General features: G+C 47.9%; 1 protein-coding gene across 1 annotated transcript; it reads left to right on the forward strand.

The window, feature by feature from the left end:
• Positions 1-25,859: 25,859 nt before the first annotated feature.
• Positions 25,860-60,041, forward strand: LAPTM5 (lysosomal protein transmembrane 5). The gene is made up of 8 exons (XM_005286208.4): positions 25,860-26,061; positions 37,726-37,819; positions 41,807-41,883; positions 42,695-42,823; positions 44,676-44,801; positions 47,487-47,582; positions 57,068-57,160; positions 59,346-60,041. Exons 1-8 carry the CDS (start codon positions 25,984-25,986, stop codon positions 59,418-59,420), a joined length of 768 nt encoding a protein of 255 aa, XP_005286265.1. The 5' UTR covers positions 25,860-25,983; the 3' UTR covers positions 59,421-60,041.
• Positions 60,042-71,308: the final 11,267 nt, after the last annotated feature.

A 71,308-nucleotide genomic window follows, 5' to 3' on the forward strand; every position in this document is an offset into this window, starting at 1 on the left:
GTTAGCTACATAAACAATCAGGATTTGGCCCAATATGAAAAACCATTGTCTATTTCAGCACAAAAGCTGTTGTGCCCTTCATGCCAGGGTCAGAACCATAATCTGCCTTCATCTCTGCTCGTGCTCCCATACCCTAAGCCTCTGCTGGCATCTTTGCAGAAGAGAAATACAGTCATTCCTGTTGTAGGCAGGGGAAAAAAAAAAAGAATGAATGAAAAGCCTTGAAAGCCACTACACAAACACGTCTCATAAGGGTGTCTTTATCTGAAAAGGGACTGGGGAAAGGAATAGTATTTTGAGGAGGAGGAACTCACAAGGGAGTCTGCAGTGAATTCTCAGAACACCATATATTAGAACACCAGGGTCTATGTTACTGGGCCCAGGGGAACTTCTGTGAGACATGTCTGAAGAAAATCATTATGTTTTAAAGAAAGCATGCATTCTCGATTTATGGCATTCCGTATATGTGTGCCTTAGCATTCATCCTGCGATGAAGTAGGTCTTGTTTTTAATAGGGTTGCAGTTTAATTGGAAGACTGCAGACAGAGGAGAGAGATACTAAGTTCCGTAAGAGTGTTTTAAGATTCTTAGATTTCCAGAACAAAATTATAATCAAAGGGGCCAATTAAACACTGAAAACTAGTTAATCAGTGCTCAGAAAGAGTCTCTACTTTAGCCCATCAGCTGGTGGGTCAGATGCTGACTCAAAATACACCATATTAAATCAGCTATGCCAAGATACCCCCATATTTAGCAGGATGACATGATATTGGAAACAACAGGAATCATTCAATTGAAGTAGCCTAGGGCAGAAAGATGAAAGCATTCTAAATGTAGCAAGATGGAGGATGCCAAGTAAAGTTCAAGAAATGTTAACTTTTGCATCACCTTGGCGGCTGGTTGGGACTGGTCAAAAATGTTCTTTCAAAACTGTTTGTGGGTGGGAAATTGGGTTTTTGCTTAAATGACAATATTCACAAAAAGTGTTTGCTGTCCTTGGATAAGGTGCATCAGCCAGGGAACCTAGGTATTTGACTTCAGGTTGAAAAATTTTCGGTGGAAGGCAATGTCTCTCTTCTCCCAGAAGGGAGACTGTGATGCATTATGGGAGGTAGAATTTGATTAGGGACACTGTGATGAAGTGGGAATGTTCTTGATGTGTTATTTGAATGCTGAGTGGGGAGTATTAACCTGGGAAGGTTGCAGGGGAGTTTTGCTGAGGCTGTCTGCACTGGGGAAGGGAGCATACCTGAGATGTAACCTGAGAACCCAGGAGGGGGGTTGGAGGCCAGGTGACACCTCTGCCCGGGGAAACTGGACAAAGGACACAAAGGCTGGGGGAGGAGCCGGGAAAAGGCCAGAAAGGAGGGGGCTGAAGGGAGTGTTCAGGTTTGGAGCTAGCTGGAAGATGGAGAGTGGTGACCCAATGGGGCTTGGGCTTCCCGAAGGGGCTGTGGCCTCCCTGGGGCCCCCAGATGGACCTAACTAAAGGTGGAGGGGGCTGTTGTTGGTTCCGGCAAGACCTGTTTTGGACTGTGTTCCTGTCATTGAATAAACCTTCTGTTCAACTGGCTGGCTGAGAGTCATGGTGAATCACAGGAAACCGGGGGTGCAGGGCCTGGTCTCCCCCACACTCCGTGACAGACCTCTCACCCCATGGAGAAGAGTGAGAGCATAAAACATCCAAACTACAACTCCCATGAGACACTGTGGCAGCATTTCTAAATCAAAATATTTCGGTTTTCTGCTAAAATATTTTGATATTTGAATTTTCATCAAATAATCAACATTTTCTGTGGATTTTTTTTCACTGAATTTTTCCACAGGTGTGTGTGTGGAGGGGGGTGGGGGGGTGGGTGTCGGAGGGAATCATTTTCTGACCAGGTTTGCTTCTGGTGACTTTAAGGGGCAGATTTTCAGGTGCTCTACGCTAGAGGCTAATTGAAAGTTCCTAAAAAAATATTTTGGGGGTGCTAAAACAGGAACATTTAACAAATACAGCAGAACCTCAGAGGTACAAACACCTCAGGAATGGAGGTTGTCTGTAACTCTGAAATGTTCGTAACTGCACAAAATGTTCTTTTTGTTCTTTCAGAAGTTTACAACTGAACATTGACTTAATACAGTTTTGAAACTTTACTATGCAAAAGAAAAATGCTGCTTTTAACTATCTTAAATAAAACGAAACAACCACAGAAACAGTTTCCTTAGCTTATCAAACTGTTTTTTTAATTCCCCTTTATTTTTATAGCCGCTGACATTTAACACAGTACTGTACTGTACGGTATTTGGTTTTTTTGGTCTCTACTGCCTGATTGAGTACTTCCGGTTCCAAATGAGGTGCGTGGTTGACTTGTCAATTTGTAACTCTGGTGTCTGTAACTCCTGAGGTTCTACCGTAGCCTCCATTTTTGTGGAAAATTTTCCATTTTTCATTGTTTTATGAAACCCTGAGAAATTTGCACACAAATGAAAAATGTTCAGTTTTGTCTCAATTTTTCCTTGGAGGCAAAATTATTTTCTGGGAAGCTATGCTTGGCACCTACAGTTGGGGCAAGATTTTCCAAAGAGCACTGCAAAAGTTGGCAAGAGGGGTCCTGGTGGGTGCTGAACATTTTTGAAAATCTGGCCTCAGTAGTGGGTGCAGAGCAATTGAAGACCTGGCCCTGTATATGCAGAACTGTTTTCACATGACTTTTTTTTTCATGTGATGCTGTAGGTTTTTAAATGGCTAAAAAAATTCTTAAATCAGCAAAAGTAGTGCCAGAGTTTTTCACATGTAGAGTACGTTCTCACTGCAGAGTTAACTCGGGTGACCAGTACCCCGTTGTCAACACCTGGATGTGAGCAGCCACATTACAAAACCATGCCTGAGTTGCTGGGTCCCCACTGGTGCTGCATCCCTCCCGCCCCCCCGTGTGCGTTGCTAGGGGTTGTGGGGGCATGTCCCATGGTTCTTTGCGCTGCTGTAAACTGAGCCACCCTATTATTCAATCCCAGTGAATTGTGGGAGAACTTGTCTGGTCTTTTGGACACACAGGGGGAATTGTGGGAAGGCATTGGAGGATTATCAGCACTCCCAGGGTTTAGCCTGTGTTCTCACTGCAAAATGGGCAGGTTACCAGCTCAAGTGAAAGCAGCATTGTGTCTCTCATAACCCCCAGCTGGGCTGGGGTGAAGTGAGAGGGTTTTGTTTGTGGATGGGAGGGGCATTAGGGGCAACACACAGATAAGAGCCTGGGTTTGCTCTGTAGTGAAGACAACCCCTTTATGTCCCAGGTTGTTAAAGACAAGTAGAAAGAAGCAGCCAGTTTTCAATCCTGTGAGGTGCTGAGTGCCCTCAACTCCCAGGCCCTGCTGTGAGACACACTTAAAGTAGGGTTGCCAACTTTCCGATTGCAGAAAACCGAGCCCCTCCTCCCCCGTCTCGCCCCTTCCTGAGGCCCTGCCCTCGCTCACTCCATCCCCCTCCCTCTGTTGCTCGCTCTTCCCCACCCTCACTCATTATCACCCAGCTGGGCAGGAGGTTGGGATGCGGGAGGGGGTCAGGGCTCCAGGGTGTAGAAGGGGGGTACGGGCTCTGGGCTGGGGGTGCAGGCTCTGGGTGGGGCCAGAATGAGGGTTTCAGGGTGTGTGGGGGGCTCCGGGCTGGGGTAGGGGGTTGGGGTGCGGTGGTGTGTGAGGGTTCCAGCTGGGGGCACGGTCTCTGGTGTGGGGCTGAAGCTGAGGGGTTCTGAATGCGGGAGGGAGTGTGGGCTCTGGGAGAGAGTTTTGGTGTGGGAGGGGGCTCAGGGCTGCGGCAGGGGGTTGGGGTTTGGGAACATAAGAACGGCCATACTGGGTCAGACCAAAGGTCCATCCAGCCCACTATCCTGTCTGCCGACAATGGCCAATGCCAGGTGCCCCAGAGGGAGTGAACCTAACAGGTAATGATCAAGTGGGAGAGGGTTCGGGGTGCAGGCTCCAGGTAGCGCTTACTTCAGGTTGCTCCCAGAAGCGGATGACATTTCCCTCCGGCTCCTAGGCAGAGGCGCAGCCAAGGAACTCTGTGCATTGCCCCTGTCCACAGGCGCCATCCCCACAGCTCTCATTGGCCGTGGTTCACAGCCAATGAGAGATGCGGAGCCGGTGCTTGGGGCTAGGGTAGCGCGTGGAGCCCCAATGGCCGCGCCTCCGCCTAGGAGGGAAATGCCGGCCACTTCCGGGAGCCGCGCAGAGCCAGGGCAGGCAGGGAGCCTGCCTTAGCCCTGCTGTGCCGCCAACCAGACTTTTAACGGGCGTTCTGGTCGAAAACCGGATGCCTGGCAACCCTAATTTAAAGTAGACAGCCCTTTACACTGCTGGTGTGGTGTAAAGTGCCGTTAGTGTAAATGGTCCCCAGTGAAGTCAATGGGCCTGATTCCCATTATACAATAAAACCCTTTTACACAAGTCTTGCAATGTGAAGTGCCAATGCAATGAGGCCTTAATGTAAAAATGAAAATCAGGCCTTATGGGAGCTAAGGGTTCTCGGCACCTCCCAGCTGATGCTCAGCATCTTGCAGAATCAGGCCTTTTACTAAGACAGACGTATAGACTTTAGCGCCAGGAGGAACCATTATGATTACCCAGCCTGGCCTCCTACATAACAGAGACCAGAGAATCTCACCCAGGGATTCCTGCAGCCAGCCCATAATTTCCGGCTGAGCTAGAGCCGAGCTTTTAGCAAGAGACCTGCAGTCTTGATTTAAAGATGCCAAGCGAGAGACAGCAGTATAAACAAACAATTAATTGCATTGTTTATTTCCAGCGAATAATTTGACCAGCTGTCGTCGGTAAAGTCTTAGATAACGCTTACTGTTTAGGGGGCATTAATTAACGTTTGCTAGAAGTTGTGACGCTAACAGTGTTAACTAATTTCACTTAGGGCTTCAATTGGCTGCAATTAGCTCAGAAACGTTTATGAAACTGAACCCTTCGAATGGTGTGGTATCTGCCTGAAAGGCAACGTTCTAACATGACACAAAAGCCAACCTGGAGAGAGGTGACACCAGGGCTTTCTTACCCAATGTATCACCCTTGAAACCACACAGAAATGTTACAAATTTACAAGAATGCTAATGACTGGCCACTAAGTAAAACCTCATTGGACGCCTGTGTATTTTCCGTTCTGTTAGATGGCGCAGAATGTTATTTCACCTGTCCATTTTAAAGGAATTGTTTATTTTGGCCACCGCTCTCAGGTTCAGCATGTTCTGCATGTCAGGTTATGAATGGTGCCATGTCCCAATCATCTACACTTCCAAGTTCTGAGTTCAGAATTGGCACCGTGAGGCTGCATACAGAGACGACAGAGATTCCTACTGTTTGCATGTTGGAAACTCTAAGAGGAGGATGTGATGGGGTGTTCACCCCACACTCGCCCTGAAGGGGTTAATGGAGGCCAGGTGGGTCAATTAACCTATTAGGCTACAAGCTAGAGGAATTAAGGCTGAGAGGAAAGCCCTAATTAGGGGAACAGGTGGGGCTTCTATAAAGCCAGGGAGCTGATAGCAGAAAGGGGCTGCAGGGAAGGGGTCTTCAGTCACTCCCTGGGAGAAAGGAGACATATTTAGGACGACAGAGGCAGGTAGCCTATGGTTGCTCCCCGGAAGGAGGGAGTGGTGAAGCTGGCAAACCCAGAGAGGGAGGGAGAGTCAGAAGATAAGGAAAGGTTGCAAGGTTCAGGAGGGTGCAGACCTTGGCTGCTGCATAGAGGGTCCCTGAACTGGAATCCGGAGTAGAGAGCACGCTCGGGTTCCCCACCAACCACTAAAGAATTGGCACCATAAGGGCAGTGAAGGGGAAGACTGCCAGAGACAGCTAGTAAGGAAAGACGTTGATACCTGGAAGGGTGAAACACACAGAGTGGCCTGGCCTGAGGGCAAGTCACGAGGAAGGAGCACCCGGAGTCCCAGAGACTGAGATTGAGAGCAGCAGTAGGTTGTGCCACGAGCAGCAGGAGGAGGCCGTGGACTGGAAAGAGCTGATTTCCCAGCGTGGCCAGGAGGAGGCGCCCACCTGCGGTGAGAGGGCCCCATGACAGAGTAAAACAGCATGAGAGATAAAGACAGATTGACAGACTAGAGGAAGCCGAGAAAGACAGAATGCTCAGTCAAGGCCCACGGCTTGCATTGCTAGCTGGCTTTGATAATTTCATAACTAGACGTGCTTTTGAACCAAACCCCTGGATCTATATTCTGTATCCAGTGCTGGATAGTGTGGGTCAGACTCTGCTCTCACTGATGTAAATCTGTAACAATTCCACTGACCTAAGAGGGAGGCCTCTGTGACACTGTACCCCATATTCCTCATCGCGCTATTATGATGTGATTATAGCATAATTATGATGTATTTTATGCAAGATGGGTTGTGTCAGAGCGCTGGGTGGGGAAGGGCCTATTCAGGGCAATGAGTCATTAGGGAGAACAATAGGCCTTAGGAGAAGCTTATCTCCCACTGGGTGATGAGCCTTCCTGAAAACGCTCCAGACAGCCTGTAAGCAATGGCTGCTATGACTCTACAAGGACATGTGACCAGACCACATGATGCTGGACTCCATCTTGGGATGTCAGTGTTTTTCCACAAACCGGTCTGGGAACCAATTTTTGAAACAATGGGTGTGAGAGGGAGGCCAGGCTGGTGGGTCAGAGGTACCCCAGTTCCAGGTGGCAGCCCGGGGGGAACTCCTCACAGCCGCCACATTTTCAGTAGTGGCAGTGAGAGCTGACTCTATCCCCTTCTCTCGAAAGGGAGAAGAACCAAAACTTAGTCCCAAATGCTTCCCAGCTTAGGCGTTTGAAGTCTGGGTCCAATTTTTTCTCAAACTTCACAGTGCTCAGATGCAGCCATTTACAAGGGCACCATATGCTTGAGCTGTGTAGCTGGATCTATGGGGCTGGATCATCAGCCGGTGTACATCAGCGAAGACTGAGGATCCGGACCAGAGTGTCATAGAATCATAGGGTTAGAAGGAGCCACAAGGGTCATCTAGTCTAACCCCGTGCTAAGATGCAGAGTTTGTTGTAACTAAACCATCCAAGACAGATGGCTCCAGCTTCCTTTAGAAAACTTCCAGTAAAGGAGATTCAACAACCTCCCGAGGCGTCTGTTCCATCGTCCTACTGTTCTTACAGGTCGGAAGTTTTTCCTGAATTTTAATCTAAATCTGCTGTGCTGTAGTTTGGACCTATTGCTTCTTGCCCTGCCCTCTGTGGCAGCCTTTCAAGTATTTGAAGATTGCTATTGTGTCCCCCCTTAATCTCCTCTTTTCCAAACTAAACATACCCAGTTCCGTCAGCCTTTGCTCATCGGGTGTGCATTTCAAGATCACCTTTGTCGCTCGTCTCTGGATCCTTTCCAGTTTCTCTACATCCTTTCTATATATTAGTGACCAAAACTGAACTCCAGCTGAGGCCTAACCAGCGCCAAGTAGAGCAGTACTATCACCTCCCGTGACTTGCATGCTATGCCTCTGATAATGCAACCAAAAATTGCATTTTTTTTTACAACAGCATCGCATTGCTGACTTATGTTGAGTATGTGATCCACCACAACTTTCAGATCCTTCTCAACAGTGCTGCTACAAAGGTAATTTTTCTCTTCCCTAAAGTGCAGCACCTTACATATGTCTTTGTTGAAGTTTGTTGTCTATAGCCCAATTCTCCAATCCCTCTGAATTTTAGCTCTATCCTCCAAAGTGTTTGCAACCCCCTCCCAGCTTTGTGTCATCTGCAAACTTGATCAGTGTGCTCTCCAGGTAATTAATAAAGATGTTAAACGGTGGATCCGGAACCGATCCCTGTGAAACCCCACTCGAGAACTCCCTCCAATACGACATCATTCCATTAAGGGTTACTCTTTTTTGTGTGGTTGTTTAACCAATTATGTATCCACTTAATGGTAGTTCTGCTGAGCCCACATTTCTCCGGTTTACTTAACAGAATGTCACGTGGGACTGTGTCAAAAGCCTTGCTGAAGTCCAGGTATAGTATGTCTACTGCATCCCCCCTATCCACCGAATCAGTTACCCTGTCAAAAAAGGAACTCAAGATGGTTTGGCATGATTTGTTCTTGGTAAATCCATGCTGGCGGTTCGTGATCACCCCTTCATCCTCCAGGTATTCGCAAATTGAATGTTTTATACATTGATCTAGTAGCTTCCCAGGTATCGAAGTCAGACTGACTGTCCCTTGGGAGGAGACAGATCTCAGCTTCATTGAAGTTGTAGGAAACAGAAAAGAACCTCTTGTTCTTCTGGCACAGAAAGATTAACTCAGCTCGCACTGCCTCCTGGCAACACACAGGATTTCTGAAGCTCTGGCCTGGATTATGCCAGTCTGGCAAGGGCTGTTGAATACTCTACAGTATCCAACCACAGAGCTGGACTGATGGATTTTGATTTAGGTGCATATCTGCAGTCCAAATGGGTCAGTTAAAATAAGAAGCAACATGATTCCCAAGTTAAGGATCAACCCAGTTGGCTGATGGGTTTTGTTATTGTTTCATTTTGCAGCGTGACTATTCAGTGCATGGTTCCAGTTGGGAATGGAAATGGAAGTGGGAAAATAGTACATGAAAGGCTGTTCTCATAAGAGTTCCCACTCCATTTTGCACACTCAAAAGGTCCAAACAGTTTGGATCAACATCAGAACTGCTGGGGGTTCAGTTCAGTTGCTGGATCTTTTCAGGGTCACATATCACTAATAACAGGTAGAGATGGGCAAACCACAAAGTGTTTAGATACAACATCAAAACGTTTGGCTGTTTACTGCAGCTGCATCTGAACCAAGACTCATGGAGTTGCAAATCTGCATTGGAAATCTCAGAAGAGCATCTCGTCTCGGTATTTCATCACTTCTGCTTCTGGTCACAGTTGGAAGCAAATGTTACAGAAGCAGCGTAAAAATGAAAACAAACTATAAAGAAGTTAGGCAAACTTTTACAAGTGCTAAATATGTGTGATTTTTGTCTGTCTCTAGTGGCTGGCCTAGTAGAGAATAAGGATTTGGGTAAACATAACTGTTCTACTATTTTAACTCTACAGGAATAGTTAAAGCAGTACAACCACTTCCTAAATCTGGATTCAGTTATACCAGCATAAAAGTGCTTATACCAGAATAGATTATTTCTGTAGAAGAAGCGAATCAGCTCTACTGGTGTAAGGTATCTTTCCACTGGTATAACTGCATCTACATTAGGGGGTATACTGGTATAACTATGTTGGTAAACATCATATCCCTAACCAGCATAGCTGTAATGGTATACATTTTCTAGGGTACACCAGGCCTAAATGTGTGTGATCATATCCCTTTCTAGGTGCTGGTCAGCTAGAGAATAACAGCCTACTGTTGCTGCCAGCTAACAGAGTTATTCCTCTGACTCAAGGAGCAAAAGTCTTTTGCTTTGGTGATGAAGGTCCCAGGTTCAAGCTCTTCTGAAAACCCATCCAGGGGGTTATTAGACAGGGACCGCAAGATCTGGCATGACAAGTTGGTTCTTTCTTGTGGCTTTTTCTGTCTTCTCATAGGGTCCCATCTGAAAACAGAGGGAGTGGATCTGAATAAAGTCATTTCTTCTTTTTTCATTCTGATGTGAGTTGACCAAACTTTTTTTTCAACTTTTAAAAAAGGTTAATTCAAGTTCTTGGAGAAGGGTCAGATTGTTTCTTTACATTATTCTAAATGGTTTGCCAGTCCCTAATTTCTTCCATTTAAAATATAAGCAATTCCCAGCCAAGTTACATTGTTAGCTTTGAGTGAGATTTGCTGCTATTCCTCGAAGCTCTAAAACAACATTATAGTTATAACATTGAAAGAGAAGTTTGCACTGTTAAGTTGCTTAGGAATAGAAATGAGCACTCGTTTGATCATAGCCAGCACTTGTTTATACTGGTGTAAATCTAGAGCCGCTCCATCAACTTTAGAGGAGTGGCTCTAGATTTTCACCATTGAATTCAGTGGGATTGTTCCAGATTGACACCACTCATTTCAGTGGAATTACCCTGCACTTACCAGGGTGTAAAGAAGCCGAGTTGGGCCATTAAGAAGAGATCCACAGCTGATGTAAATTGATGCGACTCTGTTGGCTCTGAAGGCGCTATGCTGATTTCCACCAGCTAAAGATCTGGCCCTTAATTTGGAACTATCACCTTAGATACTCCGGCCTGAGGGTAAGGGCCTGGTTCAGGCCTCAGGGAGGGAGAGTTCCTGGAATGCTCCAGCTAGAAAGCAGAGCGAGTCTTATGATCCCTGAACGCCCTGAGCATTGGGTGTGGGCAGCGAGTTCCTCTATAAAAGATGAAGCCAGTTGTGCATAGCACACCCCTGTGGGCATAGTCCAAGACAGGCACTAGGTGGGAATTTTATTTCACTCAGGGCCGCTCTTACCTGCTTTTTAGGGCAGAAAACATTTTTGGCACAGTATCGTCCAAAGGTCAAAAGAGCCACCCGCCGTGGTGTGCCCCTCACCCCCGAAGTTAGTACCCCTGGTCACCGCCCTGCTTGTCCACCCCTGAAACTGGCCCTTGGGAGAGTGAGCTGTGGACAGCAGCTTGGATTGGTTGTTCTGCCTCAGGAGACGTGCAAGTGAGGCAGGCAGCCAATCAGAGGGCTCACATTCGCTAGCGAGCTGGAGTTTCTAGCCTCACCGTGACACTGGATCCAGCCTTCGCTGAAATCCTATCCCTTGTGAAACAAATGATGAGAGCTGGTACTGGTTCAAATCCTGGTCAGCAGCCGCCGTTCTCGTGAGCCCCCTACAATAGTCTTGTGACTCCTCCCCCAGTTTGATAAACACTGCTGTAGAAGATCCTGGAGGTTCGTGAATGGGTGAGGTATGTCCCATCAGAGGACGGGCGACTGCACTGTCTGTCTCCTCGTGAAGGATGGGACCAGCCGTCTCCCAACTCATGCCATCCCCTCCGCCTCCCGTTCAGCTGGAGGGAAATGTGAGGCCAGCAGAGCAGGTTTCTTGCAATGCTGCCAGGTAGTGCCTACAGGCCAAGTAAGATTGGGGCACCATTTGTGCTAGGCAGGGCTGGATGGCAAATGGTTTTCCTGTCCCATGAGAATGTTTGAGAATTTGACATTTTTTTCCCTTCCAAAAATCTTGAAAATTATCACAAACACAAACGCTGGAAAGAATTCCGGTTTGGGTTCATCAAAATATTTCATTTTGATATTTTTTTGAATGTTTTATTTTGATCTTGACCTTTTCCAAAACCTTTTTTTTTCATATTCACTAGGATGAATAATTGTACAAGGCACTGCACAAGCAAATAACACACAGACGGCCCCTGCCACAGCTAGCTAAGCTCATCCTTCCTCTCCTAATAACGACATTTATCATAATAATCCCCTGTCCTTGCTGCTTGCTGTAACTTTCCCCTATAGCCGTCTCATTACTACCACTTAGGCACCTTCTGGCTACATCCAAACGTCACTTAAACCATGGAATCATTGGCAGGTAAACTCAACTGAGATGCTTCTGTTTAGCACAGCAAATGTTACTTTCCACCCATGCCAATGGGAGCCTTATGGGCCATACTTTTCCTCCCCCTTCACAAGGCCCTTGTCAGTGTGGCTAGCACCTAAAAGCTCTCTATGTTCCTAAGTTAGCAAGGACTAAGGCTGACATTCATCGTGCGAAACGGGCTCCGTGGCACTGAGCAAATGTGCCGTGTGTTCTGCCATTTCTCGCCTATTGTTCTTGGCGGTGTCTGGCTAATAAAAAAACAAGCTGTCTGGTGGCTGTAAATTCATTTATCATTTCTGGTTAGGAAGTTGTCAGACAAATGAAGGCACAAGAGGCAGCCTCCAAACAGGACTTTGCATATGTGTAAATATTTGAAAGGTCATTCAGTTATTCATACGGTATGTTCTGCCAAGTGCTGGTCAGGAAGCACTCACCTTTTCAGTGTCTCCTAATAAATCTTTTTTTGGGGGGGTTGCAAATGTAACTGCTGATTTCGTCCTTTTGCAGCTAAATACGCCATCGTGGGTCGATTCCTTTCTTAAGCAAAGTGTTTTCTTGTGGGTAAGCAGCTTGGGATGGGACAATGTAGAATGTGATCTGCACAGAAAAATTAGTTAACCACCTAAAGGAAAGGTGATGGCAGATACTTGCGGTGAGCAACAAGACCAGGCCCTGAACAAACATGGGGGTGAGAGATCTGGAGAAGGCAAGACTTTAATGTGACACAGTTCCGCAAATTCGTTATTTTCCCCTTTGCTGCAAGCAGAAATGCAGCAGGACTGTTTTTTTTGCTCTGTATTGCACAGCTAAGGGCCAGCACTGGGCCACTTTCTAAAGGTTTGGAATGAGTTGGGCCTAAAACCACCATCCTGGCTAGAGAAACCCCCCAAAATAAAGGGTACTTTGGTTTTAAACTTGTACTTCCCAGCTGGACCTTGCCTTTATAATGGGCTGAACCCACCCAGTATGCTGGGAAAATGCAAATCCAGCGGTTGATCAGAATAGACCTGGGGGAACATTTTCAAAAGCGCCTATGTGATTTCGAAGCTACAGGGTGCTGCAGCTGTGCCAGTCTAGCGCCATAGTATAGATACTTAGATTATAGATTATAGATTATAGGACTGGAAGGGACCTCGAGAGGTCATCGAGTCCAGTCCCCTGCCCGCATGGCAGGACCAAATACTGTCTAGACCATCCCTGATAGACATTTATCTAACCTACTCTTAAATATCTCCAGAGACGGAGATATTTATTTACTCCAGATACTTGCTACAGTGATGGAAGGGGATTTTCCACTGCTGTAGTTAATCCACCTGGTGATGGGGTGTTGACCCCACACCAGTCCTTTACGGCTGGCTAGATCAGTAATGCTTAATGAGGGATGACACTCACCTGGGCAGGAACAGGTGGGGCTGCTATAAAGCTAAGAGGCTGAGAACAGCAGGGGGATTCAGGGGAAGTAGTCTCCAGTCACTCCCAGACAGCAGGAAGGTGTCTTGGAGATTATGGGCTCTGGCAAGAAGCCAGAGGGGAAGTAGCTGGAGGGAGTGGAGGCAGCTCGGTTGGGTGGCAAACCCAGAGGCTAGAAGTAGGGCCAGAGCCTGGGGAAGTAGCAAACAGGTCTGGAAGTAGGTAGACCATAGCTGTGGAGCTTAACATCCCTGGGCTAGAACGTGGAGTAGTGGGGAGGCCTGAGTTCCCCGACCAGCTACTGGGGAAATGGCACCGGCTGAGCACTGAATGGAAAGATTGCCCGAAACAGTCTGTATAGAGAGACTTTGATACCCCAGAAGGGGAAAATGCACGGTGCCCTGGTCGCAGGGCCAAGCAATGAAGAGAGAACCCCCTGAGTCACAGAGAGAGAGAGAGGGCAGGATGTGCGAACGAGCAGCAGAAGGGGATGTCTGACCTGGCAAGAGCTAATCCCCAGAGTGGCCAGGAGGAGGTGGCCTAGCAGGGAGTGGACCCCGGGACACATCCCCTTCAGTGGTGGGAGCTAGGTTGACGGAAGAAGTCTTCCGTTGACCTGGGGTGTCTACAGTGGGGCTTAGATCGCCTTAACTATGTCTCTGACAGGTGTAAATTGCTCATAGTCCTGAGGCATCTTGACCTAAGTTTTATCTGTAGACCAGGCCTCAGTCTCATTGACTTTCAGTGAAACTTCAGCTCCTCAGACTGAGCTCCTCACAGGGACTTAGGCAGCCAACTCCCATTGAAATCAATGGAGATAGGCCCACACCCTCAAAGGTATTTAAGCGCCAAAGTCAGGTCTGAAACTGGGACGTGGGGTCCGTAGTCGTTTAGGTGCTTTTGAAAGTTTAACCCATGGTCAAAAAGGGCACTTATTTTTTTGTGAGAAATTTTTTTGAAAAATGATCTTTTTGTTTTTACGTTTTCCATGAAACGTTTTCAATTTTCAGACAAAAAAACCCTAAAAACCAGATCCTTAATGTTGCCTCTTTCTGGCCCTCTGCACCAGGGTGAGGGTCACCCAGGGTGATTTGCTCAAAGCCACAGACGCTTTCCTAGCCAGAGATCCCAGATACTTTTCCTGTGTTCTAATGCTTCGACCGTCTGGAAAATGGGCTTATAATAATAATTCTGAGGGCTGGGCGGGAGAGCGCTGGTGTGGGAATCAGGATGCCTGGGTTGTATTCTGAGCTCTACCACTGGCACTCTTCTGTTCTTTGCTTCTGTTTCTTCTCCTACCATGAGTTTATTTCGTTTGTCAATTCTTCCTGGAAAAGTACTTCATGTTCCTGTGTGTGTGTATACAGCGCCCAGCACGGTGGGGCCCTGATCTTGGATGGGGCCACCCTGGGTACTGTAATATAAAAACATCACTTATTTACCTCACTGAGGGAGCGGCTGGGGATGACTGCCCTCCCTTTGTCTTTCCATTTCGCTAATCCCCTCTTAACTAACCCCCACGCTAAGAATTAAAAAACCAAAGTCATGGAATCAACATGACATTTGCAAACCATCCCTCTGTCCCTCTGTTTGTGTGTTCTCGCCCTTTTCCCCAACATGTGCCTGCCTCGTGTAGTTAGACGGTAAGCGCTTTGGAGTCGGGACTATGCACTATTTTGTTTGTGCAATGCCTTGCACAAGGGGGCCGGCCTCATTTTCAGGGGTCCACCCAGCGCTACAGAACGAATTTATTATTCTAATAAATAAATAGGAATCATGATTCATTCATTCCTCCTTCTAAAGCACTTGCAAGATGAAAACGCTGCCTTCTCTAAAGGCGAAGTATGGGATGGTTCTGGGATTGCTTTAGAAGCATAAGTTTACACAGCACCTTCTTGCACTCTGGCTGGCTTAAAACAATAGAGTCACTTTTGTGAGCACTTAAATACATGCAGGGAACTTTTCTGCAGCTAGTTAAAGCATAAAGCATGTAAAACAAGGTATAAAATATAGTGAGGCACATAGAAAGCGCAGTAATGTGGACGTGAAGCATAGCCAAACTGATATAAAATATAATGAAAAGAATGAAGCAGGTAAGAGGATGAACATAAATCCTGGTGAGATGAATAAAGCATGTCACATAATGGAGATAAAAAAGGAGCAAATGGCAAAACACACATCAGCATAGACATAAAGCATAATGAACTGATGGATGAAAGTCGCATTAATAGATAGATCATTCTTGTCACATACAGTAACTGAGGCAATCATCTTTGTCTTCTGTGCCGTCCGTGGGTTCATTGGCATGCAAAGCTGAGGCGAGGGGTTTCCGGTTTCGTTGCACTGAAACTATTAGTCTGACACTTTCAAATACCTTTCACTAAAAGTTATTGTTGGGTTTAAAACCATTGTTGGCGAGCTCAGCTAGCATTTTAGCAAGACAGGAAGAGATGGGGAATGTAAGGCTTGGTCTACATTATGAACTATACCAACCTAACCCTGGTGTAGACAGCGCTACGTTGAAGGGAGGGCTTCCCCCATCGACATCGTTACCACCTCTCAGGGAGGTGGAGTACCCACACCAAGGGGAGAACTACCTCCATTAGCATAAGTAGCATCTTCACTAAGCACTACAGTGGCACAGGTGCAGCGCCGCAAGTGTAGACAAGCTGTAAGATTAATGGGGAAGCTTGGACCTAGTGACCTTAGCTGCTTGAACTCCAGAGAGGAAAGAATGGGTTCAGAGAACGCAGCGGGATGAGGGGATTTGGTTTCAGGAGAAGAAATCTGGGGGAATGAATAATGCTAGTTATTATTATTGAAGTACCACTGAGAAGCCTCAGTTTTGAGCCAGGATCCCGGTGTGTTAGGCGCTGTACGAACACCAAAAAAAGAGATGGTCCATGCCTCAGAGTTTACAGTCTAGTGGGGAACGTGCAGCAAGAGGAGATATTCAAAAGTGCCAGTGTGGAGGTGGGTAGGAAAGCACTGAAGACAGGATGTGAGGGATGGTACGAGGGCATGTGGGGTTAGTAACGGCAGCGCAGGCAGGCAGGGACACCTGGCCGAGTGGGGGAATGGGGTGGGGGAGGGTAAAGGAAATTAAAGGTAACTAACAAATGAGCTACCTCGTCCATTTTGCTTATGTGCTATTTGGCTGCACTGGACGCTCGTTGGTTTCCGCCTGGAGTTTAAGGTGTTAGGCACATCCCAGGCCACTTAGGCTATGTGGAACATGACCCCTGTACCTATGGGATGCCCTGATAGCTGAGATCAGCAGAGGGTTCTCTATATGGAGTTCTGTCGGTATCCGAGTGAGGGAGCTGCTGGCAGCATGACTGGGGCCTTTCAAAAATTTCCCTGGTCATCATTAAAGCTCCATTTTCCTACCTTAACTCCATCTGAATGTCACCTTGGTCTGGGAATATGACAAAAAGTGTGGGGCTCCCCCGTATACATATTCCTGCAAATTTCCTATAGTAATGATTGTTACAGGCTGGGATACGTACCCCCCACCCCAGATGGTTATTAGTGTGGCCAGGTGAATGGGGCCCTGGGCTTGCGCTCATGTAACCTGGGTTCTTGTGGTGGCTCTGCCACTGACTTGCTGTGTGACATTGGTCATGTCACTTTGCCTCTGTTTTCTCTCCCACCCTTTGTCTGTTTCAATTGTTAGCTCTTTGGGGCAGGGAGGGTCTCGCATGACGGGTTTGTGCAGTGCTCATGACCTGGGTTGGGGCATCTAGCCCTCAGACGTCAGTCAGATTCAACTCAGCCCTGCATTATGTTGGTTTCCTATGTTTTTGTTCTATGTTTGTACCACCCCTAGCACAATGATCATGACTAGGTTCCTAGGCACTATGATATAAATAATAAATAATAATAATAACCTCAGCTATAAGTGAAAAATTGCCCTTCTTTGCCAGGGAAGAGTCTGAATGTTAAAAAGGCTTCCACTGCTATAGAACGGGGCCAGTGTGAACTGTGATCTGGTCCAGCAAGGATGAAGAAAGCTCTTCATAGCTGCAGGCATCTCTCATTTCTGCTGAATCCTTGGACCGTTGCATCTTCCCGAGCTGCCCTTGCTCACTGCATGTGAATGGAAAACGCATTTATTTTTCTAATTAAAAGAATGTATCGGCCGGAGTCATTTGCCGGTTTTTGGTTAACCAAACCCTCATCAATTCCCAGCAATAGACGAGGCTTGAGCCTGACTCACGTCAAATGGAATTTAGAACGGCAGAGCTGAGTGCCAGCATCTGACTGAGATTTATTGCTCTCCTGGCGTGGCGTGGAGCTTCTTTGGCTCCTGCTGTCACATTGTTATTTGGTTGCCTTGAAATGCAACTACCTCAGTCAATGCTGTGGAACAAGCCAGTCAGGAACTATGGGAGACACTTTTCTGATTGGCTGGGATCACGCGCTGGAACTGAACATGATCAGGGTCAAGTGGAAATTAAGAGACCCTTAAAAGAAGAGTGTCTAGAGGCCGCATAATTAAGTCACTGCACTAAGACTCAAGAGGCTTGGGTTCAAGTGATCTTGGGCATGTGGTTTAATTCCTCTGTACTTTATTTCCTCCTCTGAAAAGTCAGGATATTAAGCCTTGCTTTTGTCTCGCGACACTTTAAACGCTTGCCAGAAGATCTCCTGCATTCTTCAGTGATTTACCTCAGAGAGTGGTGCAGCCGTGTGACTACTTGTGAAAGACGTGTATAAACGTAAGCAGGGAAAAAATAAGCTCAAGGCAACGTGGCAGTTCTGGCCTCCTCACAGGATTTGACCCCGGTTCCACTCTCAGCTACGCTGGTGTGAATCCAGAGGCGCTCCGCTGAACTCAGTGATGTTGGTCTAGGAGAGCCGCATGTGGCTCATTGGGTTTAATCTTCCCTTTTGCCACGGCTCTCACCTAAGAATTCTGCCATTGAGTTCTCACCAAGGGCCTGATGTAGGGTGACCAGATGTCCCGATTTTAGAGGGACAGTCCCGATTTTGGGGGCTTTTTCTTATATAGGCACCCATTACCCCCCACCTTGTGTCCTGATTTTTCACACTTGCTGACTGGTCATCCTAGCCTGATGGGAAAGACACCCATTGACTTCAAGGGCGGGTTGGATCTGTTTAGAATTTGGAGAGGGGCTGTCTCAGGGCTGATTCAAACTCTGTCCAACAGCATCCTTTGCTCGAGAGAGCCCATCTTGAGTTGAATTCCTTCCAGGGAGAAGTCGGTAACAGGGCCCCCAAAGAGAGTACAAAATGTATATCCTTAGTGCTACAAAAACAGTGCTGTGTTTCCTCTGTGCACGCCGACTTCCTACCGCACTGATCTCCCAGCAAAATGTCCCTATTTGTCCCTCCAGATGTCTGAAGGCCTCGGAATGCAGACCGCTGAAAGGGGCCCCTCAGGATAATACTATTCCCGGGATCCATAGTCCAAATACTCAGTGGCTTTCAGTCAGCGCTGGACTATTTGAAGCCAATGGCTCAGCCTGGGCCACACTTTCTATTTGTTTTTACACGTTGTGAACTAAGTTTGGTTACAGTATGTCCGAGCGTAGAGCAGCACACAAGCAGGCCTCTGTCTGCCTCTAAAAGGACAAGGGGGTTTCGAAAGGAAAACATACTTTCCCAGGGACGCCAGGTTCACATAATGAATAAGCTTTTTATTTGATCAGCAACTACTTGATCTTCTTGAACCTTCATTCATATGGGCCCAGAAACTGGTCTGTAGGAAGGCATGGGGAAGGAATCTTGACAGAAAATAGAAGGCCTCGAATGGGGGAAGAAACATAAAGTCTCCATTTGCAACTAATTTTTAAATGGAAGAAGTTTAATAAGATCAACACTTTTAAAAAAAAAAAACTCAAGCACAGAATATATCCACAGAATCACTTCAGCCATTACTGTGGCTTGGCTGAAATCTACCAGGCCTTGTGGTTTGTTATCTTAAAAGTTAGTAGAGTTGGGCCCTACCCTCAAAGTTAGGATTTGGATCAGAACTTTCCTGCAGTCTGAAGGAGTTTGGATCCTGTTTCTAGTATGGATCTATCGCTAGGTCTTTTTCCCCATAGTACATTGAGCCTCAGATGATCAAGGCTCTATTTCTTACTTGGCTCCTGGCTTGATGGGTGACCTTGAACAAGTCATTTCATCGTTTTGTGCCTCAGTTTCCCTGTCTTTAAAATGGGAATGATGGTGCCAACCCACCTAAAGTCAATGGATGAAAAGTGTTTTCTATGAATGTTCCAAAGTAACTAGCAACAGAGGGTCTTGTGGCACCTTTGAGACTAACAGAAGTATTGGGAGCATAAGCTTTCGTGGGTAAGAACCTCACTTGCATCTGAAGAAGTGAGGTTCTTACCCACGAAAGCTTATGCTCCCAATACTTCTGTTAGTCTCAAAGGTGCCACAAGACCCTCTGTTGCTTTTTACAGATTCAGACTAACACGGCTACCCCTCTGATACTTGACACCAAAGTAACTAGTGGTTTTAGGGACCTCAATTTCTAGGGGTCCAACTTGAAACATATTAAGGGGGCTTGATTCTCAGACAGCACAGAACATACACCCACAAATTGAGGCATCCAAAATCACTAGTTACTGTGGAATATTAGTCACTTGGGAATTGGTTCCTACCAAATAAGAATGGATCGAAGCTTCCAGTGGAACTTAGACAAAACCTAGTTGATTTCAGTGGAGCCAGGATTTCACCTCTGTTTTTTAATGAGTGAAGAAATGCTTAATATGCATTGGCTTTGATAGAAACAAGCAGCATTAGGTTCCAATGAACACAATACGAAAAAACCATTGAATGTAGAATTTACCTACCCTCCCAGAGAGGAGGCAAACTAGGTAGGATCCTTAAAGATTTGCAATAAGGGAGAGATCAAAAGGCATCTTTAATCTTGTGGTATGCAACAGCTGCCTCTTGAAACCAGAAGCTATTCAAACCTCAGGCAGTTTTGTATTTGAATCTAGGAACATAAAGGCACCAAAACTGTAACTGCAGGGTCCATATACTTCGTGTTGAGCCTTGAAATGAGTGTGGGATGATGGGCGGAGCACTGGACTTGGAGCCAGCATTAGAACTGGGTGTGCTGTATTTATTTTTGGTGAATCGACATTTCACCAACAAATTCAGTTTTACGGGCTTCGAAACTATTCTCAAATTTGGATGGAATTTGTTGAATAGTTGCAGCCAAAAAACACCCCCAAAACATTGAAAAATCAAAATGTTGGATTTTATCCATTTTGAAACATGTCATTTTGACTTTTTCGTTTCAAAACAGCATTTTGTTTTCAAATATGGCCAAGCTTTTTTAAAACTCATGTCTCTTTCCCCACTCGAAGAAGGGGGTTAAAACACCTGAAAATAGTTGAATCAAAATGAAAAACTAGAAAAAAAAATTATTTAGAGGCGAACTTGCTTTGTCTAGAATGTCACCAGATTTATTTTTCTGTTCCCCCCCACAATTTGGCCCCTGAACCAAAAACATTTTGCTCATTATTTGCTCAGCCATAGTCAGCTTGTGACCAGTGGTGTGATCTTGGGCAAGTCAGGTCACCTTTCTGTGCCTCAGTTTCCCCATTTGTAAAACTGAAACTCCCCTTCCTTTGCAAAGCTCTTTGAGGTCTGTGGATGAAAAGCCTTGGAGAAGAATGAAATGAAGCTGATTTTTTACATCTGGATGGGCACACATTCCTGCACGCTGAGTTGGGGTCCCATTTGAGTTTTTTAATGAACCTTCCAAGTGGAATTGAATGCCATGGACCTACCTGAATCATACCAAACCAGAGAGAGCAAGAAAAGGCAGATGTAGGCAGAAGGCAAAGCAAGGGGAGGCTGCCTGATTGGAGAGCAGAGACTAGGGTTCCCACCTCTGAGATACAAACCCTTGGCACATCCGGAATGATCCTGAGCCCCTAAACCTGGCCCGCTGGCTGTGTGCACTGAGCACCCTGACAGGTTTACCAGGATGGCACCTAAAAAAAAGGACGATCCTGGAAAAATCCAGACAGGTGGCCACCCTAGGAGAGATGACTGCACCTCCCCCACCAGGGACATCAGCAAGGTCTGGCTTCTACTGAGCTGCTGCCCAGAGCTGGAGACACCCTACAGTTAACTAAATTCAGAAGGAAAGCGTATGTTAGTACAATTTCCACCTTCTTCCAGAGCTCTCAGGCATCAAGAATCTTTTTACACTTACTCTGACATCTTTATTTAGACTCCTCTCCACCCACCAACACGTATCTTCCAGGGCTCGTGCAGATTGTCCTAATACATATGGAACCCCAGTACGGCTTAAGCAACAGGCATTTACTAGGGAGAACAGAGCCCAGCTATAAACCAATGACTCTTATGATTTCGTCTCTGGCCAGACACGGCTCCCACTCATGGAACTGTCAATACAGCACAGAGACACCTGGTGGTGGCATGGCTTAGCTGCGAGGAAAGATCGTCTCACAAGTCACTGCAGAGTTTGGCCCCCCGCGTTATACATTGGGGTATCTTACACACCAAATCGAGGCAAAAATTAATGTAGCCCCCAGATTAATTTAATTTACATCTTCTACCCTGTACCGATGGTATTTCTATAGCCTCTATTACTACAGTACCTGAGCACTTCCCAACCTGTAATGCCCCTGTCCTCACCACGCCCTGTGAGGCAGGGAAGTTCGATCATCCCCATTTTACAGACTGGGAACTGAGGACAGATCCTCATTGTAACCAATGGGAGTTAGGCACCGCAACACCTTTCAGGGTGTGGGTCAGAGAGGGTGTGTCTACATTGCAATAAAACACCCGTGGCTGGCCCGGGTCAGCTGGCTCTCAGGGCTATACAATTGCTGTATAGACATTCGGGCTGGAGCCTGGGCCCTTGGACCCTCCACCCTCATGGGGTCTCAGAGCCCAGGTTCTAACCTGAGCCCAAATGTCTACACTGCAATTGTATAACCCCACAACCTCAGCCCCAGGCAACTGCAGGCGTTACACTGCGGTCTAGACACACCCTGAGCTGCCTCAAGGACACCCAAGGAGTCTGTAGCACCGCAGGGACTGGACCATAGGTCTCCTGAGTACTAAACTGACATCTAAGGGCAAACGCATAGCGGAACTGAGACGCCCTTATGTATTAGTAAGTGGGTGTCTAGCGCTAAGGGCGTCTAGATGAGAATTCTTAGATCTGAAGGGGCCATGTCATAGAATATCAGGGTTGGAAGAGACTCAGGAGGTCATCTAGTCCAACCCCCTGCTCAAACCAGGACCAATCCCCAAGCAGATTTTTGCCCCAAATCCCTAAATGGTCCCCTCAAGGATTGAACTCACAACCCTGGTTTTAGTAGGCCAATGCTCAAACCCCTGAGCTATCCCTCCCCCATCTGACCTTCTGTATAACACACAGGCTAACATGCATTTCCTTCTCCACTTTTGCCCCAGGATTTGAACCAGAAGCCAAGACCATCCCCCTAGACCAATAGGCTGGTTCTATAGGGAGCTAAGCCACACCTCCTCTCCTCATGTGTCTCTGAACGTGGCCCTTATGGTTTCTGCCATTTACTGCACTTGCTCCCTGGTACGATTGAGGCCTGCGCTGTGAATGAAGCCTGGCTAAATCAAGCTTTGAGGGCTCTCAGCTCTGCTTGGGGGTGCAAAGCATGGGGTGGGTGCAAGCAGCTGCCCCCAGCCTTCGTGCATCTGCACAGAAGGCTGGGCACAGCTCCTGGGGCTCCCACTGTGTGAGGAGAGAAGGAGGCTGGCACTACCCATGCTGCAAGGCCCTGCCCCAGGGCCGGTGCAAGGAAGTTTCGCGCCCTAGGCGAAACTTCTACCTTGCGCCCCCGCCCCCAGCCCTGCGGCAGCTCCCCGCCCTGAGGTGCCCCCCCCCCCCCCCCGCGGCAGCTCCCCCCCCGGGAGCCATGCGGCAGCTGCCCACCCCAGCTCACCTCTGTTCCGCCTCCTCCCCGAGCACGCCGCCCCCGCTCTAATTCTCCTCCCCTCCCTGGGAGGCGGGAGAAGTGGAGCGGTGACCGCGCAGCAGCCTAGCCCAGGAATGCTATAAAAAAAAATTGGGGGCACCACTTTTTGGTGCCCCCAAATCTTGGCGCCCTAGGCAACCGCTTAGTTTGCCTAAATGGTAGCACCGGCCCTGCCCTGCCATCCTCCCACCCAACCAGCTAGCAGAGCGAGGCCAGAGCAGGAAGGGGTATTGTTAATGGATGTAACAGTAGGTGAGGTCCCCAGTGCACCCCCGATCCTGACCCTGCAGGCTGCCTTAATTTGTGCCCATCTGCCCAAAGCCCGTGTGACCTATGGGAGCCAGGGAAATGCAGGGACATGTGACCAGTACTGCCAACCCCAGCTATTCAAAATTCGTAAGTAAGGCTCCCAAAAACGAGATCAGCTTAAAAATAATGATAAATGTTGGGTTCTTTGTCTCCTACTCCCTCTCGGGGCTTGATTTCCAGCTTTGCTCCGCAACCAAGAGGCCTGGAATCTTTCTTTGTTTTTTAAAACAAAAGCAGCGATTCTACGAAAATCAATGACTCCAAGAGTGGAAGCTTTGAGAAAAACACCAAATATTGCGAGACTCACAATAAAATAGCCATGAGAGTTGGCCACTCTGCAGGGCTACACTGGCCATGTCCCCTCCCAGTCCCCAGGCACCCCTGACATGCCCTGGAAAGGCCTGGGCTGCTGCAGAGATCCCCACACTGGAGGTATTTTCTGTGGGCAAGGGATTGGGCATATGGCTGATTTACACCCAGGTAATTCTGGCGCAGGTAGGGTGGCCAGGAGCCCGATTTTCAACCTGAAAGTCTGATCAAAAAGGGGACCTGGCAGCAGGCCCTCTCAGAGGTCCAGAGAGGCCCGGGCCACTTCCAGCTTTTGAGATCCCTAGCCATAATAAAAATACAAAATGACGACACATGAAAACAAAATAAAGCACCAAAAAAAGAGTGAGACATAATTTGAATATTTTTTTATTTAACAAATGCTTTTTTAGCCTTTTTCTGTGCAAATGCACTAATTATTGAGGGAAAATCTAGCTTTTGTGCAATGTCACAGTTGATATTAAGCATGGCGAGCCCATTCAAACTCTCTTGTCCCATAGTTGAACGGTGATAGTTCTTTACCTGCTTCAACACATTAAAGGTGCGTTCACCTGACGCCCCGATGCCGGCAAACTGACAAAAATACGCAATGCAATTGTGATATTAGGAAACACCCCAGAAAGTCCAAGTTTGAAATCTCACACATAAATAATTCCTTAGTCAACTAGACATAAAATATAAAGACACTAAAATGTAACAATTCTCTACCTTTCAACACGCACCTGCTCCAGCACCAGCCACTAGCCGTGGTCTGTTTATATAATCAGCTGATCTGAGAGGACACATTCATCATGGTCTACTCTTGGGCCATCAGATATATTTGTATTAATATTTATGAACATTTTAAACTCTTTAATATGACAAAATCTATATCCGTTAACAAAAACAATTATGTCTTTTACCAAATCACATCTCTTATTTGCTGAAATGTGCAGCTCGAAGCTGAGAGAGTGGGTCACATTTTGGTCCCATAGGGATGCGCATAAAAACAAGTTGCAAAACTTAGACACGTGTTAATTTTTTTGAGGCCCCCTTTGAGCTTGAGGCCGAGGCCAAATGGCCCTCTTGGCCCCCCCTCCGATTGGCCCTGCCTGACAGTGTCTGGTGAGATCTATTGACCAGACACACAAGTGCGGTTACTGCGATCAGGGGAGGCCCCAAGACATCATCCGCGCCAGCCCCGACTCAGTCAGGGCTGCCTCCTATCTGCATTGGGCAGCTGCAGTTCCCAGCCCCAGCTCCGCAAGTGAGTCCCTCCTGACCCGGGGCGGGAGTGGAAGGGGAAAAGCAGTGAGTGACAGGGGGGAGGTGGGAAGAGGAGTACACGGGGGCGGGGCCTCGGGAGGAGGCGGGGCAGGGCTTTGGGGAGAAGAGGCGGGGAAGGGAGGTTCCAGCACTCCTGCTGGAGTGTCTTGTTTTTAAATATTACCAAATTGGCAGCACTAGGGTGACCTAGGGCAGCCATGAATTGGGCCCATTTTTCTTGCGCTGATGATAGACAACCCCCTTCTCACCCTCTCTCCCAGCCGTGGCCCAAAGCCACAAGATTGCCCTAAAGCCCACATGCCATTGTGGCACATGCCTACTGAGGGTAGGGTTCGTGTAGGCTGATGGCTTATAATATACCCAGCAGTCGGTACCTGGGTGCACTGTGCTGTACATGAGTTAGGTCAATTACAAAACTACCATAGTGAGGCTCAGAGAATCACATTTTCAAGGATGATCACAATGCACAAATCATGTGCAAGATAGCTAAGTGTGTGTGTGTGTGTGTGTGTGTGTGTGAGTGCTCCTCCGATTTCCGTGTAAATTGGTCCGGGCACCTGCAGGGTGGGTGGAATGGATGTTTTGTTATTGCTGTTGTTGTCTTTACTCTGAACCCTGCAATAACAGATTTTATTTTAAGGACCAAGGTTTGCAAACGTGGGGGCCTCAAATTAGTCTCCTAAATCCATATTTAGTCACTTAAAGGCTGGTATTTTACAAATGTGCTGGTCACCCAGCGGCTTCAGTGGAATTCATGTAATGCTCAGCGTATCTGAAAATTAGGCTACTAATCCTGGTGCCTAAATGTGAGTTTAGGTGGGTAACTTTTGGTTGAAAATCTTAGCTCCTGCTTTTATTTTTGGTAATTTTACAGGATGGTTTTGGCTTCGTGCTTAACATGACATAACCACTCCATGCTGTGCAGGCAAAGGGACTCTGGCTTCAAGCAGTAGCATTCGCTGATGTACTTGCAACCTGGGACAGGGCAAGATTTAGAGATCAGTTGCTTTCAACGTGATTTCGTTTTCTCTTGTGTTTGGAAATCTCAAAGACCTCGTGTGACGTTGGAGATGACTTGACACATTTATAATCCAGGAAGGAAGTTGAGCAACAAGATGTTACATTGCGTTGCTTGGTCACTTTAGTGCAGCTGTCTCGGATTCAGCAGCTGTCGCTCCACAACAGTCGAAAGGGATCAAAAATGTCTCCCCAGACGCCCCCGAAATGTTGCTGCTTCAACATCAAGACTGGAACAGTCACTCTTGGCATCTACCACATGGTAAGTTACGAAATAAATGTACAGGTAGGAAAACTGGGAACTGTTTGATTTCCCAGTTTACAAAGTGTTGACTTTTCTGTGTTCCCAAGAGGTGGGGGGGAGGCCGATGATTTAAGAGCGATGGAAAAGAGAGGAGAAAAAAGAAACCTACTGTCTGTGCTGATAGTTTTCTGAACTAGATTCTTCTGCCAGAGCCGATGGAAATTCACTGTACTTCCTGTTTCTCCTCTGCCGCTCAAGTGTCAGCCTTTGCAAATGCTGTGCTGCGAATCATATGAGCTTTCAGCGTAGACAGGCGGATCCATTTGTTACGGATTGTGCAGTGGGATGACAATGCAAAGGGTTGTGTAAAAGTTAAGGTTAGGAATCTGTAGTGAGGTGTGGGCGTGTGTGTGTGTGTGTGTGTATGGATCAGGGCTATAAACAGTATCTAGGTAAAATTGTGAATGTTTTTAATTTCTCTAAAAAAACAACAAGGAATCCGGTGGCACCTTAAAGACTAACAAATTTAGTTGGGCATAAGCTTTCGTGGGTAAAAAACATTGGCAACTGAAGAAGTGAGGTTTTTTACCCACGAAAGCTTATGCCCAAATAAATCTGTTAGTCTTTAAGGTGCCACTGGACGCCTTGTTGTTTTTGTGGATACAGACTAACATGGCTACCCTACTTTAATTTCTCTAACAGCTTTTAGACATAGTACCCGGTTCCCAGTTGCTTTCTCTTTGAATATCATGTCTCTGTAAAGTTGCCATGGCTGTCCTGGGAGGATTATCGCTGTGGGGGTTGGGGAGTAGGGGAAATAGGATGTCGCTCGGGCGGCCTCTGCACCTCAGTGAACCCCAGCTATTGTAAGTGCTGTTTGGTGGCATAGTTCGAGTATCTTTCTGGTGGATGTAATTCACGCTGAGGCTATGACACATTGCACAGTCAGCCCAGGATTGGGGGAGTACGAAAATGGCTTCAAATCCCCTCCCCAGTTGCCCTGCGCCCCTTTTGCGCACAACCAAGGAGCGGGGCCTCGAGAGGTCGCCCTGTAGGCAGTGAGACACAGTGGTTTTTAGGCCATTTGTTGGACTGGGAAGGGGTGGGGTGTCCTGGTTCCTCCTCTGGAGAGGCAGCGTCGCCATCCATTGGAAGGGTGCAGCATGCACCCGCCTCTGTGCCTCCCATGAGCACTGCATGTGATGGCTGGATTGCCAGACTCCCCAGTGCGCTGCAGCTGCGTCACCCCTCCCGGCACAAAGCCATGGCTTAAAAGCAACACACAGGTCCACAGTGTATCTATCGGGCTAGATGCTCAGCTGGTGTAAATTGGCGTCGCTCCGTTGATTTCAGTGGAACTGTGCCGAATTGCACCAGCTGAGATCTGACCCACGTTTAATGGGAAATCAGCGTGGAAGCCTGAATTGCCCCAGTCACTAAGATCCCATGTATAGCTGGATTATAAAGGGTTAATACGTGAGCAATCGATTTTATAAGCATGCTACAAACAGGAGTAGTGTGTGTTATCGATGGTTCTAAGCTCATCTGCAGAAGGTGACGTCGATGGTTATAAGCAACCTAGCAAGCTGTCAGATTCTCTAGCACCATTGCCAAAGCCAAATGTTCACAGACAACGCGTCAGGCCCCAAAAGCAGGGCCGGCTCCAGGGTTTTGGCTGCCCCAAGCAGCCAAAACAAAAAACAAAACAAACAAACAAAAAGTCGCAATCGCGGGCGGCAATTCGGTGGGAGGTCCTTCGCTCCCAGGCGGAGTGAGGGACCGTCCGCCGAATTGCCGCCGAATACCTGGACGTGCCGCCCCTCTCCGGAGCGGCCGCCCCAAGCACCTGCTTGAGAAGCTGGTGCCTGGAGCTGGCCCTGCCCAAAAGACCCTGAGATTGGTTTTACAAATCCTGTGATTTTAAAACATAATCAAGTCCGTGTTTGGTTTTTTGCCTTCGGTTTGTTGGGCCTTTACGGTACATGCCCATCATGCTTTTCTCCACTATTATGAGGGTGCTTAAAAAAAAAAGAAAAGAAAAAGCTGAGATTGATATAATCCATGAATCCAGGAGATATCAAAATTTTTGTGACCATTTTCCCCTTTTCCAGCAGGCCAGTGAACATAGAGTCTTACCCTAAGGCAACTGAAGCCAGTGGGAAGATTCCATTGGGATTTCAGTGAAGCCCAAAGTCATTTCAGGGGACCGTTTTAAGATTACAATGAAGTCCATATTTATTTGCTTCTTTGTAAAGCTGTGATCAGTGGTCCTGATGGTGGGCAGAAAACAGTAATTGTGGCACAGTGCAAGGCGCTGATCCACCCTGCTGCGGTCACCAGGAAAAATGTAATACTAGGGGAGGCAGTGTGGCCTAGTGGCTGGAGAACTGGCCTGACACTCGGAAGACCTGGTTTCTGGTCCTGGCTCTGCCACTGGCCTCCTGGGTGACTTTAAGCAAATCACTTTGCCATCCTGTGCCTCAGTTTCCCCATCTGTAAAATGGGGGCAATGATACTGACCTCCTTTGTAAAGCTCTTTGGCTCTTCATCAGTCAATGTCAGATATTGTTATTCAATGATAAAAAAAAGGTATTTTTAGAGAATAGTTCCATAGTCGATGCTCTAAGTGTTCAACAAAGTTTGAGGTAAAGCAATTGAGTGTCTCACCGGATACCAATAAAAGGACCAAGGGCGCTGACAATGCTGCAGCCTACCCAGGCCTCTGGGTGGAGGTGGGGTTCAGAGTGGGATTTGGCCAGCCTGCATGCAGGGGAGTCAGGGGGAATACATCACCCTCCTCTGCCATGCATAGGCCACCCGCATCATCAGACCCTCCATGATGGGGTGGGCTGCTGCTCTCTCTCCCATGCAGGTGGATGGGGAGTGGGCTGGGCGGGGTGTGGCACTCCCCACCTCCCTTGGGCTAGCTGTTGTGGAGGAGGAAGTCAGCTGTGCCGGGGAACAGCTGGTGCAGTTTACTTCCCCCTTGGTGCCAGGAAGCAGGGACTGAATTGTGATTCTCAGACTGTCCCACTCAGGCGGAGGGGCCTGCGGTTCTGAAGTCACAGGTCTTGCCTTATGCATGCCAGTTAACCAGTCACAGGGTGCCCCTGTGCATTGCGGAGGCGGGGCAATGGGCGAGCCTCTGGACCTAGGCTGCTCGGGCTTGCAGGCCTCTCCTGTCATTTTCCCTCCTGCAGATTAAATTAATGGGTCCTTTTCAAGGGTGACTTTAACAAACCAACAAACATGCTTCCATAGCTAGTGGGAAGCCTGGCTCTTGTGTGAGGGACGGACCAGCCCCCTGCAAAGCTGCATTGACACAAGCAACTGCCCACTACAGAGTGTGGAAAACATGCTTATTGTTCTAGTAGCGCTTCTCCCTGCATACTTCTTTTGTCACAAACTTGGTGGCTTTTGCCTCTCTCTCTCTCTCTCTCTCTCTCTCCATCTCCATACACCCCTTCTATCTATCTATCTATCTATCTATCTATCTATCTATCTATCTATCTATCTATCCCCATCCACTCCATCTATCTATCTATCTATCTATCTATCTATCTATCTATCTATCTATCCCCATCCACCCCCTCTATCTATCTATCTATCTATCTATCTATCTATCTATCTATCTATCTATCTCCATCCACCCCCTCTATCTATCTATCTATCTATCTATCTATCTATCTATCTATCTATCTATCTATCTATCTATCCCCATACACCCCCTCTATCTATCTATCTATCTATCTATCTATCTATCTATCTATCTATCTATCTATCTATCTATCTATCTATCCCCATACACCTCCTCCATCTATCTTTTTCCTTCTCCAGACCTTAGGAAGAGCTCTGTGAAGTTCGAAAGCTTTTTCCTTCCACCAACAAAGCTGGTCTAATAAAACATACTGTATTTCCACCCCTACCTTGTCCGTCTGTCTATCTCTGCTCAGCCATCTATTTCTCTATCTGTGGTTGCTTAGAGGGTGCCAATCAGTCCACAACATAAGCGTACACAACACAGTGATCCCATCTCATCCCTGGTTTGTCTGCACCGACAGCGCTGGCACGGTGCGTCTCTTTCACACCGAACGCTGTCTCCTTGCAGAGAAAGCTGTCTAGCATCAGCACTTTAAAAGGTAAAATACGAGCGCAGATTTTCTTTTCTTTCCCGTGTTTTTCATCGTCTGTCTGCAGCTGGGCACAGGAGAAAGGGAAAGTGGATTTATTGCCTGGCGGGTACTTGGATGATTTGCTGCATCAATACTCTTCGTTTGTATCAGTACAAGTTATTGCTGTGGACCCCCGTGATGAATCCCAGTGATGCTTGGTGATAGTAGCGCCATCAAACACCAGCGCTGAGGCTTTGTGGCAGTGTCTTGTGCTCCTGTAAATTAGATTTGTCTCATTGCTGAGCTGTCCACAGACTGTGGCATTAAATCCTGGATGTTCTCCAATGAATGGGAAGATGGAGGGAATGTGAGACAGAGCGCAGGCCCGGGATTAACACCTGCTGAACAGGGGCCGTGGTGCTTAGCACAGAAATTTTAAAATGAAGCAGGGGTGTGTTAATTCCCCCAGGAAGGGCTCGAGTTATCTGACACCAGAAGCCAAGCCAGGCAGACCAGTGCTTTCTACGCACTGCCCGCGCAGAGCAGCTGAAGGAGGGCGCTAAGTGGCACCTGGCCCCCTGCTTGCTAGTCTGTGGAGGGAGGTTTTTCATTCCCCACTTGAACAGGGTGTGTGTGTGTGGACGGGGGTGAGGGTGATGGGGAAGTTGGGCTAGTGGGAAGAAATATTGCCCAGGTTCTGTCTAGGAGGGAAGGATGGACCTGTGATTAAGGAGCGAGTCTGGAGATGTGGGTGTTCAGGGCTCTGGCACAGATTTCCTGCGGGCAAGTCACTCGCTCTCTCTCCCCGATTCCCCATCTGTACAGTGGGGGTAACAGCACTGCTCTGCCTCCTGGGGGGGTTGGGAGACACTCAGATGCGACAGGGATGGGAACCATGGAAGCACCTTAGCTCGATAGTATCAAGGGAGCCTTCACCCTTGCACTGAGGAACTGAATGTTAAAACCAAATCACTTCAGCAACCTCCCTCCCTCTAAAGCGCTCCAACCCTCCCATCAGCTCTGATTCCCCTTTCCTCTCCAAACTGTCTTCCTCTTCCCACCTCCGTCCCCAGCCAGAATAATTCCTGCTGCTGGCGCCCCTTCTATCTGCCGGACCTGCATCCCTACCGCCAGAAACTGTCCCCTCCAGCACATCCTGAGGTGGGCACTCCGGGCAGGCAGGCACGCTATCTAGATTCGCTGCTAGCTTCCACTGCTGTAGCAAGGATGCAACTCAAGTGTGGGTCGTGATCCCAGATAAAGGTCCCTCTGGCTGCTGGAAACCATTCACGGCCCCCATCTCCAGCTTCCATCCATTCAACCCTCCTGCTTTTAGTCGCCCTCCATGGTGGAAGCTGCTGCATTCCCTGAAAGCTAAAGCCGGTCCATCTGAAATGGAAGGTCCCAAGCTGCCTTCATGGCTTATTTACTCCAAGAGTAATTAATGAAGGAGAAGCAGAAGGTTGGGCTGGTCTCCACTGGAGGTGATCTTGATTTAGTGCCTAGCTTTGGTAGACTTCTTAACTAAGACTCTTAATTTCTCTGTCTCTAATCCCAGTGGCCAAAATAGGGAGCTCTTTAAGGTCGGGACTGTTTCTTACCATGGGTTCGCACAACAAGTAACACATGGGGGCCTATCAGGGAAACCAGCATAATAGGACATTTCTTTATTCTTCGGGGGCCTGGCTGATTCCTCCCCAGAACAGTCTTCGTGTGGCTCTTTCGCCTCGTCTTTAATTTTTGTAACAATTAATTTTCTCAATGTTTTCGCAGCTTGTCTGAGGTGCCGCCCCCTCCCCCCCAGACCATCCCATGCACATGCTGTTGCAGTGCTGTGAGAGTAGGCAGTGTGCCAGAGCCACATCTATACAGCGGTTTCAGCTGCCTCTCTGACAGATGCTTCCTTATTCCCTCCGGCTTTTGCAGGTGAAATCTCACCGCCCGCTTTGTTATCTGTGTTGCTTCTCGAAATGGCTGATGTAGAAACACGGACGGATGCTGGAAACATGAGCAAGAGTGGAGCTCATAGAGGACACAGACAGAGTACCTGCCTCCCAGGCTCGTACTCAGCTATCTAGATTCCCCAATGACACCCTTCACGGTGGTGTTTGGTGCACCTAAGCGGTGGGTTCCGGACCATGCGCTGCAGAGCAATGTGGTGGGCCTCCCTTCAGTGACTCTACCTGCCTGTTTTCCCTTGGGGGAGTTCTTTAGCTCCAGGAACGGCGGCATCGCTTTTTGCTGCCTACGTTTCCCAGATTCAGTCCCTGCCTATGGTTGTGGTGCTCGCAGGCATGGGGTTGTGGCTCATGAGACATTAGAGCAAGCGTGACCTTACCCATGTGCAGATTCAAATGCAGGACCCGCCTCTTGGAGAAAACTTCCCCACCTCCCCCAGCAGCGGTGTCTCCGTGCAACCAACTCACAAGGGGGAAATAAGAAGGGAATAAAGCAGGTGCATTGGTATCACAGTGCTTGGGCTATAGGAGAATCATGCTTGACTAAACAGAAAGATTAAGGGCTTGACTCTCATGACATTAAGGTAGCGGTTCTCAAACTGTGGAGCGAGACCCCAAAGTGGGTTGCGACCCCATTTTAATGGGGGCACCAGGGCTGGCTTAGACTTGCTGGGGCCGAAGGCCAGAGCCAAAGCCTGAGCCCCAACACCCGGTGCTGAAACTGAAGGCCGGGCCCCACCACCTTCAGCCCAGGGTAACGGGGCTCAGGTTACAGGCTCCCTTCTGGAGCTGAAGCCCTTGAGCTTCGGCTTTGGACTCCCCGCCTGGGGCGGTGGGGCTCAGGCTTTGCCCCCCCCCCATTCGGTGCAGCGGGGATCGGGCTTTGGTTCAGGCTTCGTTCCTCTCTCCGGGGTCGTGTAGCAATTTTTGTTGTTAGAACGGGGTCATGGGGCAGTGATGTTTGAGAACCGCTGCATTAAGGCCACTTTAGACTTCTGGAGCAGGGTAAAGGGGCCTGAGTATAGACGGCAAAGCCAGAAGGGACCATAGTGATCATCTAGGATAGCCTCAGACCTCTGGGCTTGGAATCCATGAAGCTGTATTCAGACCCCTTTACACTGCTCTGGCAGCCTAAAGGGGCTTTAAAGTAATGAAAATCAAGCCCTTAATCTTTCAGTTTAGCAAGTTGGGATTGTCCTCTGACATGCACTTGGCTTTACTCCAATATACCTTCAGCTACATCAGCAGTTACTCCTGATTCTTGCCATTGAGAATGAGAGGACAACCTGGACCTCTTACTGCAGAATTCCCCCTTTTTATAGATATTAGCGATGAGCCTGCATTGTGAAGTTCAGATCCAGACTGCGATTCCATTTTGAATCCAACTGGGAACTACCCTAGAGTTCACAGCCATTTGGATTTGATGACCCCACCGTTTCGGCCTATTTGCAAAATTCAGTTCTGCAACCAAAAGTGAACTCCCCTAATGTTCAGCAGGCTCAGATCCACTGTTTCACTTGAGTTCCTGTTGCACAGAAATCTAAAAGAGTCATTTCCTCTTCTGTTCCCCACAATAGCCCTTGAGGCGTTGACCTCACAGCAGCAACAAGGGAAGAGAAAGCTCTGAGCGCTCTTCCGTCCTCAAACACCTCCCAACAAAGTTGCAAAGCTTGTTCCCGCACAGAAAAAGTAGCATGTAACGTTAGCACTTCAGGGATATTGCACAGTACAAATGGATATATCTATGTGATAGACCAGGAGAAAACAAATGGGTGTCCTCTACACAAGATTCTTTCTTCCATGTATAATTATATATCCTGTTTTTCTTGCATTCACACCAGTTGAGACTCAGGGAACATGAGATCGATTCCTGTCTCTGTCACAGGCTTCTTGTGTGATCTTGGGGTCTCTTTGAGCCTCCGTTCCCCATTTCTAAAGTGGAAACAGTTCTCCTCCTTTTCTCCCACTCTTTGCCTGGTGTATTTCGATTGTGAGCTCTTCAAGGCAGGAATCATCTCTTACTATACACAGCGTGGAGCAAAACAGGGTTCTGAGCTTGTTTGGAGTCTCCAGGCACATTACAGATAAGAGTACATTTTCTTCTGCTCAGTTAAACACACAGCTGTAGGCTTGATCGCTTCTCTATCTGCTACTTTCAGTGTTGTTTCCTGTATACACCCATTGCAAACACAAGTACAAACCACAGCTCTTCCTGTCCGTCATCTTCCACATCATTTTTCAGTTTACTTTCTCAAAATACTCTGAGAAGCTGTTTGAGCCAGATAGAATGTACGCAATTATTTATCTCGGTGTGGGATATGATCATGCTTCCTGTGCCTGTCAAAGGGTCCGGTATCTCATGATCAGCTCTGCAGAGAGATCTGTGAAGTCTAGCTGAGCTCATAGCCTGTCTCATCTGCTTCTTCTTGACAACACTTCAACACTCGCTGATGTCTTATGAACCTGGTAGTTTAAGTAGCATGTCCCTCCAGTGCTGCCTCTGGCACCAGGAGTATCCCAGAACATTGGATCTTCTGGGGAACACCACCGTGTCCTGCTATGGGTAGGAATGGTCGGGAATTTTTCGACAAAATGTTTTTTCCATCTGATTCATCAAAACCGAAACATTTTGTGGGAACGGATCAATTTGAACAAAACTTTCTCCGATGAGGGATGAAATTTTCTGGTCAAAACCAGAGCGTTCCCCCACAAATTGCTAATTATCTGGAGGCCTATGGGTCTCACATGGCTTAGGGATGACCTGGATTCAGTTTCCTGCACTTCCTGATTTGGAGCAGGGACTTGAATCCAGGTGTCCCACATCTCTGGTGAATGCCTGAACGAGAGAGTCAGTCTCTGTCTTGCTTTCTCAAGATCTCCTGTTGGAGCTGTTCCCCCATATGCAGTGGGCCAGAGAGAGATTCTCTAGCTCAGTGATTAAGGTGCTCACTGGCAGGGCCGGCTCTGGCTTTTTTGCCGCCCTAGGCAAAAAAACCACCCGCCGACCCCACCCCACCCCCACAGCGTGGCAGGGGAGGGCACCGAGCCCGGCCGGGGCTCTCCGCTCTCCCCGGCGGCCAGAGCGCTGGGGGAAGGGTGGAGAGCCCCCGGCAGCCAGAGCGCCGGGAGCAAGGCGGCGAGCCCGGCCGGGGCTCTCCGCTTTCCCTGACCAGCCAGAGTGCCAGGGGGAGGGCAGCAAGTCCGGCTGGGGCCCCGCCGCGCCACCCCCCTCCAGCCACCGCCCCAAGCACATGCTTGGTGGACTAATGCCTGGAGCCGGCCCTGCTCACTGGGTCTGTGAAAGAGCAGAGTGCAAGTTTCTCCCTCCAAATGCTGGACTTGACTCTGGCCTCCCACGTTCCAAGTGACTGCCCCACCCACAAAGCCATTCTGCGGAGAATCTCTTGCTCTCTCCATTTTGTCCCAGTGCAGAATGGGAAAGTCTTCGAAATCTCAAGTAGTTTTTCCAGATGAGCGGAGCAGCTGCAGGGAGGGCCAGTAACAAAGGAGCTGGGAGGGTAATAGCAAGATGGCTACAGAGAAACAGGAGGTAATTTATTAACCGGAATACATAATATACAGGCTTAGTATGCAATGTACGATCGTGGCATATAACGCAATGTACATGCACGGCTCAGAACATACAAGCGTGGTCCACATACGACAAACACCAGGGTTTGTACACGTATGGGCTACAGGCTGAGTCCTTATGGAGCTCATGCCGCGTCTTCAAATTCTGCCGCATCTAAATTTCTATTTTAAGAAAGCCCAGCCCCCTCACCAAGTTACTCACCCCGACGAATGTGAAGAAAACCTTCCAAGGGTAAGCAATGCGGCACTTCCTTCCTGAGTCTGCAGACAGCCTGAAACCATGGCTCTGCGAGGTGTCAACCCGACTGTGGTCCCATTGGAGTGCTACCTCTGAAAGCAAACAATGGCACTTTAAGTGTCACCCAAGCTATGTCCTGGCTGACCTTTTGGCAACGGGATGGGGAAAGGGCACGGCAGTGAAATCTGCATGGGCCGGGTGTTGCTACAGAGAAGGAAATGCAGAGGGAAGAAAGAAGAAGAGATACAATGACAGGACTGGAGGAGAGAAACAAAGGCAGGAAGCGCAGTGGGCTGAAAGGGGAGCCTATTTTCCCACCCAGTGATGTTGAAAGTTTCAATAAAGCACCAAACAAGTAAGAAATAATGGTGCTTTATTTATGCTTTATCGGCTGGAGCTCTGCTGTGGTCCTCATTTTATGATACTGCCAGCCCACAAGTGAAAATACTCCCTTCCCAGAGGGAGTTTGAGATCCCAGACACCTGCTGTACACAATGTACAGGCACGGCCCAGGACATCCAGCATACAAGCACAGCACACCTGTAGTGGGATGCAGCTCTGGATTGACTTGCGGGACATTAACTCTCTGGTACACCAGGAGTAGTAAGGGGCTGTCACCAAGGGCTCCGTTTATTCCCAGGTAGTTTAATCTGGAAATTCCTCTTGTAGTTTATGATGGCTGCTTTCAGGATGAACATCTCCAGTTCAGCTCCCTGCTCTGACTGACCGGCTGCTCCCACATCCCAGCGGAGTGCCTCACCCGTCAGGCTATTCTAGGGGTTGTCTCACCTATGTTTTTTCATGCCAGAATCCAAAAGGCTTGATTTTTGCTCCAAAACAAAAACAAATTCCAAAGCCTCCACATTTTTAACCAAACAGAATTGTTGTTCTCTAGCCAGGCCTACAGGCAGCAGCCATCACTCAGAGGGTACTATCAAAAGTTCTCCGCCTCCAGCAGCTCCCATAGTGATTAGGGTTACGACCTGGTCAGTATTTGACCAGCCTGGCCGGGTTTTTTTTTTTATAGATTTGCCAGTTGCCGGAAAAATGCTTTAATCTGCCGGGAGTTTTTTTACGTGGGTCTAAAGATTTGCATTGTTATCACAGTGTTGTTATCTAATGTTAAAAGTGTCTGTGTCCAGTGTTCCCAGTTTAAGCGATAACAGATCAAAACTGTTGAAAATACAGCATTTTCTGCCCAGCAACACACACACACACACACACACGTGTGTGAGTCACAGGACAGTGTGGAGAAGTACAATGTTGTCAATCTTATCTATATGTGTTATCTCTCTAGATACTGTAAGTGGCTATTGAAGGGGTGGGGGTTGAAGAGTTGCCTTGGGGAGGCGTTCTTGGGTTTTTTTGCATTTCAAAGGTGATAACCCTAAATTGAGCTGAGCTCTTTGGAAAATCCACCCACTTCTCTTTAGGCCTACATGAGCGCCAAGCTCTTTTGAACATCAACAACCTTTGATGTTTGAAATAAATTCCTCACCGCAGAGCCTACAAAGGGGTTGAGAAAGAAGCAGTGTTATGGTGAAAGCACAGGACTGGGCTGACTGAGTTCTTTCCCGCCCTCTCCCACAAATTCACTCTGTGCCTCGGTTTCCCCTCAGTCTTTCACAGAGCAGTTTCAAACCATTAATGTTTGCATGGCACTTGGAGACTCTGAGGCGGGTTGTCCAGTAGGCATTCCAAGCAGTAGTGATCTCTGGAAACTGGTTGATAAGAAATTGGCAGGCAACCTGCATAACGGTCTCCTCTGTTTTTGCCCTTCTAGGTCATGAGCGTACTGCTCTTGATTGAGTACTCGGTGGAGGTGGCTTCTGGGAAAGGCTACTGCAAAGTCCTGGACAAGGATTACTACATTATTGGTAGGTTCAGTAGATGGAAGAGAAGCCAGAGGAGAAGCTGAGGGGGCTGTGTTTGAGAGGGTGCATTCAATCCAAAGTTGTTTCTTCTCCAAATCTTCTTCAAACCAGTTGTCAGATGCTGGAGTTTAGAACTGAAGGTCATGAGCTGAAAACTTCAGACCCAGATCCAACCTAAAACAGATACATAAATTAGGGAGTAAATAGTAATCAAGCCTGACCTTAAAAACCTCTAAGGAAGGAGATTCCACCACCTCCAAAGGTAACCCATTCCAGTGCTTCACCACCCTCCTAGTGAAAATTTTTTTCCTAATATCCAACCTAAACCTCCCCACTGCAATTTGAGACCGTGACTCCGTGTTCTGCCCTTGTAAGAATCCCGTGCTTTTTTTGTATATTGGGAGAAAGCTTTCCAACCACAAATCTCAAAGCCTCTGGCTAATATTAATTGATTAAAACTCATAACAGCCCTGAGGTGGTTGAAATTTTTCTGATTTCAAGTTTTCAATGATGTTTTTCTGCAAAAATGCAATTTTTGACCAAAACAAGACCAATTTTTGCTGAATTTTTATGAGTTTTTTATTAGTTACAGAGCTGATTGAAATTTTTCAATTATCAAAATGTTTTTTTTTTCTTCAAAATTTGTAATGTTAACATTTCGGGGGCGGGGGGATGAAATTTGAAAAACTAGTAGAAAACTCCTACAATTTTGTTTTTACTTTTTTTCAACCAGCGCTACCTGTCATGTCTATAGGCATTGTTGTACACATAAATGTATAGTCTGCTTAGCAAAAGTGTTTGAACCGCTGTCAAATGGAATATAAAATGTTCCCACAAATAGTGATGTGTAAAAATGATGATTTGTTTCCAAAATTTTTTTGGAAAAAAAAATTCATTTAGTGACAATACATTTCACGTTTTACAAACCCTGAATTAAATGGCCAGTTTTGCAGGGGAGACTGAGATGTCAAATTTTCATGAAGTTTCCATACAAAAATAAATTGTTATCCAAGCTAGACACTGAGTTTCACAAACCTTAAGATTTCTGCTTAAAAATAGAATGATTTTGTGTGAAAACGACTATTTTTTAACAAAACAAAATAAAAAAGGCCACATTTGGCATATATTCCCTCCACCCACTCCCTTCCCAAAGTTGCAATATTTTGCAATTTTGCAATGAAATCCCAAACACTTGCATTTCAAGGTGCATCACAAATATTTCACAGAGCTCTACTCATGAGATCTCTGGCATTTCTTTTTCTGGTCGGACTGGAAATACAACAAAGAGCGATCTTTATAGTTCCAGAAACTATAAGTGCAAACAATGTGTCTAATCATTGCACAATGCTCAGCTTGAATTCAAATACAGAAATGGAAGAAGATTTGGGAGATTCATTCCCTTCCCCCCCCAAAAAATGGTTCTCTCACTTGTCCTCAACTCCTGCTGTTCTGTGTGTACATTGCCCCAGAGTGGAGTGTGTTAACAATACCCTAGAATGTTGTGAAACTACCATTTCCTGGGAACCAATTTCACACCTCTTCAACTTTTGCTTTCCCATGCAAATTAACGAAGGGGCTAACCCCCAAAAGTGCACACATCTGTATTTAAACTTCTAATTTCGTTATAGTTCTCAAAAGCTCTGCAGAAACAACTTGCACATTTCTGATGTGTGATATCATGCACTACAGAAATATAAAACAAACAATAGCGGAAGAGAAGAGCTTAACCCGCACAGGGGAGATTTTTGAAGGCATGAGGTGTCCAAATCTCATTGACTTTCAATGGGAGTTGCATCCTTATTTGGCCTCTGTGCCTCTTGGAAAGGCCAGATCTCTAACACGCCTTAATTCCATTTGTGGTGGGTTAATTTCCTTTGTTTTTGTTTTAATTAATATATCAACATTTATCACTGTGGTAATAATGCCTGGGAGTTGTCACCACAATCTTGATGGAATCATCATGGGGAAGTAGCAGAGCTATACAGGAAACCAGGGTGCATGCAGCTTTTGTCATATGGACCAAAACCACCCGCACTGAAGGCAGAACCCGTTTGAAGGACCGTTAGGTTTATTTCTCTTGCCAATCCTGCCCTGCCTTTGAACCCAGCTGTTCAGAAGCAGCACTCTCCAGTGTCCCAGCAGCCCAACAACCTAAATATCCATCCCCAGCAATCAGCAAATGTGACTATTAAAACCACAGTTTACGAGTCCTGCCTGCATTCCCCCGGCCAGTTTATTGGGCCATAAAATAGAAACAGGCCTCTTTGCATTCAAGGGGAACATTAGGAGTCATTCAAAGTCCCTTCTAGCTGCATTCAGCACACCAGCTCTGATGTGGCCAGAAGTTAATCAAAATACACATTAGGCAAATAAAACCTGTTTTTTTTATGAGTCCCCTCGCTATGGTTGCAAAGGCCCAGTGTAAGCTTCATCAGACCACCATGGTACCGTACACTGTTTATACCAATGAGAGAGGACTTTTATTTCGTAACATACTTCTCCCTGCTCATGAAATTCCTGGGTATCTCTGGGAGACTGGAGCAAGCAGTGATGCATAGAAACAGAGCGAGAGAAAGACCCATACAGCATGTTTATTCATTCGCTGGCGTGTGTGTTTGTATAAATCACGGACTGGGAAAGTCTCATGAGATACACACCCCAATTTGGGGAAGCTTTCACCAGCAGCAGCGAAATCCCCAAGCGAAGTGGACAGGCTGTGCGGGGGTGGGGGGCGGGTATCCTCTTCAGATAAGCACAGAGGTCTTCTATGGCAGCTTAGAGCATGGGTTTAGGGCTGGGAAAGGGAGGCATGTCTAGTGGGAAGCATGTCTAGTGCTTCTGTCACTACTCACCAGCCAAATCCTCCCATGTGAGTGGGAGGCAGGATCCAAAAGCCGAAACCCCTATAAAGGAAAAGGGGGGCATTGTTGTTACTGTCGCACACCGTAGGCTGTTGTAGCACCTGCAGTGGTGCTCCCTGCCCTGGGGAGTGGAAGGGAGAATTCTGCAGATAGGAACTCAGGTCTGGCACTGTGGATCCAGATTTGATTCCTCATGTGAGGGTGTTTGGGAGCAAAAGAGACATGATTCCATCCATTCAAGCCCCCTGCAATACAAACCACAGGTGCCGGGTGCTGAGGGAGTCTAGGGAAGAACAGATACAGCAAGGCCCAAGAATGAGTCTCAGGGTACATCTACACTACAGGGGGGAGTCGATTTAAGATACGCAAATTCAGCTACGTGAATAGTGTAGCTGAATTCGACGTATCGCAGCCGACTTACCCCGTTGTGAGGACGGCGGCAAAATCGACTTCTGCGGCTTTCCGTCGGCGGCGCTTACTACCACCTCCACTGGTGGAGTAAGAGCGCCGATTCGGGGATCGATTGTCGCGTCCCGACGGGACGCGATAAATCGATCCCCGAGAGGTCGATTTCTACCCGCCGATTCAGGCGGGTAGTATAGACCTAGCCTTAGTCGACAGAATCACAGAAGTTGGACATGGAAAGATCGTATTAAGATTTCCCCTTATAGTCTATTCTCCAGTGCGTCATCCACCCCAGAAGTAAATGTCCCATGTGATGGAGATTCTGCTACTTGCTTTGGGAGACAATTTGCACAGCTTAACAGCCTGTGCAAAATCTTTATCTTCCACTGACAACATATCTTTACATCATTCCCTGGTTAACTGTGTCATGTCCCTGGCTAGCAGCTGCTCCATATAGAGGGTAAGAGCCTACTACTGGTGGCCTCTAGCAGAAGTGCTTCTTTAGCTTATGGGATGGAGGCAACTGGATTTAGCAGTGAAGGTCCTGCGTTCAATTCCACAAGAGGAGAAGTCATTATGTTGAAGTAAAAGCTTTGACTTATGGGACCAAATCCTCCAGTCCTTAACTCAGTTAAATTTTCCATTGTGCAGTGATTGACTAAGTGGATTCGGCCCACGATTTGAAATGTTGCGTTGGGATCTTAATATTATTATTATTTATTAGCGGACATCACCACCAGCTTCCTGTTGATCTTCATGCTGTTTATCATCAGCTTCTACCTTCTCTATGGCGTGGTGAAGGTATGTCGTTTTAAAATAACGTCCAGTCTTGTTTTTGTCGGGATGGAGGGGGGGAAGATTATTTACAATTTCAAACCCATTGAACTGGTCACTGACAAACTTGCTCAACGTCTGGATGTGCCTACTAGGGCTAGGGGGAAATTGTCCCTCAAAATTATTTTTGAGGGAAAATTGGGGTTTCAATTAAATGAATTTTGCATGCCGAGAGTCTGCTTTCCGTTGACCAGTAAGATTTTTTTGAAATATTTCAGCCAAAACCCAAACTATCATGATTTGGAAATGCTGCCTTGGTGTGTAATGACAGTTGTTCGCCTATATGGGCTGGTCCGACTACATCTCCCATAATGCACCATAGTCAGCAACTCCCATGATGCAACCGCCCCCCCTCTCCAATAAGAGAAACCATGGGGAATCATGGGAGATATAGTCTGACCAGGGTGCTTAGCCTATAGAGGAGAACAGCAGCTTGAGGGCCCCGAACTACAATTCCCATGAGCCAAAGTGGTAAAATTTCCAAATTGAAATATTTCAGCTTTCAAATTGCCATAAAAAAATCTAAATTTTCCATGGCAAAACCCCCCCCCCCAAAAACAAACCCCATTTTTGATCAGCTCTCACGTTTATAGGTAAATTTCTAACACACCCGTCACATTAATATCTAGAGTTAGGTGTGGAATTTCTTGCCAGGGTGTGTGTGTGTGTAAAATTTTCTAGCTATAACAGCACAATAGCACTTTCTAATCAATCATACTTGAATAGAAATAATCAGTTGCCTGCTCTCTCTCTCTCTCTCTCTCTCTCTCTCTCACAGAACAGGGAACGCCTCTTGATTCCATTCCTGGCTTTGCAAATCATGGATTTTCTCCTCACCCTCTTCACAGTCTTCAGTTCCTACATTCAGATCCCTGAAATGCTGTCCTTTGCATCCATTAGCCATGTGGTAAGTAAGAAACATGAACCCACTTTTCAGGCTGCCGGGGCGCAGATCTATAGCACAATACGTGATGGAGACTCTGGACATGAGCATCCTACTAGGTTAGCTTCATTTATGGAGTGGTTTTGCCCTCCTTGGACACCTCACAATGGACCATACCTGAAGGCAGGATACTGAACTTGATGGACTAGACAAAGGCCCCAGAGAAGCAGGAAGGCTAGTCCAGTAGTTAGGATTGTCACCAGGGTCTTTGGAGACTTGGGTTCAAGTCTCTGCTCTGCCACAGATTTCCTTTGTCACCTTGGGCAAGTCACATAGTTTCTCTATGCCTAAGCTCCCCACCTGCACCATGGGGCTGCTAGTACTTCCTTCCCTCACAGGATAACTACATGATGAGGTGCTCCGATGATACTGTGATAGGGCTATATAAATACCTAAGGCAGATAGGCTAGTGATCTACGCTGACATAGTACCCCAAGCAGGATACGTGGTGCGCTATATGAATGAGGGGTGAATGTCTGGCCCCACTGAACTCCATGGGTGTTTTGCCATTGATTTAAATGGGGCCAGGATTTCACCCCCAAAGTCCACTGCTAGTCTTACAGCCCTCTCTAACTGGACTCTCTGCCCCACTGCAGGAGTCATTCATTTAATATTCATCGCATTTCCTATAACCTCACTTGCCTGATTCATCATACTTGATGTAATTTATGGACAGCGATAAAACCAAAGCGACAGCAGGTTGAGGGTTGGCCAGGGGAACATTTGTGTCTAAGATGATGGACCGTCAAGAGGTCTGACAGTGGAACTAAACAGTACTTTAAAGGGAAACCGTAGTGATGAATTCTCCTCTCATGCCATTGATAACTAATTACATATATTTCATCTCTGGTCAAAAGTCAAACTTGAGGCCTAAACAATAAGCATCAAACATGATATTCGGGCATCAAAATCAGCAGCAATTTGCAGAGCCTGGCGTTGAAAGCCAGCAGCTCCCATCAACAGGAGCCCAGAAACTCTGAAAATTGTTTTTTTGCATGAAATTCAGCCCATTTATTGGGTGCCTAACATTAGCCCCTCCTGTGCACATCCCCAACTCCCCGAGTCGGAAGAATTTTGGCCTGCATATAGACTACACTTTCTGGACTGTTTTTTGGAAAACATTTATGGGTGACAGGCCTGATTCACTATTGCTCTTCCCCTCGTGCTGTCAGGTGCCCTAGTGCAAAACGGGGGTAAAACACCACATTTTACATCCACTTTGCACGGGGGTTAACAATCATGCCGGGGACCCGCTCTCCATTGGCAGTCAGGGTGTGTCTCTATGGCAGTCAGAGGTGTGACTGTCACATGTGCAGACATACCCGAGCTAGCTTTGCTCTAGCTAGCCCCAATAAGAATATCACGGAAGCCGCGGCAGCGTGGGCTCGCTGATCCAGGGTCCCAGGGATGGGGGGTGTTGTACAGCCCATGCTGACATGCGTGCAGGGCCGTCCCTACCCATACGCAAACTACGCCGCTGCGTAGGGCACCAGGAAATTTAGGGCACCAAATTGCCCCAAATTTCCTGGTGCCCTACGCAGCTGCGTGCTGCATCCGGCTCCAGCAGCCAGCCCGATCCCCCCGACGGCTGAGCTGGCCCCTCGTGGTCTGCGCACAGCAGGGCCCAGGAAAGCTGCCTCTGCCCCCGTCCCACTCCTTCCCCTCAGCCCCTGCGCCCCTGCTCCGCCCCAGCCCCGCCCCCACTCCGCCCCTTCCCCCCCAAACCTTGTCCCCTGAGCTATGTGTCCTGCCATATGGCTCTTTCATTTAACCAAAAACTAAAGCCGTGATCACGCTGACATTTTTGTCTCTGTAGAAAGCACACACGAAGGTTCCCTTCCTGGCCGTGCAATTACTGGATTTCTGTCTGAGCGTCTTAACCCTTTGTAGTTCCTACATGGAGGTCCCAAACTACCTCAATTTCCACTCGGTGAACCAAGAGGTAGGTAATAAATGAACGACAACCATGAGCCTGGACAGCGAGTGTCATGTTGTGCGTTAGCCTATTAGGGAAACCAGCAAAATGTTCATCTTGTTTTTTTTCTGTTATGAAAAATGTTTCTTTAATACTTGCTGTTAGAGCAGCACCCCCAGCTCTGCTCTACTCAGTGCCAAAGGCAGGGGTGAAAGTACCTTAAGGGATTTGCTGGTACGCAGGGCAGCCGGGATCCTGAGCAAGGTGTGTGTGGGGTGGAGGGGGGGCTCAACCAGAAGGGGCAGGGCCTCTGGTGGAAGGGGTGTGGCCTCTGGTGGAAGGGGCGGGGCTGGGGGCAGACTCCCCAGCCAGCCCTTCTGCGCAGCCCGGTGGCGATTTAAAGGGCCCGGGGCTCCCAGCTGCTACCGCACGCGCTACCCTGGGGCTCCAGCAGCAATTTAAAGGGCCCAGGGTAGTAGTGGACTGGAGCCCTGGGCCCTTTTAAATTGCCGGGTCCTGAGGAAGCTGCCCCCTACCAGTACGGTTGGCTGTGTGCCATCTCTTACCGGTACACAGTACCGGGCCGTACCGGCTTACTTTCACCTCTGTCTGTAGGATTTTCTAATCAACATAACTGTGCCCTTCCCTAACAGTTTGCTTGTGCAGTCATCATTTCTTAAAAGCACAACTGAGGACACACCTTCACTACAGCTCTGATGCAGCAAAGCACCTAAGCTAGGGTTGCCAACTTTCTTCTCGCACAAAACCGAACACCCAGGCCCCGCCCCTTCTCTGAGGCCCCACCCCTGCCCCGCCCCTTCTCTGAGGACATGGCCCCTACTTACTCCACTCCCTCCTTCCTCTGTCTCTTGCTTTCCCCATCCTGACTCACTTGCTCATTGTCACTTTGCTGGCTCAGGGAGTTGGGGTGTGGGAGGGGGTGAGGGCTCTGATTGGGGGTGCAGGCTCTGGGGTGGGGCCAGAAATGAGGAGTTCAGGGTGCGGGAGGGGGTTCTGGGCTGGGAAAGGGGGTAGGGGTGCAGGAAGGGGCTGCGGGCTGGGGGTGGAGCAAAGGGGTTGGGAGGGGGCTCCAGGATGAGGGAGGGGCTTGGGGTGGGAGGCGGTAAAGGTTCTGGGCTGGCGGGGTGAGTTTCAGGGTGGGGCCAGAAATGAGGGGTTCAGGGTGCATGAGGGGACTCTGGACTGGGGCAGGGGATTTAGGTGTGTGGGGTGTTCGGGCTCCAGCTGGGGGTGTGGGATCTGGGATGAGGGATTTGGGATACAGGATGGGGCTCCAGGCTGGGACTGAGGGGTTCGGAGGGCGGAAGGGGGATCATGGCTGGGGCAGAGGGTTCGGGCACAAGAGAGGGTTGGGGTGCAAGCTGCGGGCGGCGCTTACCTCAAGCAGCTCCCAGAAGCAGCGGCATGTTCCCGGTCTGGCTCCTACAAGGAGGTGTGTCTAGGTGGCTCTGCACGCTTCCCCATCCGCAGGTGCTCTCCCCCCGCAGCTCCCATTGGCCATGGTTCTCAGCCAATGGGAGCTGCGGAGCCAGTGCTTGGGGCAGCGGCAGTGTGCTAAGCCCCCTGGCTACGCCTACATGTAGGAGCCAGAGAGGGGACAGATGTTGCTTCCGGGAGCCGCAGGGAGCCACGGTAGGCAGGGAGCCTGCCTTAGCCCCGCTGCGCCGCCGACCAAACTTTTAACAGTCTGGTCAGCAGTACTGACCAGATCAACCAGGGTCTCTTTTCAATCGGGCGTTTCAGTCAAAAACCAGACACCTGACTACCCTAACCTAAGCACGTACCAAGTCCAGGCCTACTCAGCAAACCAATTAAACATGCTTAACTTTAGCCACAAGCTTAAATGCCATTAACTTCAATGGGTTGGGATCAGACTTTTAGGTAACAAATCAATGAGTTAAGATTAAGTGAAAATATTTGGGCCAGTTGAAAATTTTCCGTCAGAACTGTTTTTCTGTGGAAAATTGAGGTTTTGGTGAAACTAGATTTTTCATGAAAAATGTCTGCTTTCTGCAGACATGTTTTTGTTCAAAAATAGAGCATCTGAAAACTGAAATATTTTGTCAAAAAAAAGAAATACTTCAGCCAAAACCAGAAATATTTCTGATGCACAAAGGGGACAGCCTGGTGCATCATGGGAGATGTAGTCTGACCAGGGAGCCTGGCCTATTGAAGAGAATGGGAGCATGAGGCACCTGAACTATAGCTCCCAGGAAGCACTGCAGCAGGATTTCAGAATCCAAATATTTGTTTTTGGCCGAAATATTTTATTTTTTGGCCTAAATATGTTGGGGGTTGATTTCCCCGCCCCCGATCTGCCTTTGCTGATCAGAGCAAGGCATTTTGCCCATAGACCTGCTATTACACATATCCCTATCAGAGTGGGTGCAATCAAAGGTGGGGGCTAGATCCAGCCAGGGTTAATCAAAGCCCCGATACAGGCCTCAAAGCATTGGCAGACACTTGGTTATCAACAGGAAATGAAAAACGGTCCCTTATGGATTACTACTCTCCCACTTCAGCAGAACCAGAATGTTTGGTCCTTTAAGTCATGAAAGCTTTCCCTGGTAAGAGGGAAAGCAAGGAATGTGTCTCCAAGGAATCAAACCAAAATTGTCAACTGATTTCATCTGGCCCTTGATGTTGGAATAAAGACATATGACTATCATGGGCACTTCCCTTTCCTTTCAGAGCTTCATGCCCAGCCAGGAGAAGTTGTCTTCCGAGGAATATGCCAAAGTGATGATCACCTTCACCATCACATTCATCGCTGTCCTCCTGCTAAAGGTAACCTGCCATATCGCCTGGTGTCCCAGGAAGGTTGAGCAAAACTTTGCTGCCCCTTGAGACATGAGGAATTTGCTCCTCCTCTCCAGTCCTGCCATTAGAGGCACTTACCAAGCTCAACAGAAGCTGTGCATGTAAAGCGGAGCTTAGATACTGGAGACAAGTGTAGGAGAGAGGTCTGAGAGTCAAATGATTCTGTTCCCTACCTCTGCAGTCTGCAAAAATGAAACAAAATCTCTCTAAGGCTCCCTCTCTCCCCACGCTTTATAGATGACACTAGTGCATCAACCTCCAGGGGCGTCATGAGTTGGGAACAAAAGATGGAGGGGGGGTTGGCTGTTGTGTGCCAAAATAAATCAGATAAGAACACAGTGGGTGGGTCAGATTCTTGGCTGGTTAAAATCGGTGTAGCTGCATTCACAGCGGTGGAGTTTATTCCAGTTCACACCAACTACGCTGCGGGCTGGTGCTACCCTAAAATGTAATTAAAAGCCCACCAGCTCCTAAATCCCCCTTATCTTTTAGAAAACCCTTTTGCAGTGGAGTTTTCTATTCATCTCTTGATGGCTCAGAGAACAGGCTTTTCATTGACTAGCTTCAGACCACTTCAGAAAACCACAGACATCTCCAGCTATTCCAGCAGATGCTACCTGAATGAAAATGCTATTTGTCAAGTGGAGATTTTTTTTTATTAAGATTCTTCCCAGGCAGCCAGACTAGCCAATATGAAGCACAATGTCTTATCTGATTGCACTCCTGACATGACTTCATCATATCTTTTAATATTAGCAGAGCAGGGAGTGGGGCCTGGGGGCAGTGTGGAAATCTGACTGGTAGGACTGGCATAGCACTAGGGGTATTCCAGGAGAAGGCTTAGTGCCCCTGGCAAATAGAACTCCGCTTGAATTTACTACATGTTTAGCTAGATGGGTATGTAACATATCATGGATTTTCACCACAAAGCTTTCCTCCTCGTGTGCTGGAGACAATAGACAGAAGGGTGTGTGAATGTGACTCAACTCCTCTGAGATGGAAAATGTGCCGGGGCAGTATAATGCCAGCGTGTGTGTGTGTTACACCAGTAAAATCCAGATTTCAATGGAGTGATGCCAACCTGCACCAGGTGAAGATCCGGCCCATAGTGGCATGAATAACTCTTACGTTGTGCAAGGCTAGGGCTGGTGCCCAGTGAGTAGCTGATTTCTTTGCTGGGGGATGTGATAGTAGCAACTGACTTCAACATGGTCACTTGCTCACCGAGGCATTGTGCACGAGAGGAGTCGAAATACCCTGGGGTTGAACCTCAGCTGGCGCAAATCAAGATTAACTTCAGTGGAGTCAATAGAGTTACCCTAGTGCTAGTGAGAGGAGACTTGGGCCCTACGAGGGGGTAGTGTCACAAATAGATTTCAGTGATGTGTGCCGGAATGCTTTTTGTTTATGGCCACATGAAGGGGAATCCGGAAACTTTTGTCTGTTGTAATATGGGGTCACTGCATGTAAGAGGTTGAGAACGACTAGCATCATCATCACCATGTGGCATGTAGGGGTACATTGTGCTAGGTGCTGTACAAACAAAGAACCAAAAGATAGTTCCTGGCCCAAAGAGTTTACAATTGTAGACAAGAGACAACAGATGGGTACAGAGGGGGGACGACGAGGACCTAAGAGATGGGACTTTTATCGCATCCCTGTGAGGTTATCTCACTGCCTGACTGAGCTCACTGTTAGGAAGTTAGTCCTGCTTCTCAGACTAAATTCACCTTTGACGGGGCTCTTGGTCGCCGTGGCAATGGCGGGTGAATCTCGGCTACTCCTGACTGACAGCAGAATGCAACTCTGCTCCCTGAAATTGACAAGACCCATCACCTAGAGCTCCACAATCCGGATGCTGTGATATTCCCTTCACTTTCCTCCAGTGCATAATGACACTGAGGGCTGGATGCAGAGGCAGCCGTAGCTATTCAAATAAGGGACAAGTTCCAAGCGATAGAGTTTTGATGAGGACCATGGTTACAAACGGAAACATGGTAGATCTAAAAACGCCATTTGGTCCATTTAGGCTCATCGGTTTCAATTCACTGTCCCCGCCCCCCCAGGAGAGCATCTCAAGGCACACTGGGCCAGCCCAGGATCTTTTTGCCTCAATTGCCTTGCCTAATGGCCCATTGCAAACATTTATTGTCCTTCCATTCCAACATCGTCGGTCCTGTATATCTGGTGCCATCTGTTCGCCTTCTAACTTGACATTACTGCCCCATAGCTCTGTCCTTACACTCCACTCCAAAACAGAGCACGGCATGCAGGAAAGCAGGCTATTGGCGAGAGAAGAGGGGGTCAGGACTAGGGCCCTGCAAAATTCACAGTCCATTTGGATCAATTTCATAGCCAAAGGGTTTTAAAATTGGTCAATTTCATGTTTTCAGCTGTTTACCTCTAAAATTTCACAGCGTTATAACAGTGGGAGTCCCAACCCAAAAGGGACCCGGAAGTGGGTCTGATCTCCCCCTCTTTCCCCCCACAGCTGCCATGCAAGGGAAGGACAAGTCCTGTCCCTCCTGAGCCCAGCAGGGATTTGCAGCTAGGAGCGAGGCACTCCCAGCAGCAAGGGGAGGATCAGATTTCATGGGGAAGGGCTTATTTCATGGTCTGTGACACATTTTTCACAGCCATGAAATTGGTAGGGCCCTAGTCATGACACATGAGGTTTAGTCCCCTGTCTGCCACTAACTTCCTGGGTGACTTGAAGCAAGTTGCTTAACCACTCTGTGCCTTGGGTTTCCCATGTGCAAAGTGAGCCAGACGGCCCAGTGGTGAGGGCACTAGCCTAATGTAGAAGACGTGGGTGCAGTTCCCTGCTGTGTCATAGATTTCCTGTGTGACGTTGAGTTGCGTAGGCTCTCTGTGCCTCAGTTACCCATCTGTGAAATGGAGCACGGGAGGCTAAATATATTAAAGATGGGCAGTGCTTTGCCATTTATGGCAAAGTGCTAGATGTTATACTTATCTATCCTCTGGGGCAGGGAGAGGCGATCGTTAGCAAGCGCTTTGAGATCCTCAGGTGAAGAAAGCTTTAGAGATGCAAAGTGTTGTTGGTATTGTTACAATTATTACCTATTGTTCAAGTGACGCTATACAGGCTTTTCTGGAGATTACGGGCGTACGGGAGAGGAGGAAAACAGAGGGCCAGAATTGCAGAGCATATCCTTCCAGAGCTGTATATTTCCTCCCCAGCCACGTACACTAATAGTTACCCGGGTCTGATGAAGACTTAAATATGCTGTATCATAAAGGTAACTAACTTCCCCTCCACCACTCACAGGAAAAAGGGCAGAGGAGCGATCAGAAACTGATCTGCAGGCATGGTGGGGAATGGGAGGCAGGTGGGGATTTTGAACGTACTTTAACAATCAACTGTCAGTGTCATTTCTTATGACGATTAGTTCTTTATTAGCATGAGACCAGGCCTGGGCACTTCAGCACCCCCTGAGCCTATTGCCAGATTGCCAGCAATGAGAATTACATGACATGCATTCACCCCAATTGCCATGCTCCTGGCACGCCTTCCCCTCAATTCAGTCCAATGCCATCTGGGCACGGTGGCCTAGGGCCATGTCTCATTACATCTGATGGCACCTTGGCAGCCCCAAACCGCCCTGGTGCTTGCTCTGTATTATTTCTCCCTACGGCTGGTGCCATGCTGCTGGATGGGTCGAAGAGACTGGGTAACCAACCGGGACTGCCAGTCTGGTGCTAATTTCACTGCCTAGTGGAGCTACAAGTGGCAGTGAAGGAAATGAGCCGCAGAGCCGTTTCTCTTTGGCATCCATGCTCTGTGCACCCAGGAGGTCTGCAAATCAGAGCAGGGGTCTATAAACACGATGCAGACAGCTATGCTTAGAATGCAGCCTGGGTTTTAAGATTAAATGCAGGGAACTCCCGGCAACTTTAGCAAGAGTCGGAGCTGAATGAAGTGCTGAAGTGACCGTGTCTGGGCCTTCTAAACATCCCGGTAAGATCATGAGCAATATTTGATACAGCCAGGGGGAGAGATACTAGAGAGCTTGGGTCACATCTCCTGTGGAATCCACCTGAAAAACCTCTGGTGTGTCTGGGTGAGAGAGGACATTTGCTTTGATTCTGAAACTCTAGGGGCCTAGACTGTAGAGATTTCACAGGTTCGGGGCCTGTTCTTGTCAGTGCTCTGCACCATCAGCACCCCAGCAAGGTGTTACAGTTTGTCCTACTGCAGATGAACTCAGTTGCCTGAAGGAAGAGTAAGGCCCATAATATTGGGCCATACATACAGCTAGGGTGGAATCTTGCCCTGAGATACACGCCCACAGCTCCTGCTGAAATCAGTGGGATCCGCCCTCTCCAAGAGCACTTCCGGAAGGATTCTCAAGCAATTCTGACCTATCTGGTGGGCTCCTTTCCCGCTTCTTTGGGGTGGTCAGCATCCCTGGTGGTGCTAGAAGGGACTGCAATTGTTGCTGGTCCCTTTGTGGGGGGACAAAAGGACGGGGAAGCTCCCCCTCCTTTCTCCCTGTCGTCCACCTACCCCATGGCCAAGCATAATCTGCCCCATAACCAGACGAGACGCCTTGCTTCTGTGCTGTGAGCATTATAGCTCCTTATCTCCAGGCTAGATGGAGCGTGCCAGAAATGTTCTATGCACCTGCCACCTGTGGCGCTGAAAGAAGGCGGCAGCCAGTATTTTACCTTTCCTGCCCGGGTTCGTCTCCACAGTTTCACTCAGTCGGTTCGTCTACACAGCCCGCGGAATCATCTGGTTCGACAGTCTCGAGCTCACGCCTGGGCACTAAATGTAACTGTGTAGATGGCGCGCCTTGGGCGCTGACGCCTGGGGAGAGGGATGGACTCCAGCCTGAGCTGGCGCTTAAAGCGCTGTCTACGCAGATATTTTCAGCGCGTTAACACGAGCCCAAGTCTGTCGACCTTTCAACAAGGACAAGTGCAGAGTCCTGCACTTAGGACGGAAGAATCCCATGCACTGCTACAGACTAGGGACCGAATGGCTAGGCAGCAGTTCTGCAGAAAAGGACCTAGGGGTCACAGTGGACGAGAAGCTGGATATGAATCGACAGTGTGCCCTTGTTGCCAAGAAGGCTAACATCATATTGGGCTGTATAAGTAGGGGCATTGCCAGCAGATCGAGGGACGTGATCATTCCCCTCTATTCGACATTGGTGAGGCCTCATCTGGAGTACGGTGTCCAGTTTTGGGCCCCATGCTACAAGAAGGATGTGGAAAAATTGGAAAGAGTCCAGTGGAGGGCAACAAAAATGATTAGGGGTCTGGAGCACATGACTTCTGAGGAGAGGCTGAGGGAACTGGGATTGTTTAGTCTGCAGAAGAGAAGAATGAGGGGGGATTTGATAGCTGCTTTCAACTACCTGAAAGGGGGTTCCAAAGAGGATGGATCTAGACTGTTCTCAGTGATACCTGATGACAGAACAAGGAGCAATGGTCTCAAGTTGCAGTGGGGGAGGTTTAGGTTGGATATTAGGAAAAAACTTTTTCACTAGGAGGGTGGTGAAGCACTGGAATGGGTTACCTAGGGAGGTGTTGGAACCTCCTTCCTTAGAGATTTTTAAGGTCAGGCTCGACAAAACCCTTGCTGGGATGATTTAGTTGGGAATTGGTCCTACTTTGAGCAGGGGGTTGGACTAGATGACCTCCTGAGGTCCCTTCCAACCCTGATTTTCTATGATTCTATGGTTCCGTGGGCTGTGTAGACATAGCGAACGAGACGCTAGTGTGGAGGCTCTGAGTGACACTCTTAGCAACGCCCCCAGGGCTGTGCCCTGCAAGCCTTTTCCTTGCAAATAAATGTGCACAGATACATGTGCTCGTGCTTCTCTCTTCCTCAGTGGCTAGAGTGACCAGATCCCGAATTTGCTGGGATTGTTCCTATTTGCTGGGCCAGACCTGTTGTCCTGGCTGGGCAATGAGGGGTTTGATCCAAATGTCACAGACCTGGCCGGTCTCATCTCCTCAGTCAGCTCCCTCCACTCTCCCATCTCCCTACACCACTCCATCAGCTAGTGATAAGTGCTCAGCTTTATCCTAGCCCGGCATGTGCCTCCCTTGCCTCCCGTGACTGCCCGTCTGTCACAAGGCACCACTCCTGGCTAGCTTGCTTCCTGGCGCCCAGGTCGGGGACTGCAGCTCTCGCTCTGTCAAGTGCTCCCTTGCTGGTCACTTGGCCCTCTGGTCAGGTCGCCCTTTCCAGGGTTATTGAGTCCAATTGTCTGAATGGCATCTCCAGCTGGTGTTCAGCCCCAGCTCAGGCCTTTATGCCACTAAGCCAGGGGCTCCAGCCCGGGGACCCTATGACCAGCAATCCAGGTCCTCAGTCCCCATCTTTTCCTGAGCTCCTTCCTACCTTTTAGCCTTCTCTATGTTTTCTTGCCTGCTTCTGGGTTTGCCATGGGAGCCTACCCTATTCCCATGGTGCCGTCACTCCCTCCTTGCCTAGTGTCAGACCCTTGATTCCCGGGCAGGATCCCGGTGCTCCCTCTCCCGCCGGGCTTGCTCTGGGTGACCTCCCTCCTCCCGGAGAGTAGCTGCAGACTCCTGTCTGTGCAGGCCTCTTTCTCCTTTCAGTGTCCTGGCTTTATCTTGTACCCCAGCCCTTCCCCTGCTGGCCTTCACTCTCAATTAACACTGGCCCTCCCTCTCACAGGTGATGCCAGGTAACCTAACTGGCCTCTCAGGCACTCGTTAACCCTGTCAGGGCTCGGGGGGGGGGGCACACCCCATCACACCATCCAGTTCATCCTCCTCCCACCCAGCGCTCTCGTCCTCCTGAGTCCCACAGCTCCTAGGACAAGCTCCCCCACCCCCAACCAAATTGCCCAACAGCCACCAGCACCCTCCAGCTGGATCCTCACCCACAATGCAAAGGAGCTTCTAGACTGGGATTTCATAAGGTACCTAAGAGAATTTGGATGGCAGATATGTGCCTAACTCCCTTTGGCCTGGCCTGAATGGCTTATATTCAGTCATCCTGCTGTTTGGCTGAAAGATGATTTTAACTGAGTTTCTAACCAGCAATAAAACTGCCCTCCCCAAGGACATAGCAGCAGGCCTCGAATTTTGCTTCCTTCTTTATTTGCAAACCGATATTCCCCTGAGTGATCCTAAGAACGGATGACCCTGAATTCAGAGCCTAACCTGGGCGTACTTGGCATTTTTCAGACACAGTCAGCTTTTTTAGGGGAAGATTCCACTGTCACTGAAACCGGCTGAAATTCGGGCAAATTCCATCATCACCTTCAGTGCAGATAGACTCATAGACTCATAGACTGTAAGGTCAGAAGGGACCTTTATGATCATCTAGTCTGACCTCCCGCATGATGCAGGCCACAAAGCCGTCCCAACCCCTTTCCCTTGACTCTGCTGTTGAAGTCCCCAAATCCTGTGGTTTAGAGACGTCAAGTAGCAGAGAATCCTCCAGCTAGTGACCCCTGCCCCATGCTGCGGAGGAAGGCGAAAAACCTCCAGGGCCTCTGCCAATCTACCCTGGAGGAAAATTCCTTCCCGACCCCAAATATGGCGATCAGTAGAACCCCGAGCATGTAGGCAAGATTCTCCAGCTGATATCATGGATTGCAGGCTCTGTCCAATAGGCCGAGATTTGCAATGGAATCTAAGAGATTTAGACGCTCAAGTCCCTCCGAATTTCAATGGAGTGTCTCTCTCACCCTCTCTATTTCAGGGTATTATATTGCGACCCACTACCATGGCACATGCCATGTAAAATCAATAGCAAAGTTCTTAGTGGAATTTGTGGTCCTGCTTTGAGCAGGGAGTTGGACTAGATGACCTCCTGGTCCCTTCCAACCCTGATATTCTATGGTTCTATCTGGCACTTTTCCCTTTTTGGGGTAAAAAATTCTGCTTGGGGTGGGATCTGTGTGTGTGTGTGTGGTTGGTTGATTTGTTTCAGGGTAATCGTTTCGGTTGGTTGGCTGGGCGGGTGTATTGGGTTGAAAGGGTGTCCGCGGTGGGGTTTATGAGCAGGAGGCAGGGACAGGGTTGTGAAGTGCCATTGTTACAGCACAAAGGCCTTTCCAAGAACAGGGTTTTGCAGCGTTTCCTAAAGATGCTCAGGCTCTAGATTCACCTGATCTCCTTTGGAAGTTTGTACCACAGCTGGGTCCCCTGGATTGAGAATGTTTGGTCTCAGCTCCCACATGCTTTGGCCGCAGCTTTGTGATCTGTGTTGTCCCAGAAAAGAGCGTTTATCTCAGTGGTTTATGATTGGGGCATCTAACTCCCTTCGGCTCATTTGAAAATCCCATCCTCGCTCTTTTGCTGACGCTCTGTTTGGGGTTTATTGCAAAGCACATTCCAAAGTGCATTCTAAAGCACACGCCAATAAAAATAAGAGATGCATGACTTTGCCTCGCTGCTCATAGTAAAGCAAATGTTTATTTAATATGTTACGTTGTCTTGGGCCGCGGTCTGTCAATTGATCCATTTTCCTAGAAAAACTCTATTTATTTCATCTGGTAAAACTCTCCAAGGCCAGAGGCTGTTTTACCTGAAAAGTGGAACTAATGGAAGTATAATAAATTGAATGGGCAAAACTTTCAGGTCCATTCCTGTTGGAAAGTATCCTTCGTGTTTCTCCCAGAGGGCTGTGAGGCAAAGGTTATGGCCCACGGTGCTTTTTCTGGGCGACTGCCCCACTCGGAAAAAAAAAATCAAAGCAAAATACATTGACCTTCCATCCAATTTTGGGCTAAGTTCTGCGGGCTAATCTTGTCCTTGATCCATCAAAGCCTGAAAGCACTTCCTTATCTTTAACCACATCACCTTGCAGAATCAAGACCTGCATGGCAGGGGCACCAGAATAGGGTGTTCCAGGGGACCATGGTCCCATCATTTTTCACCAGCAGTAAGGGCGAGCGACAGGGGAGGGGGCAGAGAGGAGTGAGTGGAAGGTGGGGTCTTTGGGGGAAGAGGTGGGGTGGGGGCAGGGCCCGAAGGAAAGGAATGGTTCGAGGGTGGGGCTCTAGGACAAGAAGCGGCGCAAGGGCGGGACCTCGGGGGGAATGGGCGGTGTGAGGGTGGGGACTCGGGGAGAAGGGATGATGCAGGGTCTCAGGGAGAAGGGGCGGTGTGGGGGTGGGGCCTCAGGGGAAGGGGCAGTGCAGAGGGCGCGACCATGGTTCAGGCACCGGTGGCCCCCCACACTTTTAGGGAGCTTCTGGCACTCCTTGGGCCACTCAGAGGTGGGCATTCAACAGGGCAGAGCTTCCATGTCCCAGGTGAAGGACCCATGGTGAGACAGCTGCATCAGGGCCCCAGAGAGTGTGGTGGACAGTACTTTAGGGCCTCCAATTCACAGGAATGGCAGCAGTACAATGGCAGATCTAGGGCAGTATAGCAGTGACTGATTGTGGAAAAAGCAGTAACGCAATGACAGAGCCCTTTTCCCCTTTGATTTTCAGGCCTACATGTTCAAATGCGTCTTGAGATGCTACAAGTATATTAAAGCCAGCAAGAGCGAGGAGGTGAAAGTCCTGCCAGAGTTTGCTGAGAAGGTGAGAAGTCCCGAACGCCAGCTCCTGGTGTCCATCACAAAAAGTGCAGGGTGTGGATGGAAATGGGGCACACCAGCCCAGATTACTTCATGCAGAATTGAAGCTTCCATTAACCTCCATTAGAGGTCTGATGCACCCCCACATTACTCCGGTTTTAATGTGGTGTAAAACGATTTAAGTCAGTGGAGTTACACTGGGATGCATGAAAAACTGGAGTAGTGTAGTGCTGAATCAAGGCTTCTCTATTGCAGGAGATAGAATAATAGAATCATAGAAGATCAGGGATGGAAAACACCTTAGGAAGTCATCTAGTCCAACCCCCTGCTCAAAGCAGGACCAACCCCAACTAAATCATCCCAGCCAGGGCTTTGTCAATCCGGGCCTTAAAAACCTCTAAGGATGGAGATTCCACCACCTCCCTAGGTAACCCATTCCAGTGCTTCACCACCCTCCTAGTGAAATAGTGTTTCCTAATATCCAACCTAGACCTCCCCCACTGCAACTTGAGACCATTACTCCTTGTTCTGTCATCTGCCACCACTGAGAACAGCCGAGCTCCATCCTCTTTGGAACCCCGCTTCAGGTAGTTGAAAGTGGCTATCAAATGCCCCCTCACTCTTCTCTTCTGCAGACTAAATAACCCCAGTTCCCTCAGCCTCTCCTTGTAAGTCATGTGCCCCAGCCCCCTGATCATTTTCGTGCCCTCCACTGGACTCTCTCCAATTTGTCCACATCCCTTCTTTAGTGGGGGGACCAAAACTGGACACAATACTCCAGGAGTGGCCTCACCAGTGCCAAATAGAGGGGAATAATCACTTCCCTCGATCTGCTGGCAATGCTCCTACTAATGCAGCCCAATATGCCGTTAGCCTTCTTGGCAAGAAGGGCACACTGCTGACTCATATCCAGCTTTCGTCCACTGTAATCCCCAGGTACTTTTCTGCAGAACTGCTGCCTAGCCACTCGGTCCCTAGTCTGTAGCAGTACATGGGATTCTTCCTTCCTAAGTGCCAGACTCTGTACTTGTTCTTGTTGAACCTCATCAGAGTTCTTGAATGATACTTAGGGTCTGTCTACTCTCCCCGCCGGATCGGCGAGCAGCGATCAATCCAGCGGGGGTCGATTTATCGTGTTAAGTGTAGACGCGATAAATCGACCCCCGAGCGCTCTCCCGTCGACTCCTGTACTCCACTGCCGCGAGAGGCACAGGCGGAGTCGGCAGGGGAGCGGCAGCAGTGAAAACACCTCGATGAGTAGGTCTTAGTAGGTCTAAGTACGTCGACTTCAGCTACGTTATTCACGTAGCTGAAGTGGCGTAACTTAGATCGATTCCCGCCCCAGTGTAGGCCAGGCCTTGGATACTTGAATGTGAACCAATGCAGAGCTGTCTTGCTGAGTATCTGGGTAGCCTGAATCAGGTGTTCTAAGGCCTTGCCCTAGAAAAGCACTTAAGCAAGTGCTGAACTTTGAGAATCTAAGCAGTCTCGCTGAAGTCAATAGGACTATGCACGTGCTTAAACTCAAAGGTAAGTTCTTTGCTGGATTGGCATCTAAGCGAGCTGCAATACATCCCCATTCATTTCAATGGGGTGTGAAAGCCGAAGCCCAACTGGAATATTTTCAACTATTTCACTGCTGACCATTTTAGCAGAAACTGCTCCGGGATTGTGTGTGTAGCTGCTGAAAGGCCATTCCAAAAAACATAAGGACACGCCATCAAAATAGATTGATAATCAAGTTCGTTAAAAAGCCCCCCACAAAAAAAAACCACCCCCCAAAAAAACAGTTGTGAAAAATTGAGTTGAAACATTTTTTTGTTGTTTTTGTGTCTCAAATTGGAAATGTCAACCAATTCTAATAACTGTCCAGCTGGGAGAGTGTGGAGCCCAAACGTGGGTCTGAGTCTTGTGGCTGGACTACACAAGAGGCTTCTGAATTTGCTACTGTTGTTGCACTAACAGAGCTGGGTCATCTAGCTCAGGCTGTAGCGTTTTCTGTCTTTTGATTCAGAGGTTCTAGGTTCAGTCGTTACCTTCATGTTCCAGTCCTCTGTCCTTCATAAGCCATGGCGCTCCCTCCCCACTCCTTTGCCCTGGGGAAAGAAACACACATGAGGTCAAATCCAATTGAAACAGTTTCCTGTTTCCAGAGCAAGGCCGGGGCTCTAACGATTTCTTCCTTCCAGGTCATGCTGCCGTCATATGAGGAAGCTGTAGAACTTCCCCTCAAGGAGTCACCACCACCATACTCAGGAGTTTAAGCCCCAGCCACTGAGATGGGAAGACGTCTCTGCTGCTGTGAATGCCTCTTAGCTTTTGTGCCTCAACTGGCCGATGCTCGGCCTCCCTGAATAATGCCTCTGTTCCGGGGAGAGCGTGCTTAGATTGCACCAGACTCCCTCTGGTTCAATGGACTTGGAGCTCATAACGATCTCAGTTTCTGCTGTGAAAATAGAAGTGGCGGGTCTGATTCTCCTCTCATGCTGGTTTCATCCCAGCACAGCTCGGTTTGCTTCCAAGGAGCTCCTGCCGATTGACACCTCTCGAGCTGAGAGAAGAATCGGACCCGCAGAGTAGGAAATAGAACCCAAAAAAGCTTTTTGCTGAGAGAGCCCAATTCTGAAATATGCTCGGTTACCCAGCAGCTTTTAATGAAGTCCTAAGGGGAAAGGATCGGCAAAAGGCAGATGATTCCACGCGACCAGCGGTGCGGTGCTCAGCCTGCCTGCCTATGCTACTGAGTGGGAGTGTGTGATCTGGCTGTCAGAAGTGCTGGGATCCTCACAATATTGACCTGCCATTTTGCACCTTCTCGTCTTTGTGGTTTTGCTTTTTGTGTGTGATTTGAAAAATGAGTTTCAATAAAAAGCTAATGGCTTCAATCGCTGGCTTCTGTAGCGCGCTATCCTTGCAGTCGGAGGAATATAGCCAATGAGCAGCTCTCCTGTTAAAAGCAACTCTGTTAAAAATGCCGTTGTGGGGGTTTAGGTTTATTTTAACTCACTGACTCCAGATCAGATGGGCATCATTTGCAAGTAAAAAGCCTCTAATTGCCAGCCCTGCAAACTCCTATACAATCGGAGAGTCTAGCTGGATTCTTTCCTTCCCGCCCATCATTTCCAGGGATAAAGATCCGGCCAGCCAAATTGTGCTTTTTGATACACTTTAGCAATCAATTAAAGTTGCAGATGGGGAAAATGATCGGAATGTATTACCCAGCGCTATTGATGATGCACTAAAGGGAAATAGACTCTTGCTTGTACTCCCAGAGCAGTGTTAGCTCTGCAGAGCTAAGGGGAGTAAAAATCAGTTAAAATTTGATTTCCCCCCCTCAAGTCAGCAAAATATAGAGAGCCGAATCCCCAAGTAATAAGATTCCATTTATAGCTAATCACGTTTGCAAGTAGGACCACAAGCAAGTAATAAAGGAATAAAGTAGCTAGACCTGGGTGAACTTTTTCAGACGTATAGTTTCTTTCTCTGACAAATGGAGTTTTGGTCGACCCAACGCTATGTGCAACTTTGACACAAATCATTTTGGCCATTCCCGAATCAGGCAGAGGAGGAGGAAGAAGTGGGCATGTTGCTGCTTTCTCCCCCTCCCGTCCCCCATATCGTCTTTAGTCTGGGGGTTAGGGAGACCCAGGCTGGAATCCCCAATCCAAACACAAAATGGATTTCTTCAATTCACCGGACAGTCTAGATTGCTTTGACCTGCACCTTGTCCCCAGCTGTACGAGTGACACTACAAACCGTGCTCATCTCATCTGTGCATTTCCATGGGGAGCGTAGAGTCAAAAAATTCCCAACCGGCTCTGCAGCTGTGTGAGTCACTTCAACTTTGCTTCCCTTCCCAGCTTTTGTGTTTCTTAGCTATTGAGATTTCAAGCTCTTTGTGGCAGGGACTGTCTCTTGCTATGTGTTTGTACAGCATCTAGCCCGAGGGAGCGCCGATCTTTGTTGGGAACTCTAGGCGATATTCTAATACTATTACTAATAACATCATCAAGGCATCAGCTACAGACAATGGGTTGCCCATATGTTGCTAAGGGCCCAGTTTGTCCCACAGAGCTCATGGCTGGCGAGGATGCATGAGATGGAACAAACCCAGCTTGACTCAAACATCCCAGGAGAACTTTGCTGGGTGGGATTTTCAAAGCACCTTAGGAGAGCAAATCTCATTGAATTTAAATGAAAAAAACCCCAAATTTATGAGTCAAATTCAACCAGCTGCATACGTGTCTGAAAGCAGAATTTAGTCCTAGAACTCAGCAGAGAGGAGGTTCTGGCTCTCCTAGCAATCTGCAGGTGGATTGCTGCTTGTTTATGCCCTCCCCTGTAAACTAGATGCCAGTGTGGCTGAAAGCGTTCCTTCAGCAGATGTCTATTTGAACTGGCAGTGAATGAATGATTGGCATGAGGCGTATGCCGTCTTCTGTATCAGGGATTTGGCCTGGTCTCCTGGATAGAAAAGACTTGCTAATGAATCAGTCTGCAACTACCAAAGACAAACAGGAAAGAGCTCAGAGGAAAGCAACAAACATGATATAATGCTTCAAAATATCAGACTTAATATTCAGGGCAAGGTGGGAGAACAGAGCAGGTTCACGCTAGCTGATAGAGCCTTCTACCAGTGGTTCTCAACCAGGGGTACATGTACCCCTGGGGATACACAGCTCTTACAGGGGGGTCCATCAGCTCATCTAGAGATTTGCCTAGTTTACAACAGGCTATATAAAAAGTCAGTACAAATTAAAATTTCATACAGGCAATGACTTGTTTATATTGCTCTATAAACTATACCCTAAAATGGAAGAACAATCTTTATAAAAACAATGAGGAGTCTGGTGACACCTTAAAGACTAACAGATTTATTTGGGCATAAGCTTTCGTGGATAAAAAACCCACTTCTTCAGATGCATGACTCCTCATCGTTTTTGTGGATACAGACTAACACGGCTACCCCTCTGATACTTGATACAATATTTATATTCCAGTTGATGTATTTGATAATTATATGGTGAAATGGAGAAAGTCAGCAGTTTTTCAGTTATAGCGTGCCGTGACACTTTTGTATTTTTAGGTCTCATTTTGTAAGCAAGTCGTTTTTAAGTAAGATGAAACTTGGAGGTACTCAAGACAAATCAGACTCCTGAAAGGGGTACAGTAGGCTGGAGAGATTGAGAGCCACTGCTCTATACAAATACAGGGAAAGAGATTGATACCCATCATACCTAGGCTGGGAGATGGGTCTTTGTCCTGCGTGAGGAGGGGCTAGTTTACAGAAAAGGCGATGGACAATATTTCAGCTGTGCATTGGGAGAGCAGACCCTTTAGCTCAAGCACTATTATGAGTGTGTATTATGTTTATTACAGTAGCCACTAGCAGTCCCAGGACCCCAATGTGCTTTGCAAACACAGCCCAAAAAGACAGTCCTTGCCCCAAAGAGCTTACATCAGTGCAAACGGTCTAGTACTTAAACCCCATGGATGTCTCCAGTAGGTTTGGTTTGCACTATTATTGGCTGTAGACAGCAAAACTAAACTGTCTTCCCATCTATCAGAGGGTTAAAAAATTAACCAGGTCTGCCAGGGAGTGCACTATATGATGGACTTTCTGGGCCTCAAGTTTCCCCATCTGTCCAAGGGGATAACAACACTTTGTCTCTTTGCTGAAGTGGCTGCAGGTTAACACCACTGTTGAGTAAAATATCCAGCAGTGCCTAAGGGCCAGAGTGTCAAAGCTCTTTAGGCTCCTAACGCTGCAGATCGGCACCTGCTGCAATTGGAAAAAGCACCTGAGTGGTGATTGAAAGGGGAGTTAGGCACCTAAGCTGCTTAAGGGCTTTTGACAATCCTATTAGATGCCTAGCTGTATGTGCAGGTACCTAAATCCCTTTGACAATCTGGCCATAAGTGGCTTAGGCATCTAAGTCACTTAAGGGCTTTTGAGAACATTACCCAGAGTGCTCTGTGCACCTCGCCTGGAGACCCATAACTACGGTAATGACATGACCCGTTGCGAGGCCATGCCCCCAGTGGAGGTTGTCACCGTTCCATGAAGCTTCTGGATGTCCCTTTCATTTCTTGCTGGGGAACTGCCTGCTCGGCGGCTGTCACATAATTGATCCTGTAATAATCATCCCGCTATTGTCTACAGCACATGGGCTGCGTCCTGAAGTCCATGCTCATATTTTACTCTGGCCTTGCACAGGCACAAACTCCCATTGGCTACAACTGGAGCTCTGCCAAAGGAAAAGTGGAGTACAGCTAGTAAGTTTTGGTCCTCTATGTTTTCACCAGTGCAGTACTTATGAGGAAGGATGGGTGTATGGTTAAGCCCCTAGCCTGGGCCAGAAGCTAGAAACTGGAGTGTATGTCCAGTTCTTGTATAGATTGAAGTGAAACGATCTCCCTGTGCATCATTCCAATCTGTCCAATGAAGCTAATAATACTTCTTTGGCCTGTTCAGATTATAAGTGCTTTAGGGCAGGGATTGTCTCCTACCATATGTTTGTACAGCTCCTAGCACAATGGCACCCTGGTCTGAGGTCAGGAATCTAGTGGTTAAAGTAAAACAAATAATAGAATTCCCCATCTAAATGTATGTTCCCCTCCATGCCAGCTGATCTTACCCCTTTTTGCGATTAGCGGGTCCTCTCGCACTCACACCCTGTGGCTAAAGCCGGCAAGAAATATCAGGTTTCCCGGTTTAATCATTTGTTTTTCCTGCAATTAAAGACAAACCAGCACAATAACAAGCAAAGCTGGCAGCCACTCCCATGCCAGGAAGGTAAATAATCACCAGGAAGGTAAACAGTCCCCCAGTCTGGAGCCACCATCAGGGCAGCTGAGAAATAAGACTCTATTCTGTAGCAGCCAGGACTCAAGGGGTCTTTGTGCAATGGACTGACACAGGGGCAGGGATGGGACAGGCTCAAAACACTGAGACTCAGTGAATACTTTGGGAAAAGGGCCCTGGTCGGGACTTCGGACTAGCTAAACGGAGGCTATTAGGAGTTGAAGGTCTTACAGTCTATCTAATACGTCAAGCTAATCTCTAAGTGTAACTTGGCGCATATGCTAAGGACCTTCCTTCCCCCTTGTGGGCCCCAGGCATGTGGCAATCTTTGTGCCTTAGCTGTGCGATGTGCCTTCCTAACATGCTGAGCCGGTGTGGGGCGAGTAGTCGTTTACCGCTGATATAGGCCACTGGGGAGGAGCTGTGACCCACAGCGGTGTCTCTGAAGCACAATGCCTCCCAGGACTACTCTGAGGGTGATGCAGCTTATACGCTGTCCCGGGCTCCGGGCTGCACCTAAAGGCGCAATCTAGCCCTAAAGCGACCACCATCATCATATCCCGCCCGGCACCAAGTACATGGTTAGACGATGCATCACAGCAGTCCGAGTGTGGAGCATCTTCGCCACGGGATGTTTTTCTAAAAGATGTGACCTGCTTGGAATTATTCTGGGGCAGGCCTCTGGCCTGTGCTATTCAGGGGGTCAGACCAGATCATCACGATGGTCCCTTCTGGCCTTGGAATCTATTAATCATCATCCCACAGGAGCATGTTCCCAGGGGTCCAAAATTTAAATGGTGCAATCTCCTACCTTAAATTAAATCACCACTAATTGTGCTCTCGACTATTCACTTACCGAAAGAAGGTTAAGAGTTCCTAAACCTCTTGGCTTAATTATCTGCCACAATAAAGCTATTCAAATCTGCTGGCCCTATCACACACGCAGAGATGGATCTAGTTGCACAGCCTAAGAGGATTGAAATGTTCAGGCCCAGACCAGAGCACCTGACTTTATAAATGGACCTGATGTTTGGTGGGTTTTAGGAAGCCAGACGGTGGCTCTGCTTTGAATAGTAATTTATATCCAGAACTGAAAATAGTCCCTTATGAGAGCCTGCCTTAAAATCTGATAAAATGCATAGATTTCTTGTGCATTTCCCGTCAGGGCAGAGGCTGGGTGCTAGACAGGAAATGATTTGGGGTTTTGTGAAATGTTAGATGATTTGGCCAACACAAACTAAATGTGAGCTGCCATCAGGCTGGTAATGAGTCGCACTATGGTGCCCTCAGTGCTGTATCTGAGTCTGATAAAAGGGTCTTTTTAACGTGCTCCTGTTGTTCTGTTGTTTGCTACTGATCTATTTCTGAACTCACTGCCTTCAACAGGCAGCGAGAATGCAGCTCACAGAGAAAAGCACATAGCTCTTAACCTGGAACCTTCACACATTTTGCTTCCGAAAGAAAAGAAGAACGCACGGCAGTTCTCCAGGGCAGAGGGTGGTTTAGCTGATGGGACACTGAGATTCTTTTGTTAAACAAAGGAAAATCAATCAATTTCATAAGCAGGCTAGACTGCAGCTTGGGAGATCTAAGTTCAGTCAGTGCCTGATGCTCCCACAGTCTCTCTGTATGACTTGCAGCAAATCATTTAATCGCCCTGGGTCTCAGTTCTCCACCTGCACAACGGGGATTTTTGTAAAGAGACGGCTCAGTTCAACAAAAGCAACACTTTGCTCACGGGACTGCAGGCTGGGAACCTGCTGCTTTATCACAACGGAGTCTGTGTCTCAGGGGGAACTCCCACTTCCAAAACGGGAAAGAAGAAAGGGGTGGAGCTTGGCTCCGTACCATAGGACTGTATGTACAATAGCCTCTTTGGAGGAGGGGCTTTCTCTTATATAAAGAAAGAGAGACGGGAGAGATGAAGCCTGGGTGAAATGAAGTATCATTATCCCTCCCTAGCCAACAGGAGATGCCGATGACGGGGGTGCGTGAGAAGCCCCGCCCCTCTCATAGAGTTCAGCGCCAAAATCCAGCCTGCAGGCCGGCACCTATCTTTGCATGAGACCTGCAAACGGGAACCCCACTCTTAGAGTCAGGTGGCTTAGACGGCTAAGTCTTGCCAAACGGAGCTAGGCACCTGCCCAGCTTCACACACAGTCACGAGAAGGCATCAGAGGCCTCCCTGGTAATTTTTAGCCCTGGGGTCAGGGCACCCACCTGGGATGAGGGGGGACCCCCCCCAGTTCTAACCCCCTGTCTGTTTGAGAGGGCGGTAGGATTTGAACAAAGCTCTACTCTCTCTGGCGAGCATGCTAACCCCTGAGCTATGAGTGAGTCCGACCCAGCTCTCTCTGGTTGAAGCTGTTACACTTTAATTGAATGGTAATTAGGCCAGAGAAAAGGTGAGAGACACTCTCTTGAGAAGTGGCAGATCGCCACTGAAATCCTTTCTTCCCCTCAGGAAGAGGGGTGACTTGCATACGTGGTGGAGTGATGGGTGCTGGGGGTGCTGCCGCACCCCCTGGCTTGAAGTGGATTCTGTTATAAACAGGGTTTATAGTTTGGTTCAATGGCTCTCAGCCCCCCCACTATAAAAACGGTTCCAACACCCCTGGACTGACTTGAACTTGGGGGGGGGGGCTTTCCTAGCTTGCATGGGTACCCCAACCACTGGGCTAAAGGTTGTAAGGCAAGCTACTGCATCCTCCCCTACTGCTCAGCATTGTGTGGAGTTAGGCATCCTCTGAGCACGCCTACCGGATCGGGCCCGACACAGGAGACGGGGGCTCCTCTGCCCATCTTCCCTTGACGGCTGGATCACTCTGCGGCTGGGGTGAGAGGGGCTCAGCACCTTACAGGATCAGGCTCCTAAACCTTTATCCTGGTCATCTTAGGCTACCCCCACGTGCACGGAGGGCCCAAACGATGGTGGAAGTGCTGTCGTTCATCTGTAACAGACGGGGAGGAGAGGGGAAAACACGGGCTTGTAAATGTCACGGAGCACTGGCCTGCCAGGGCTTGAGGGATAGGATGCATGGCCAGTGGATTGAGAACTGCTTCACAATAGAACTGATATAACCATGGTAATAATAGTAATAGTAATAATAACACTAAATAAAACAGGAACTCAAGCATTTTTTAAAACCCCAAGCAATAGCGTCTGCTCTGTGAGAAGGACTGAGTTGTCATAAACCCCTCTGTTCACCTGGGCTTTGAAGAAGGCTGATGGTGGGTTTCCCAGATGATGAAAGGGTGGCATTTCTGGCTTCTGATTCCTGCTGACATCATGAGCTAATGTTGCTGGGGTTTTAGTGTGATATTAATGATGTGTCAGCGCACTTGGAGCCTTTATTATTAGTTACACCTAAATCAATACAAATAAGGGTTCTACCTTCACCCTGCAGTCAGCCCCAGTAGTTAGGGGGACCATATTTCCCTCTGCTGAACACGTACCCACCGGGTAAAATTACTCGATACAAGTTCAATGGCAATCAATCTGAACTATGCCGTACAAACATTCAAATTAACGTCAAGTTGACTGAGCCCCTGTTAAAAAGAAAGATTGCGTAGTTGGATTATTTTTATTTCCCTTCTTATCTTTAAGGCTTTAGGGTTCACACGGGGAGGAGTGACACACACACCCCTACCCACCAACCCCACGGGGAGAGGTGACACGCACACATTCCCGTGCACCTCTCTCTCAAGGGAAGCGTGTGTGACCAACTGACCTGACCCGCCCTGCCCGGCGCTCTCTGCCCTCTATGCCTGGCTGGGACCCCGGGATGGACCCACCTCTCCTTGTACCTGGTGTCACGTCTTTCTAAGGCAACACATGGGATGTGGGGGACAAAGGGTCACATGCCCTCCCTCCCCATATTTCTGCCAGGGTTCACACCAGAATGTGGCCAGCAGCACTGTGGGAGGGAAGGGACGGGAGCTGCTTACAGCTGCAGGGGAGGAGAGGTGGGGAAGGGATAACCTGGCCCCTGTCTTTGCAGACCTCATATGTAGCCATCTATGGTATTTCTATGGTCCCCATTGCCAGAATGTGTCTAGACACAAATGTTGCAACAATTTCTGCTAGTGGGTAATGAATGATGACGTAGAGGAACAATGGGTTCACTTTAGCGATGTCTGCTGAGAAACTGCTGCATCTTCACTAGAACCAACAGGACCAAGGAAACAAGAGCGGATATAGCCACACACCTGGAAATTGATTGAAGAAAGAAAAGCCTTAAAAAGGAGGCATGCCCAGGTGAGACAAGAAGAACAATGCATTCTGCTACAGGAGTATGCAGAGGAAGATAAAAAAGTAACAAAGTTGTGTTCGAAAAATAACAGCCCCTGGCTTGACAAAAAACGTGAGAGAAGTCAAACAAGTGAGGAGTGACTCGAAGAAGCTGTTCCAGGGTGTGTAAGCAATTGTCATCACAGAGTCACAGTGGTATCATAAAAACTAAAGATGGAAGATTGTTAACAATGGAAGCAGAACAAGGAGCGAGGGCCTGAACATCCACAACCAACCAGAGCCAACAGTTCCAGTCGATGGATGTGAAGAAGGTGAAGAAGTTCATATCTCACTGATCGGCATTTCAGAAGCAGAAATAGAGGAAGCAATTAAGCAGTTAAAAATAGCCAAGTGCCTTGTCAAGATAAGATCACTGCTGAAAGGCTTAATGCCGGGGAAGAGGTCATAGTACATGAAATATGTAAACTTTGTAATACAGTCTGGGAGAAGGAATTCAGCCCAGAGGAGTGGAAGAAAGATGTGATCTGTAAATTAGCAAAGTAAGGAAACCAGCTCGTGTGTGACAATGTCAAGGAATAACTTCACTTTTCCATACCCACAAAAGTGTTCTGCAGTATACTACTGAACAGAATCAAACTGGTTATAGATGAAAAACCACATACCGAGCAAGCAGCCTGAAGTTTGAAAAGACTGTATATAGATCACCTCTTTACACTGAGATGAATGACTGAGAAAGGGCTTGCTTATCAGTGAAAATTTGTCTTGAACTTTATAGATTTTACCAAAAACTGCATTCACAGAGAGGCTCTAGGGAAGATCCTGTGACAACAGGGGCTTCCTAAAAAGACAGTGTCGCTAGCGAAGATGCTGTATGAAGGTTCAAAATGCTGTGTAATGACAGAAAGTGGAGAGACCGACAGATTTGATATTGTCACTGGAGTGTGACAAGGATGCATTTTATCACCTCTTCTTTTCTGAACTGAGATAGATTATGTGATGCAAAAAGCAACACCAAAGGAAGATAAAGGAATGGACTAGAAGAAAACATCGAGTTATCGACTGTGCAGATGACATTGTTCTGTTGGACCCAGATGATCAAGCTATGAAAAAGACCATTATCAAGGTCAAACATGAGGGCGCAAAACTAGAGCTAAGAATCAGCCAGAAGAAAATGAAGGTCATGACTGTTGAAAGAGGAATCAGCAATGAAGGTGCATATGTGATTGCCAGTGAAGAATATGGCATGGCTAAAGCGTTTGTGTATCATGGAAGCACAATTTGTGCCAATGACCAACTCAAAAAGAAGCAAGAATTGGGAGGCAAGTGGAACCTTCTTGGGACTGGCGAATATCTGGAAAAGTAGGACATGCACACAAGAACCAAGATAAAGTCAGACAATACCATTCTGATACTCACATTGTTATATGCTTCTGAGTCTTGGCAAATACACCTCTACCCCGATATAGCACGACCCGATATAACACAAACTTGGATATAACGTGGTAAAGCAGCGCTCCGGCAGATCAAAGCAAGTTCAATATAATGCGGTTTCACCTATAATGCAGTATGATTTTTTGGCTCCCGAGGACAGCGTTATAACGGTGTAGAGGTGTATTAGGAACCCACTGAAGGAAACAATAGATTTCATAGGAGATGGTTGCGAAGAAAACGTTGTGTCTGCTGGTGGGATAAAGTACCTAGTGCCGATGTGTTACAAAGGACTGGCCAGTAGACCGTAGAGACAAAGATTTGATAAAGAAGGCTGGTGTGTTTGGACATGTTGTACGGATGTCAGAAAACTGTCTTCCTAGACACGCCCTGGATGGGATGCCAGCTAGTGGAAAACAGAAGAGAAGGAGACAACAGATGACATATAAGAAAACCACTGAGACGCATGCTGCTGGCCTGGAAACAGACTCTAACGGAGCAAGAAACGTGGCATATTAGACAGATGGAGGTGGACCTGGGCTGCCACATGTGTCATAAGGAAAGAGAGCATATAATTAATTAATTAATTAAAATAATAATAATACCCCAATGCAGGTTAAAGGGCATAAATACAATGGGGCATTTTCCTGCACTCGGTTTGGAGGTGAGTCACCATGTCTGTGGCATCATGGTTAACTCTTATGAATTATGTCAACTTCTTTGTTCTTATATAGCTCCTGTCATCCAAGCTTCTTGGGGGCGAAGGAGGCAGCATCCGCAACATAGGTTATCCAGCAACAGCAGAGCCTCTCTGTGGCAGTACCCCGTGCAGACCATCCCCTCCATTGGGGGGAGGTGACCTATGGATCTGCATAGTCATGGGTCCACCCCCAGAAGCCAGCTTCATTCCTCCTCAGACCCCCTCTGGGCAGTCATGCTCCATGGTGCAGAGAGGGTATGACCATCCGGCACAACTGTCCTCAATCCTGCCTTCTCTGTGCAATGAACCTGTACCGAGTTCACAAAATCCAAGGTCGTCTGTGCACCTACAGAGCAGGTGGTGGCCTTAATTAACCTCTTAAGATAGGCAAGTGTTGCCATTGCCAATTCACAGATGGGGAAACTGAGGCCCAAAGAGAGGAAGTGACCTCCCAAGATCATATAGTAGGTCAGTGGCACCGCTAGGAATAGAACTCAGGTGTCCTGTTGATTCCTAACCCCCTGGTGGGGATGTGGTTAAATGGAGGATGTACAGCAATTTTGGTAATTAAAAACTGATCCCTTTGAAATGAGAGTGACCTATAAAATACATAAACAGTTGTTAGTTGTAAAAAGCATTTCCCATTTATAGCATCAGAGAGAAGTAATATTTACCAGCTATTTAAAGCATAAAGGATAAACGTCCACTCACTGTTTTGGTCGTAAAAGTTATTCAAAAGGTCTATATTTAAGGCCATACATTTCTCCCCAGCTTCCTGTCTTACCCATTGTTTGTTTAAGCCTTACAGAGCCCACCCTGCCAAAAACAGTATTAATTTCCTCAGGAAAGTGGTTTGACAATAAACATTCTCCCTGATAAACAACTGGACTAAAAGTGGCTCCTCCACTCCCTTTAAACCAGCAGTGAAACAGAATCATTGTGGGGAGAAAACATTGGAATTTGACTT

This window comes from Chrysemys picta, chromosome 23 (genome assembly GCF_011386835.1).
Source record: "Chrysemys picta bellii isolate R12L10 chromosome 23, ASM1138683v2, whole genome shotgun sequence".
NCBI lineage: Eukaryota > Metazoa > Chordata > Testudines > Emydidae > Chrysemys > Chrysemys picta.

What these genes read in the sequence shown, in the direction of transcription:
- LAPTM5 (XM_005286208.4), top strand. Translation starts at nt 25,984, where the DNA reads ATGTCTCCCCAGACGCCCCCGAAATGTTGCTGCTTCAACATCAAGACT. An exon ending in CAAGGATTACTACATTATTG is followed by an intron (nt 37,820 to 41,806) that starts GTAGGTTCAGTA and finishes ATTATTTATTAG; the next exon opens with CGGACATCACCACCAGCTTC. An exon ending in TGCCAGAGTTTGCTGAGAAG is followed by an intron (nt 57,161 to 59,345) that starts GTGAGAAGTCCC and finishes TCTTCCTTCCAG; the next exon opens with GTCATGCTGCCGTCATATGA.